Here is a 60,948-nt window from a genome sequence, read left to right as displayed (position 1 = left end):
AGAAACTGGACCGTGGGAACAAGCTGTTGTGGCCTGCCAGCGGCCAGCGGAGCAGGTGGCAGATTCGGACAGTGAGGAGGTTGGGGAGGAACCTGGGCCAGTCCTGGAGTCTGGGGAAGGCTCTGATGAGGTCTCTGTGTCGGAGGCAGAGAGGGGGCCAGAGCCCTCTGACAGTTATCGGCTGCCTTTGGAGTCGGAGATCAGTGGGGCAGAAGAACAGCTGGAGCCTGTTCCTTCTTTTGCATATATGGGGAGGTGTTCCTTCTCTTGGATAGGCCCAAATCCGGCATAGGTGTGTGGGGTGGGCCTCCTGTTGGCACCCGATTCCTTAATGTGGGAGGATCCTCATTTTGGGGGTGCACCTAATTCCTCTGTGTGTGTGTGTGTGTGTGTGTGTGAAGGGGAAGGCATCCTTCTTTGGGATGGGTCTCATTCCTGCATATGGGGGGAGGTTTCCTTCTTTGGGGTGGACCTGATTCGTGCATGTTTTTTTTTTACCCCTCTTGAATGGGTCCAATTCCTGTGGGGGGTGATGGTGCTTCCCCTCTTTTTGGATGGGCCCATTTCTTGCATGGGAGGGATTCCTCTTTTGGGGTGAGTCCTCATGTGTGTGTGTGTGTGTGTGTGTGTGTGTGTGTGTGTGTGTGTGTGTGAGAGAGAGAGAGAGAGAGAGAGAGAGAGATTATTTGTCTTGGATGGCCTTATTTCTGTATGGGGACAGGGGTCCCTCATTTTGGGTGACCCCAATTCCTGCATGGAGGGAATCCCTCATTTTGGGTAACCCCAATTCCTGCCTATGGGGGGGGTCCCTCCTCTTGGGTGAACCCCCCTATTCCTGCATATGGGGTGGGGGTCCTCTCCGACAAGATGCGAGACCCTCTTCCCATCTGGAAAAAGAGCCTTCGCGAAGTTCCCATTGATAGAAATAAAAAGGGGGGGGGATCCCGTGACGTCACGCGGACTTCAAAGGCCCCGGGAAAGCCGTGGAACGTTGCGGCAGAGCCCGCCGGTGACGTCACCTCCGCGCTTTAGCCAATGGGAGGCGGCGCTGCTCCGCCTTCCCCAGGACTGGGCGGAAGGTTGTCTGCTGGAATGCGAGGAGCGGCGGCAGCGGCGAGAACGCGCCTCCTTCTCTCTCTCTCTTGGCCCCCAGGCGCGCTCCCGCCTGCCAGGTGGGTCAGGGGCGTCGGGGGCTCAAAGGGGAGGCGGGCAGGAAAAGGGGGAGACCCCGGGGAAAAGGGGGTGGGGGAGGGGAGTGGGGGGAGGGGAAGGGCGGCTTTGGAGGAGAGGGGGTGGCCGAGACGGGAGCAGCCGGGCCGAATTGGGGCGGGGGGCGAGGTAGAAAGGGTGGGAGAGGGATGAGAAGGGGGAAAGCAGGGGGTTTGGGGCCGGGGGTGGGGTGGTAGGACTGGCCTAGGGACCAACGGAAGGACCTGGCAATTGGGGAGGGGGGCTAGACTAGAGGGAAGGGTGGAAGGGCCAGAATTGGACTAGTAAAATCTGGAGTATGTGGGGGGGGGCGAGACAAGAGGAGGGATGGGGGAGATGGTGGGGGAGAAAGCAGAGGGGGGGAAGGGCTGGGAGGGCTGGCTTATGGGGCCAACGGAGGGGCCTGGCAATTGGGGAGGGGGGTAGGAGGAAGGGTGGGAGGGAGCAGACTTGGACTCTAGCAAAGATTGGGGGTGGGGGGTGGGGGCAAGACAAGGGGGAGGAGAGTGGAGAAAGGGGGTCAGGGATGGGGATGGGGAAGGGGGTGGTAGGGCTGGTCCATGGGGCCAACGGAGGGGCCTGGAAATTGGGGAGGGAGGCTAGAGAGATGGGTGGGAGGGAGCTAACTTGGGGACAGACTTGGACTCTAGCAAAATCCGGGGTGGGGTTGGGTGGGGAGGGCGAGACAGAAGAGGAGAGAAGGGGGAATGGATGGGGGAGAATGTAGGGGGGTGGGAGTGGGGGAAGGGGTGGTAGGGCTGGCCTATGGGGTCAATGGAAGGGACTGGCAATTGGGGAGGGGAGCTGGAAGGAAGGGTGGGAGGGAACTGACTTGGGGACAGAATTGAACTCTAACAAAAACTGAGGTGGGGCAATGAAATAGAAATGGGGGAGAAGGGAGAAAATGGTGGGGGAAGGGGTAGTAGGTCTGGCCCATGGGGCCAATGGAGGGGCCTGGCAATTGGGGAGGGGTTGCGATGTTTGTGGCTTGCTAATTAGGAAATTGGGGTGTGTAATGGGGGCACATTAAACCTGGGAGAGACCAGGTGAGGGGGAGGAAATGGCAGCAGGGAGGAAGGTGGGGGAATATGGGGAGGGGGCTGTGGAGTGAGGGAGGGAGGGAGGGAGAGAAGAAGGAAGTAGAGAAGGAGCAAGGACATGGAGGGGAAAGGAAGGAAGGAAGGAAGGAACGGGAGAAGAAGCAAGAAAATAGGAAAGGAAGGAAGGGGAGAAGAAGCAAGGAAATGGAGAGGAAAAGAATGAAAAAGAAGGGAAGGAAGAAAGGATGGAAGGAGAGAAGTAGCAATGAAATGGAGAAGAAAGGAAGGAAAAGGAAGAGATGAAAGGGGAGAAGAAGCAAGGAAATGGAGAGGAAATGAAGAGGGAAGGAAGGAAGGAAGGAGAGAGAGAGAGAGAAAGAAAGAAAGGGCCTTTGGAATGTGGAAGGAAGAGCAGGGGGTCCAGAAAGAGGCAATTGCTATTTGAGGAGAGGGTCATTTGCTAAGATCTGGACAAATGCATCAGATAATCAGAAGCTGATTATCTTGTTACCTTGCCCACAGGGGGATTAAAAGATAATGGCAGGAAATTCAGGTGAGGGGATGATTGATTTGAGCCAAAGGGGGTTTTTGTCCTAGAAAATGCAGTGGGGGGGGGGGGGGAGGCATCTTCTAGGGAAGTTCTTCTGGAGGATGAAATCTGAGAAGCGGAAGAACGGAGTAGAACCATGCTTCCCAACCTCGGTTACTATAAGATGTGTGGACTTCATTTCCCAGAATTCCCCAGAATTCAGCAGTGAATTCTGGGAGTTGAAGTCCAACTATCTTAAAGCGACCAAGGTTGAGAAATACCGGAGTAGAAGAAGCGAGGAGGTGTCATGAAGATGTTTCGGACATCTTGGAAGACCCAGGACAATTTCAGCAGCCGAGAGTAGGTCGGTTATGGTCAATGGAATCAAGATGGCTGCCACAATGTAGTGATTGAAGATTTTCCCGGTCATAAATGACAAGTAGATCTTTGATTGCATCTTGGTCTCCCATCTTGACCCTGTGGGGGTTGTGGTCCACCAGCGACCAGCAGAGCTGGCAGCAGATTCAGACAGTGAAGAGGTTGGGGAGGAACCTGGGCCAGTCCTGGAGTCTGGGGAAGGCTCTGTGTTGGAGGCAGAGAGGGGGTCAGGGCCATCCGACAGTTATCAGCTGCCTTCGGAGTCAGACATCAGTGAGGCACAAGAACAGCTGGAGCCTGTTCCCAGTGTCCGCATGCGCAGAGTTGCCGGACGAAGGGAAGAGCTAAAGAACGGGTCAACTTGGGAGTAAGGCCACAGGGGGAGGATGAATGGCCCCTCCCAGAGGAAATAAAAGAGGAGCGAAGGGGGAGTGGAGTTTGCAGGAGACAAGTAGTTCCCTTAATTGGTTTATGATTCTCCGAGACTCCTTGCCAAGTTCTGCAGAGATCGGCCTGGCAGCTCTCCAAGCCAGATAAGGTCCGTGACTGTAAATCCTCCTTTGAAAGACTTTGCTGGATGTGAATGAGAAGAATTCACAGTCAGTTAATAAAATGGTTTTTTTGTCGGGACAAGGAGTTGGCTTCAGGCTCTCGGGAAGCCTCGGTCAGAACAGTGGGCCATATCTTCTCACCACCCCTGGTAGGAGTGGTGGACAGTTTCTGAGAACAGGTTGTGAATGGAGAACAAAGATACGAACGGTCTACCACCTTATCTCCATCCCAGGTCTTGGTGCCACCTCGACAGCAGGAACATCACAAAGTGAGGTGGGGGAGGCAGTTCAAGCCAGGATGTCCACTTTCCGCCAGGAAAGGGTCGAAGACCACTATGACATGGAGGAAGAACTGGGCAGGTGAGTTCTATGTTTAGCCTATTTGGTCATAGGTTCTACTCTAGTTTGGAAGGCCACGTTTTTGGAAAGCCACCAAAGAAACGGAACGTCACTTCTCTGCTGGAGTCATAAGAACCAACAAACGACGTGTGTGTGTGTGTGTGTGGAATCTCCAGGAGTCAGTCATTCAGAATAGAGGTGGAAGGGGCCTTGGAGGTCTTCTAGTCCAACCCTTTCCTCAAGCAGAAGACCACAGACAGGTGATTGTCCACAGTCTCTTCTTAAAAACCTCCAGTGATGGAACACTCACAACTTCTGGTGGCAAGCTGTTCCACTGGTGAATTGTCCTCACTGTTAGGAAGTTTCTCCTCAATCCCAGGTTGCTTCTCTCTCTTTGATTAGTTTCCACCCATTGTTTCTTGTCTTCAGGTGCTTTGGATAATAAGTTGACCCCCTTCTTCTGTGTGGCAACCCCTCAAAAGTTTGGAAGATGCTCTCGTATCCCTCTTAGTCCTTCTTTTCTCTAGATTGACCGAACCCAAATTCTGCCACCGTTCCTCTTGGTATGGTTTATTCTCCAGGCCTTTGATCATCCTAGTTCAGGATCCTAGTTCAGGAAGTCCACAAGTCTTAAAGTTCCCAAGTTTGGACACCCCTGTCCTAGTTGCTTTTCTCTGCACTTTTCCCAAAGTTTCAACATCTTTTTGGTAATGCGGTGAACAAAAATGGATGCGGTATTCCAGGTGTGGCCTTACTAAGGCTTTACAAAGCGGTGCTAACGTCAAGGCGATCTCAGAACAAGATTTGATCTTGGTTCATTTGATTTGATCTTAATTTCTGGAAAACTTAAAAGAGGGTTACTTCTGATATTCTTGGATATTATCCGCAACTCGCAGGACTGCTAAACCGGATGTACCGGATTGGCAGTGACAAAACCACGCCGGATTTATGCCAAGAACTTCGCATCCATGTGTAGTCATCAAAAATCAGCCTTTTGGGGCGTGGGCATATATACCTAGGTATTTAACGTGTATAATCTCCTTTTCTTTGGTTTTAAACACAAGCTCATGAAAGTACTGTATTTTCCGGAGTATAAGTCGCACCTTTTCCCCTCAAAAAAGAGGCTGAAAATCTGGGTGTGTCTTATACACTGAATGTAGCATTTTTTGCCTCCCGAAACCCTGCCCCCTTCACCAAAATGGCCGTGCATAGCCTTTAGGAGGCTTTCCGAGTGCTCTTGGGGACTGGAGAGGGCAGAAATGAGTGAAAAACAGCCTGTTTTTTGCTCAATTTTGCCCCCAGCCCCCTGGAGCATTCTATAAGCTTCCTAATGCCCGTTTTTTGTGCGTTTTTGCCCCCCCATCCCCTGGGAAAACTCTACAAGCCTCCTAAGGACTATTCATGCCCTTTTTTCGAATGAGCCTGTTTTCCCGAAGAAAGGGCCATTTTGGGGAGGTTTGCAAGAGTGCAAAAAGTTTTTTTTTAAAAAAAATTGCCTCTTCAAAACCTTGGTGCATCTTACATTCTGAAAAATACGGTAAAAGGCCATTGAATTATAGGGCAGTTTTTTTCTGCTAGCTTTTTAACAAGAAGACCAAAAAACTTTGTGGACTCTTAAATTCATCGGGTGTTAAACATAAAACTCTTGGCTGTCAGTTTCTTTCAAGCTGAGATTGGGTGGAGGGGGAGGGGGTTGGACTAGAAGACCTAACAAGGTCCCTTCCAACTCTGTTAATCTATGATCTCTGAGATGTATTATAAATGTTTTTTTAAAACTGTTTTTCCCATCCGCCCAAAGTGGTTGACGACAGTAGTAAAAAGCAAGTAAAAAAGTAAAAAAAAAATTACAGGTAGTCCTCGACTTACGATTGAGCCTTCAAATTTCTGTTGCTAGGTGAGACATTTGTTAAGTGAGTTTTTGCCCCGTTTTATGACAATTCTTTCCACCCTTGTTAAGTGAATCCCTGCAGTTGTTAAGTTAGTCACACTGAATTTTGGGCATTGTTAAGTGAGTCACACTGAATTTTGGCAGCTGTTAAGCGAGTCAAACAATTTTGGAAGTTTTAAGCAAGTCCCGCTGAATGTCAGTGGTTGTTAAGCGAATCACCCCGAATTTTGGTGGCCATTAAAGCAAGTCATACTGAACTTTTTTGCTGCGCGTAATAAGCAACTCACTGCAGTTGTTAAGAAAATCACATGGTTGTTGTGAATCTGGCTTCCCCAATCGACTTTGCCGATTGACCTCTGGGATATTGCAACCATCATAAAACACATACCGGTTGCTAAGCACTCAAACGTTGATCACCTGCTGTGTTGGTCGTAAGTGCGAAGATCAGTCATAAGTCACTTTTTCCAGCCCCGTTGTAACTCTGAATGGATGATAAATGGTTTTACTGTGGGAGGAAAAGGATTGGATGCAGGTTATAAATCTCAAAAAAGAATTTTTTGGGGTGATAAACTGTGAAATTGCTGGCCGTGGTTTCATTGACAAAGTAGTCCTCAACATACAACCTCAGAATCAGAGCTGAGGGGAACCTTGGAGGTCTTCTAGTCCATCCCCCTGCTCAAGCAAGAAGACCCCGTACCATTTCAGACAAGTGACAGTCTCGGCACAAAGATCTCCATTGCTAAGCAAGACCGTGTTCAAGTGAGTTTTGCCCCGTTTTACGATCACGGTGAATCACGTCAGTTGTTGAGTGAATCACTTCAGTTGTTAAGTGAATCCTTTGGTCATTAAGCGAATCTGACCTCCCTCCCCTCCCATTGACTTTTATCAGAAGTTAGTTAGGAAGGTAAACAAATAGCGATTACATGATCCCAGAACAGGTATAGAATTAGAATTAAGAAATAGCAATAGCAATAGAAGAAATAGCAATAGAAGTAGTAGAAATAGAAATAATAGAAATAGAAATAATAGAAATAATAGAAATAGAAATAATAGAAATAAAAATAAAAGAATAGAAATATAGAAATAGTAGAAATAGAGAAAAATAGAAATAAATATAGAGGAAAAGAATAGAATAGAACTGGAAGGGACCTTGGAGGTCTTCTAGTCCAACCCCCTGCTTAGGCAGGAAATCCTACACCAAATACATGCCAAACATCCCAATTTTGATCAGGCGGCCGCGAGGATGGTGAAAACCCGTCAAAAGTCACATTTTTCCTCCATGCCGTTGTCACTTCACAAATGGCCACTAAATGAACGGCCGTAAGTCGAGGACAGCCTGCATATACCCCTCTGAGATCTCCGTAAACAAGCCTTTGCCAGCTATCATTTCCTAATAAAATCTCTTTAAGTGAAAAGGTTCGGTGTTGAGGGAAGTAGCTATTTTAGCGCGTCGTTCACAGCGGGCAAAATTGTGTAACGTACGCATCCTGTGTGAGTCATCTTTGTGTCACCCAGAGGGGTGAGACACACTTTCCTGAGGTGTGTGGAAAGAAGGTTCGTTGGGGACGAGATTTCGGCGTCCTTCCTGTTGTGAGCACCCATCCCTGTCGCAATTTCGGGTTCAAGAGGCGGCGAAATCTTTCTCCAGATTAGGGGAAATAAATTCTGAATTACAGACAGTCCTCGATTTACGTCCGTTTAGTGACCAATGTTACAACGGTGCCGAAAAAAGGCACCGACGACCATGTTTCACATTTACGGCCATTGTTTCACACGATCAAAATTCAGATGACAAGCAGAATCCATGGGGGAAGCCAGATTCGCTTAATGACCATATTCTTCATTTAACAACTTCAGCGATTCGCTTCACAAGGATGGCCAGAAAGTTTGTAAAATTGGGCAAAACTCACTGAACAACTGGCTTGCTTATCAACATAAACTTTGGACTCTTGTGGTCGTAAGTCGAGGACTACCTGTATCTCATGATTGAAGGAAGAGCCCATGGCATCATCCCTGTGATCACCTGATCAAAAATTCAGATGCTTGGCAAATGATTCATATTTATGACCTGTCCCGGGGTTACGCGATCCCCTTTGCGACCGCCTGACAAGCAACGTCAACGGGGAAGCCCAATTTGCTTAACAACCCTGTGACTCACTTAACAACTGAGGCGATTCCCTTTAACCAACATGGCAAGAAAGGTCGTAAAATGGGGCTCAACAGTTATCTCGCTTAGCGACAGGAATTCCGGTCTCAGTTGTGGTCGTAGGTCGAACACATCCCGTATTTCCAACTAAAATTCTTTTCTTTAAAAATGAAGGAACTGAGAATTAGTGGCGTTGAGTTATTTCTATTTTCTGCCGGTTACAGAGCTGGAAGGAGTGTGGAATTTCTATTCGGAGGGGATTGTGTAGCTGCAACCTTATATGGAAACTCCCGCAGCCGGCCGGCATGATCTCACTGTCGAAAAATGTAAATAACAAGCCATATTTAAATGTCCCCCATTGCGTGGCTTTCCTTCAAAGGATTTGCCCCTTTTACAATATGTCAGCTTTCCCCGTCGCAAAACTATTTTAAAATGGTTTTTACAGTATGTCAGTTGTCACAAAACTATTCTAAAACCGTTTTACAAAACTATTGTAGAAAACCTTTAAAATATGTCAGTTTTCTTGTCTTAAAACTATTTTAAAAACCATTTTACAAAACTATTGTAGAAAACCTTTAAAATATGTCAGTTTTCTTGTCTCAAAACTATTTTAAAACCGTTTTACAAAACTATTGTAGAAAACCTTTAAAATATGTCAGTTTTCTTGAAACAAAAGTATTATAAAACCTTTACAATAAGTCGGTTTTCAAGGTCGCAAAACTATTGTAGAAAACAGTTTTACAACATGTCCGTTTTCTTGACACAAAACTTTTGACAATGAGGTTGATGGGATCCTTGCCTCTGGAGCCGAAAAGGAAAATTAACTGAAAAGCTAATGGATCCCTCGGATTCCTGACGGGAAAATATATCAAATAATTTGTCCAAATACAGAATTAACAGAAAAGTTGGAAGGAAACGTAGGTAATCCTCAACCTGTATCGGTTTTTTTAATGACTGTCTGAAGTTATAATGGTGACTTACGGCTCTTTTTCACACTTACGACCATTGCAGCATCTTTGTGGTTGTGTGATCAGAATTCAGGTGCGTGGCAATGACTCATAGTTATGACGGTTGCAGTGTCCCGGAGTCATGCGATCCCCTTTTGAGACCTTCTGACAAGCAAAGTCAATGGGGAAGACAGATTCACTTAACAACTGAGTTACTAACTTAAGAACTGCTGTGATTCACTTAGCAAGGGGCAAGAAAGGGCGTAAAATGGGGGGAAACACACTTAACAACTGTCTTGCTTAGCAACAGACATTTGGGGCCCGATTGTGGTCGTAAGTCGAGGGCTGTCTGCAATCTTTCTTCGCTGCTCTGTTGCTGGCCACAAACGGTTGGTATTTGAGATTGTTTCTTGGAGGCCGATTCTGAAATTGCTTTATCCGATGCTGTCGTAAATTCAGACCGTCATTAAACAAATGGTCATAAACCGAGGACTACCTGGAATTTGAGCCAGCCACAATGAACTAGTTGTGAACTAGTTTAAAATACAGTACATAAGTTCATTGTTCACAACAATGAATTGTTCACAACAATGATCTAGAGAGAAATGGGCTTGGTGTTTGGCGCATCATGTACTAGTATATCACACGAGGGGCGATAATGTAACCTACATCTAAAAGTCTACTCTATGGAGATTCTCCGTCATCCAGGTTCCGGTTGTCCCAAAACTGCTTTTTTTCAAGAGGCAACTGGACTTTCTGGTTTTTATTTTGAAGATATTTTGCTTCTCATCCATGAAGCTTCTTCAGCTCTGACTGGATGGTGGGGAACGGAAGGATTTATCCTCCTTGCAGACAGCTGGTCATTTGCATCCTTTGAGAGAGCCATTGAGGCAACTTGGAGAATGTTTAACAGTGGGGGAGGGATATGACATCGATCTCCAGTCTACAACACGGTCCTTTCAGCAGTTCCAAGATGGCTCCCCACCCATTTGCATCACTCAGACGACCCTGAGGACACAGATAAACCTCCAAGTGGCCTCAACGACTCTCTCAAAGGATGCAAATGACCAGCTGTCTGCAAGGAGGATAAATCCTTTCGTTCCCCACTGTCCAGTCAGAGCCGAATAAGATTATTGGATGAGAAGTGAAACGTCTTCAGAGAAAAACCAGAAAGTCCAGTTGCCTCTTGAAAAGGAACACTTTGGGGTCTATTTCTAAAGGATTTTATAACTTTTACTTAGATAATGTGTGTTAAATGCTGTGAATATTTAGCCTCCGTTGTATAGATGCTCTTGCAGCAATCCTTTAGGCTAACTCTCAATTTGCAGGCTTAAGAGAAAAAGACCAGAATGAGCAGGAAGTGATCTGAACAGAGCCTCTACTTAATTTCAGAGCCGAAGTCTTAATTACTGGATGTAGTAACCCTTACAGAGCTGCAGATACTTGTATCTTATTAACATACCTGCTGCATATCGCACCAAAATCCCTAGGATCTACTTTCCCCTCCCTTAACTATCTCTCATTGTCCAACCCTGTGTAACCAATCAGATTGAGGCAAGAAGTTTTCCTAACGGTGTGTCCATGTGTAGTTTGTTATGCGGCCCTTTCATTCTTCCAGCTGGATGACCTTGAGGCAGCTTCTCAAGGATATACAGCGCTTACTTTCGCTTGCCCAAGCATTCCTTCCTTCCCCTTCCCCTGCATAGCAGCAAAGCACAACTAAGCATATGGTGGCAGCTGACAGTCTGTATCATGCCCCCTGAATCTGCAGGGGACGAAGAGCTGGAATTGGAGCTCACAAAGATCGTGGCTTCGTTGGCAAATGGGGATGAGCAGGGCCAGTCAAGCCAGGGTCTTTCAGGATTAGGACAGCTTGTTTTCCAGGGTGGAATGCGGGCAGGATGACCAAGAGAGCCTAAGCAATGAAAATGAGAGAGAGAGAGAGAGAGAGAGAGAGAGAGAGAGAGAGAGAGAGAGAGAGAGAGAGAGAGAGAGAGAGAGAGAGAGAAGAGAAAGAGAGCGAGCATAGGCGATGAGCAAGGACCACCCCCTCCTGGTCCCTGAGCATGGAGAGTGGAGAGAAGGCAAGAACAGCGCAGACTGACCCAGCTACTCAGGAGGAGAACGCCCCGCCCCCTCTTCACAAGGCACAGCAGGGGACTGAGACTTAAGGAGACGCTGTGGGGAGGGGCATGTGTTGGGAACAAACATTGAATTCATGGACCGTTGAGTGTCGATGTTTGAACTTTCCTGGATTCCTTGCATTCTTTCTGGATTTTTGGATACTTGCCTTGCTCCTTTGATTTCTGTACTCCTTGACTTGCCGTGCTGGATTTCTTGCTTTGCAGCCATGGTGCTCACAGCATTGGGATAGGATAGGAATAGGAATAGAATAGGAATAGGAATAGGAGTGGAATAGGAATGGAATAAGAATAGGAATAGGAGTGGAATAAGAATGGAATAAGAATAGGAATAGGAATAGGAATAGGAGTAGAATAGGTGTAGAATAGGAATAGAATAGAATTCTTTATTGGCCAAGTGTGATTGGACACACAAGGAATTTGTCTTTGGTGCAAATTCTCTCAGCGTACAAAAAAAGACAAGATACATTCGTCAAGAATCATAAGGTACAACACTTAATGAAATAAGTAATCAAGGAACAATCAATATCAATATAAATCCTAAGAACACAAGCAACAAAGTTACAGTCCTGCAGTCATAAGTAGGAGGAGATGGATGTTAGGAATTATTTGCTATTTGCATATGGATGCAACTATTTGCATCCAGAGGCTGCTTGAGGTGTGTGTGTCTGTGTGTGTGTGTGTGTGTGAGAGAGAGAGAGAGAGAGAGAGAGAGAGAGAGCATAATTTGCTCTGGGACTTGCCAGGTGGGAGTGTTTGGGGAAATTTGGAGCAATAAAGGGGCGGTTTGAACTGCCAGCTGCCTGCGTTACCTCTGTGCCATGCCTCAGGTCATCACAGGCTGTCAGTCAAGGATGGTTTTTACAAGCTGTTTCTCTTCCTTCGGCCTCCAGCGGCCAGTTCGCGATCGTGCGGAAGTGCCGCGAGAAAAAAACGGGTCTGGAATACGCGGCGAAGTTCATCAAAAAACGGCGCCTGTCGTCAAGCCGCCGAGGGGTGAGCCGCGAAGAGATCCAGCGGGAAGTCAACATCCTCCGGGAGATCCAACACCCCAACATCATCACCCTCCACGACATTTTCGAGAACAAGACGGACGTGGTGCTGATTCTGGAATTGGTCTCCGGCGGGGAGCTGTTTGATTTCCTGGCGGAGAAGGAATCCCTGACGGAGGAAGAGGCCACCCAGTTCCTGAAACAGATCCTGGACGGGGTCCATTACCTCCACTCCAAACACATCGCCCATTTCGACCTGAAGGTGAGACCCTTCGATTCCTATCTCCGAATAATAATGATAGTAAGCGGTGCCTTCCACACTTGCGTTCAGCCTTCGGTGCATGTGCTTTGCTCTTGCACGTGGCGTCGAAAACGAGGCTATATAGGAAGTTTTGGACCCGGGGCGGTGCTACCAGTTTGGCTGAACCAGTCTGAACTGGCTGAATACCACCTCTAATGATAATAAATAATCGAATGACCAAAAAAACAGGGGGCTTCGTAGAAAAAACTCCAATGTTGTCTCATCTGGAGGCACTTCAATCTTTTTCTGGAAAGTGGTCAGCAAAGGACACTTTCTGGATTCTAGAGAAGACCTCTTAAGGTCATGATGAGAATCGGCACTGGGTAATGGGGGAGAATGAGGAGAGTTGCAAAATAATGTCAGGGGTCTTATTAGCATAGGTGGTGGATGTTAAGTAAGTAAGCTCCCCGTTAGGAGAGCGAGTGTGCAGAGAAGTGTAATGAGAGTGATATGGAAGAACACGCACAAATGAGCAGGACACCGAATAGTATAAAATATAGTAGTTTACTATGTGGAAATATATAGGTATTCAGAGTTCAATTTACAGTCCAAGTCATACACGGTTCAGTCAGTCAGTTATCAATGTTCTCAGTTAAGGAATGGTCCTTCGAACACAGTCCAGTATCAAATAATCAGTTTAGCACACAAAACAGCTAACAGTAGCAAAAACACAGTAACTCACGATACATCCACCGATCAGCATCTAACAAACAGAGAGCTAACAGTCATTCTGGCTCCCTCTTATGGCTGCTTGAGGTAACAGCAACCAATCACATTACAGCAGTACTTAAAGAAAAAGTACTACCATCCTGGTTTATATATTGCTAACCCAACTATTAGCTTACATTCCTAACAGTGGATATGTGTAGAAGCCAAAAAATATTGGACAAAAATACATACATGATTGGAAAAGATTATAAAGCAGCACATTGATCTAAAACCAGAAATATTTCTGTCGGGGATTTTACCTGAATCTTACAGTTTAATATCTGTAATAATATCTAATTATTCACGTACTAACCGCAGCCAGAATAGTATTTGCACAACTCTGGAAAAGTGAAGAGATTCCTATTGATGGCAAGGTGATTAGGAAAATATTAGAATGTGCAGAAATGAATAAATTAACCTTGGCAATTTTAAGGAGAAAGAACAAACTGAATTTTAGATGATATGGGAATTATTTTATCAATGGTTAGAGGGGATGAAAAGGATGTTGGAAATAAAAGGAGGAGATTAAAAAGAGTAGAAAATATGTTAGGATAGAAATATAAACAATATGATAATTGTTACTATTATGATGATGACAATTATGTTTAATGCAATTATTACAGTTTTATTAGAAGGTACATTAAGAGGGAAAAAAACAAACAGGTTTATTATGATCAATTGTTTAGTATACTATAATTCTAAGATTAGAAAATTAATATCAATGTAAATGATGTTGTAAATTCTGATGGTTATTGTACAGAGATTATTTGTACCCAGACGACACACTGTTTAAGGAAAGAGGAAATGTTTATATTTAAAAACAAAAACAAAAACTTTTTATTAAAAAAGAAAAATAATGTCAGAAGGCATGACTTCACAGGAAGAGTAGTGGAAACATGCCTCCAGAAGTTGTGAATGCCCCAACACTGGAAGTCTTTAAGAAGATGTTGGATAGCTATTTGTCTGAAACGGTATAGGTTTCCTGCCTAAGCAGGGGGTTGGACTAGAAGACCTCCAAGGTCCCTTCCAACTCTTCTATTGTATTGTATTGTAAACATGGAATGTTGGCATTCTCAAGAATTTTAACATCTTGATTGAACATCAGGCCTTCCATTGCTTCATGGATTCAGGTGTCTCTTTTCCTTCCCGCCCTTTCAGCCTGAAAACATCATGCTCCTTGATAAAAACGTCCCCAGTCCTCGGATCAAACTGATTGATTTTGGCATTGCTCACAAGATTGAAACGGGAAATGAATTTAAAAACATCTTCGGCACTCCAGAATTTGTAGGTAGGTGCAGAGGAGGAAAGGTTGCCAAATGATAGGATTGGGATGGAAACGCTGGTAGGTGGAAGTTTTATGGAACAATTTTTACAGGTGGAAGAAAATTATTAATAAAGTCTTCCTTCCTTCCTCCCTCCCTCCCTTTCTCATCCATCTATACCTTCTTCCTCCCCCTCCCTCCCTCCATTCATTTTCCACCTATCCCTTCCTTCTCTCCTTCCTTCCTTTCTTCTCATCCATCTGTCCCTCCCTCCCTCCCTCATTCATTCTCCCTTCCTTCCTTCCTTTCTCATCCATCTATTTCTCCCCCCTGCCTTCATTCATTCATTCTTATTCATCTATCCTTCCTTCCTTCCTTTCTTCTCATCCATCTATCCCTTCTTTCCTCCCTCCCTCATTCATTCATTCATGCATTCATTCTCATCCATCCCTTCCTTCCTTATCCATCTATCCTTTCCTCCTTCCCGCTCATTCATTCCCCTCCCTCCCTTCCTTTCTTTCTCACCCATCTATTCCTCCCTCCCACCTTCATTCATTCTCATCCATCCATCCCTTCTTCCTTTCTTCTCATCCCTCTATCCCTTCTTTCCTCCCTTCCTCATTCATTCATTCTCATCCATCCCGTCCTTCCTTCCTTCTTATCCATCCATCCCTTCCTTCCTTCCTCCTTGCCTCTCTCATTCATTCCCCTTCCTTCCTTCCTCCCTCCCTTCCTTCCCCCTCGCCTCTTTCCTTCCTGCCCTTCCTTCCACAGCTCCAGAAATAGTGAATTATGAACCTTTGGGCCTTGAGGCTGATATGTGGTGAGTGACGTAAGCTTCTATTTCTTATCCGGCCCATAAAGGAAGTAATATCTAGGCTTCAGGTCTGAAGGCCACTGCACAGTTTCCATCTGACACTGGTAGCCAAAGTCGTGTTTTCTGAACTCCCGTCTAGTGTTGGCTGCATGTTGGGGATTGATCAGATTGCCACTGGCCAACTTCAGCCATCCTTACTTGGTTACTTGGATGCAGGGGTGGCGAACACGCGGCTCGCGAGCCGCATGCGGCTCCCGGCCAAAATAAATGAGGCTCTTTGCCTCTTGTCATTATTTAGTATACTGTGGCTCGGATCGCGCGCTCCCTTTCGGAAGCTGGGGAGGTCCTTTGCAGGCAGCTAGAACGGGCCGCCTGCAAAGGACTTCCCCAGACTTGCTTTGAGGAGCACGGGGCGACTGAGGCTAGTTGTGAAGCCCCAAAGCCCCCACCGCCACCGGAAGAACTGCTGCCACCTCCTCCTCCTCCTCCTCTAACAGGCAGCACTGCTGGATTTGCCGCCCGGCGCTGCGGCTGAGATGAAGCCGCCAAAGCTCCAGCCGGCATCTCCGCGCGTGGCAGCGGCACCTCCCCTCCGCTCGGAGCAGCTGAGCTCAGCGCTGGGTTACCCCTGCCCCCTCTTCCTCCTCCGCCGTGCTTTTGAGGAGCCAGTAGGAAGGTGGGGGGGGGGAGCAGGGGAAAAAAAGCCTCATGGCTCGTCAAAAGCACGGAGGAGGGGGAGGGGGCAGAGGTAACCCAGCGCTGAGCTCAGGAGCAAATCTGGTGAGTCTGTTGGAGGAGGAGGAGGAGGAGGAGGAGGAGGTAGCAGCAGTTATTCTGGTGGCAACTCGTACTCGTCGGCATCTTCAGCAGAAGCCCTGCCCACAATGAAGAAAGCAAAGATGGAGCAGATCCACGCAGATGACGTCGCTGCAACATGACTGGAGGAGGAATTCTGGGAGTTGAAGTCCACAAGTGTTAAAGCTGTCAGGTTTGAAGACCCCTGGGGGTTTTTTTCCCTAAAGGGTTAGGGGTGCAAGGGTCTTGTAACTTGATAGCTTTAAGAGTTGCGTGCTTCAAATGCCAGAGTTTCTGAGCCAACATTTTGGTTGCTAAGCAGGAGCGTTGTTAAGTGATACTGATATTATATAACACTTTGAATTAAGCGGGTACCTTGAAGAAACATAACTTTGAGTTTCAAATAATACTGATTTCGTTGTTGTCTTAGGTGACATCTGTGAAAAAAATTCGGGTGCTCAGGCATGAAAATGTGCCGCTCAAACACTACTTTTCTGCTCACATCGAAAAAAAATTAGAGGGAACATTGCTTCCGGGTCTGTTTTGGCAGGTCACTGTGTGGTGTGGCTCTCTGACTCTCACAGTTTAAAATTTTGGCTCTTTTTGTCGAACTTGTTCGCCACCCCTGCTTGGATGCTTAGCTTTGGTTTCAGCTTCTGTGGGGGGGAAAAAAAGTCAGTTTCTGGGGTTGTGAAGGTTGACGGATGGATGATAACTTTAGCTGTAAAAACCCTGAGTCCCTCTGGGAGTGAGATGGGCGGGACCTGAATTGGACAGATACAGATGGATCGATAGATCAATAGAAATGATAGATACAGATGATAGATGGACAACAGACAGAGAGATGATAGAGATGGTAGAGAGGTAGATGAAAGAGATGATACCGATAGAGATAATGATAGAGATTATAGATAAATAGAGAGATAAGAGATGTTAGAGATAATAGAGATGATAAATAGAGATGAGAGAGAGAATGAGAGATAAGAGATATAATGATTGATAGATAGGGATGATAGAGAGAGATGATAGAGTGATTGAGATGATAAATAGAGATGAGAAAGATAGCTAATGATAGAGATAGAGATGATAGAGAAATAGAGATGATATAGAGATCAGACACACATACAGAGACACACAGAGAGAGAGAGAGAGACAGAGGGGGGGAGAGAGAGACAGACATAGACAGAGAGACAGACAGAGAGACAGCGAGGGAGAGGGAGGCAGGAGGAGAGAGACAGAGAGCGAGACAGTGAGAGAGACAATGAGTACACTTTCCATTCTTCAGTGTTAATAAAAGTTTCCGTCTTTCTTTTTTCTCCCCCAGGAGCATCGGGGTCATCACTTACATCCTGTGAGTATTTTGGACTTCGGGCAGTGGGGTGGGTGGTTGGGTGGGAGCTTCCTTTACTTGTTCGAGATTCTTCCCCCAAAATGTTGCGGGGGATCCAAAGGTGTTCCTAAAGCCTTGGTCCTAGAGATGGGAGGTTCTCCCTTAGCTTCTTCGGATTGAAAGGCCTTCTGGAATTCTGGGAGTTGAAGGCCACCCATCTTAAATTTGCCAGGATTGAGAAATGTTAGACTCGACCAGACTCCCTTTCACCTCCATAATTCTGCATTCTAGAGTAGCATGATTAGAACCCTTCCCATATCAGAAGAATCCACCCCTTGTTTGATGCTTTTGGTTCCTGATCTCAGTCAAGATGCTGGCCTTGGGGGTTGCCTTGTTCAAATGGGTCTATGACAATTCACCACGGCCAACTCGTCATGGCCATCACCATGGCCATCTCACCACGGCCAACTCACTGCGGGACAAGAATTACACTACTATCAAAGAAATGGTGGAATAGATTCATTAAAGAAAGGATGCAAAAGGAGGGACAGAATGAAACGTGAATGGCAAAAATTAAAATAATTTTTTATTTATTTTAAATAATTACATAGATTTACTAAATTGTCCCACAGCAAGTTGTCCTGTGGCAATTATCCATGGTGAATTGGCTGCGTTGAGTTATCCATGGTGAGTTGTGCATGATTAGTTGGTCATGGTGAGGTATCCATGGTGAATTGTCCATGGTGAGTTGGCCATGGCGAGTTGGCCATGCCAAATTGTCCATGGTGAGTTGTGCATGATTAGATGGTCATGGTGAGTTGTCCATGGTGAGTTATCCATGGTGAGTTGTCCATGGTGAGTTGGTCATGGTGAGTTGTCCACGGTGAGTTGTCCATGGCGAGTTGGCCATGCCGAATTGTCCATGGCGAGTTGGCCATGCCAAATTGTCCATGGTGAGTTGTGCATGATTAGATGGTCATGGTGAGTTGTCCATGGTGAGTTGTCCATGGTGAGTTATCCATGGTGAGTTGTCCATGGTGAGTTGTCCACGGTGAGTTGGCCATGCCAAATTGTCCATGGTGAGTTGTCCATAGTGAGTTGGTCATGGTGATTTGTCCATGGGTCTGTGGTGAGTTGGCTATGGCGAGTTGGCCTTGGCGAACTGGCCATGTTGAGTTGGCCGCAAGCAAGTTGGCTGTGGTGACTTGTCCCATTCCCTGCTCGAAGTGGCCTGGGCATGGGGCTTCTTATTGCCAAGTCGCAAGAGCCTCTGGGTTTAAACATGACACGGGACCCTTCCTTTTTCAGCCTGAGCGGTGCCTCTCCCTTCTTGGGGGAAACGAAGCAGGAGACCCTGACCAACATTTCAGCTGTGAATTATGACTTTGACGAGGAATACTTCAGCAACACCAGCGAACTGGCCAAGGATTTCATTCGAAGGCTGCTTGTCAAGGACCCCAAGTAAGAGGCAGGGTGGGGAGGGGGTGAATGGGGTAAGGAAGGGCGGGAGACTTTTAATTTGAAGAAGACCTTCTTGGAATCCAACAGAAGAACCAATATCAAAAGATACTGGTAGTTCTTGACTTATGACCATCCATTTTGCAGCCATTTGCAGTTATAATTTGGAAAGTAAATCACATGACTACGGAGGTCCCGCAACGGTCATGTGGAAAAATAGTTTTCAGTGCTGTTGTAACTTTGAATGATCACTAAGTGAACTGTTGTAAGTCGAGAACTACCTGTATCATGATTTGTGACCATAATGGGCAGGCTCCATTGTGGTCATAACTCAAGGACTAATTGTATCTACCCAGTCTTGGAAAGACTTCAGTATAAAGTTGATGGCCAAATCTGGACCTAAGTTCGTGCAATGGTACTACAAAAACCCATGTTTCAAGTATTACAAAGTCCATCCTGTGTGGCCCTCAAGGGTCTTTTTTTAAAAAAACATCTCTAAAGCTGAATATATAAATTGGGAGCAGAACAAGGAAGCCACACCGAAGTTTGGGCTGGGTTTTCTTCCCTCTCCTCCTGAGAAGGTGACTGTGTGCAGGCAATATTCCCAAAACAGTCCTGAGGGATGATGGTCTGAGATCCAGAAGGGTGCTGAAGTTTGCATAGATCCACTGTAACACTGCAATTTCGCTCTCCTTTTTTCTGTATGTTTTGCATCGATCCCAGATTTGACTGTTGCTCCTTTTAATGATTGCAGGAAACGGATGACAATTGACCAAAGCTTGGAGCATCCATGGATCAAGGTAAAAACTTAAGTTGTTCAAATAAGTATTGATGTTTAAGATTGTTTTCCCCACCTTATGAATCTATGAGCCTGTGATCTCCCAGGTCCCTTCCAGCCCTGTGAGTCTATGATCCCGCCCTCCCCCACTCTGAGTCCCTTCCATCCCTGTGAATCTGTGATCTCCCAGGTCCCTTCCAGTCCTATGAGTCTATGATCCCCCTCCCTTGAGTCCCTTCCAGCCCTATGAGTCTGTGATTCCGCCCCCACCCTCCCTGAGTCCCTTCCAGCCCTATGAGTCTGTGAAATTCTAGGTCCCTTCCATCCCTATGAATCTGTGGTCTCCCAGGTTCCTTCCAGTCCTATGAGCCTATGATCCCCCCCCCCCGAGTTCCTTCCAGCCCTATGAGTCTGTGATCTCCCAGGTTCCTTCCAGTCCTATGAGTCTATGATCCCCCCCCCCCCCCGCCTGAGTCCCTTCCAGCCCTATGAGTCTGTGATCTCCCAGGTCCCTTCCAGTCCTGTGAGTCTATGATCCCCCCTGCCTGAGTCCCTTCCTGCCCTACGAGTCTGTGATCTCCCAGGTCCCTTCTAGCCATAGGAATCTATGACCTCCCAGTTCCCTTCCAGCTCTTTGATCTCCCACGCCCCTTCCAACTTTATGGATCTATGCTTTTCACATTTACGACTGTTGCGGCATCCCCACGGTCACAAGATCAAAATTCAGACGCATGGCCACTGATTCATATTTATGAGGACTGATCCCCTTTTGCAACCCTCTGACCAGCAGAGTCAAAAAATGGGGGGAAATTTACTTAAGAAATGTCTCTTTTAGCAACGAAACGGAACGGAAATTTAGGGCACAATTGTGGTCGTAGGTCGAGGAGTACCTGCAGTGGAGCTTCTCAGAAAACGGTTGCTGAGATCCTGATGGTGGTAGGGGAGGAAGAGGGATGAACAAGTCCACTAATCCTGAGATTTACCCCTCCCCTTTTTTAAAATCAGGTGATCAAGAGGCGGAATGTCCGCAACGAAGACAACGGCAAGAAACCGGAGCGACGGCGCCTGAAAACCACGCGGCTGAAGGAGTACACCATCAAGTCTCACTCCAGTATGCCTCCCAATAACACCTACATCAACTTCGAACGCTTCTCCAAAGTCATGGAGGAGGTGGCGGTGGCCGAGGAGAGCCTGCGGGAGCTGCAGCAGAGTAAGAAGTCCTTCCGGGAGGACATCGAAGCCCTGCGGTCCATCTACGAGGAGAAGGAGTTGTGGTACAAGGAGGAGAACCAGGCCATCAGCCAGGACCTCCGTCAAATCCAGCAGGAGATGCAGAAGACGGAGACCCTCAAGCGGCAAGCTCAGGAAGAGGCCAAGAGCACTTCGCTGGCGGCCAACCGGCTGAAACGGCACCTCCGGAAGCTGGAGAACCGCTACGAGGCCCTGGCCAAGCAGATGGCCTCCGAGATGAAGTTTGTCCAAGAGCTGGTCCGTTCGGTGGAGTTGGAGAAGCTGCAAGGTGGAGAAGAAGACTGTGGAATTCGCTAATGGCATTTTCTGGCCAAGTGGGAGAAGGTCATTTCTTAAGTCAGGTCAACCCATCTTAGTTACCTCCTATCCACCTTTCCAGGGGCCAGAAAACTCACTGGCTCCTTCGACCCCATTGAATTGCTCCCAAAATTACACGTTCCGTCATACAACGCTTCTGCTCGTAACCTCGCATGGAGGAAAAAAAATTATGCATGCGGACAACTTTCACGTTCCTTCTTCACCTGAAGACGGGATGGGACGCATATGAAATGCAGACCCTGCCAGGACTCAGCAGCGGGGCTGTTGGCACACCAGGGACACCCCCCCTTCCCCCCTGCTGGCTGACGCTTTCTTGAGAACCCCAAACTTTGGAGACGATCTGGAAACCGTTCTCCACGAAAGAGATTTCCGGCTGCCGAGGGTCAGGGGGAAGATCTATTCTCATGGATGTTGAGTTTCTGCCAACGTGATCCTCGACCCCAGAGGGGTACGACTCTCTTAACTAAACTCCTCTAGGACAGCCCATCTTTGGTCAAGAATTAATCAGGATTAACGGGGGTCTAGAAAGCAAGCTGGGGAGGGGGCGTTCCAGAAAAATCTTAAAAGTTTCCCAACATTGCAAGGATTTTAGGAGGGGATGTCTCTGTTGAATTGTGGCCACCCAAAGGCACGTACGAGACGGGTGGAGAGCTTCCCCCATTAAGCTGGGTGGCAGGGGCAGAATTGCCAAGAGCCACCGGCCACCTAGTCTTCCGGTTTCTGGCACGCACACATGCACGAAGACCAGCTCGCCATAGTGTGTGCCAGAAACCGGAAATCATCTTCCTGGCATGCGCATCGGACGGCTGCTCTTCCAGTTTACGGTGCGCTCTCTCGCGGGTGAAGACAAGCTGGCCAGCGCACCAGAACCTGGAAGATCAATAGGTGACAGCTCAACTGCCTGGAGAGATGGCTGTGCATGCCACTTCCGGCACGCGTGCCCTAGGTTTGTTTTTAAACCAACCCAAATTTGTTTTAAGATTTTACCTTTCAATGGGAAAGGGGGGGGGGGTAGTCTATCTTATTCTGCCCTGTTGTTTTGGACTTCCGATGGGTCGCAAGAGGCCGTTTCCTTAAATTTGTGTATTTTAATTTTCGTGTTGGGGAACAGGTGGTTTTTTTTCGGTGGTCCTCAAGTAAAACTTTTTGTAAAAAAAAAAAAGAGAGAAAAAAAACACACCCATCTCACGATGCTTCCTTGAGTGAACTTGGCTTCATCTTTGGGTGGGGCTGAATCTTAACACCAGGCTTTACTGGGAGCCGCTGGTCTTACTGGGAATAGAGGTTGAGGCAGTCCTGGGTGGAAGGGTGGGGAGAGAAATTCTTTCTTTCCAGGTTTTCATTTTTATTTAATGTATTTATCAAACTTGTATCGTCGCACAGTGCTTTGCGATCCTGCTGGCTTCTTCCGTTCCTTTGAACTATCCTGCTTTGGAGGCCTTTCCTTGGGATCCCAAAATATGGAGAAAGTCTCACCTTCTCTTTGAAACCAGGGACTGTCTTTTGAGTGGGGACAGTCTAATCGCTCCTTTGAGCAATGAATAAATAACGTCAGATTTCTTTTTTGGAAACGTTGCTTGTCTTTTAAGAGACAGCTTAAGGCTTCGGTCAGCCAGGTAAAGGTTCCCCTCGCATCTGTGTGCTAGTCGTTCCCGACTTTAGGGGGCGGTGCTCACCTCCATTTCAAAGACGAAGAGCCAGCGCTGTCCGAAGACGTCTCCGTGGTCATGTGGCCGGCATGACTAAATGCCGAAGGCGTGTAGAACGCTGTTCCCTTCCCGCCAAAGGTGGTTCCTATTTTTTCTACTTGCATTTTTTACATGCTTTCCAACTGCTAGGTTGGCAGAAAGTGGGACAAGTCGCGGGAGCTCACTCCGTTACGCGGCGCTAGGGATTCAAACCGCCGAACTTTCTGATCGACAAGCTCAGCGTCTGAGCCACTGAGCCTTCCCTTCTTCTAACGCCACATCTAATCCTTCTTTTCTTTCAACACATTTATTTTGTCTTTTTCTGAAGCTGGTCGTCGTCTCCGCTGACAGAGCACCTCCTTCATCGTCTCCTTTTCAGCCCTTAAGAATTCCTGCTTCCAAGGCACGTGGGCAGAAGAGGTATTCAGCTGGTTCGGACTAGTTTGTCCGAACCGGTAGCGGAAATCACTGGTGGGCCTGCCCATCTGCCCCGGCTCTATGCCGTCCTAGTTAGGCATGTCTTAGATAGGCCAGGCGGATGCGCAGAAGGGACTCCTGCACCTGCAAAGCGGGTGCGTGTGAAGCAAGCGCATGCGTGGGGAGAACCGGTGTAACAAAATGTGAAGCCCGCCGCTGCACGCGAGTGGAAGATGTGTGCTAAAGAAGCATGTTAACTTCGGGGTTTTGTTTTATTCATTTATTTATTTAAAAACCAGCCGATAAGAAAACCATTGTGTGATGTCCTGGGGCATGGCACCGAGGGAATGCAGCAGTGGTGGGTTCCGCATCCCGTTGCAACCGGTACACTGCAATGGGGCCCGGCATCCACCACATGCACACAGGCAGTGTGTGCCTGCATACTTACTGCCCGCGACACTCCAGCTGCTCGGTGGAGCGTTGCGCAGGCGCCGTACGCTCCGTGGAAGAAAGCCCCGATCGGCTGAACTACAGGTAAGGAGGGAGGGAGGGAGGGCAGGGCCTTCCGGAGCCCTGTACCGGAACGGTACCTGGTGCTCCCAGCAGGCACTGATAACGCCTGTACCGGGGCATACCGATCGTATCCCACCACTGGAACACAGCTGATAGTTCAAATCGCCCCTTTATTGCGCCAACATTCCCCCAAATGCTCTCTCACGTTCTGGCAAGTCCCAGAGCAAAATAATCGAACAAACACACACACACCTCCAGAAGCTTCTGGAGTAGTCCAGCAAACTGCTGGAGGCACAACAGCTGCAAAACAAATCTAGGTGGGCGAGGGAATAAGTCAAATGAGTCCAGGAAGCAAAGGAACAAGGCAATCCAGGAAGCAAGAAATAAAGCAAGAAATCCAAGAAACTCCAAATATCGGCAACGGTACACAAATCTCCATGAATTCAGCGTTCGTTCCCGACAAATGCCCCTCCCCACCGCGTCTCCTTAAAGCTCAGTCCTTGGGTGTGCCTTGTGAAGAGGGTGAGGCGCTCTCCTCTCGAGTCGTTGGGTCAGCCTGCGCTGTTCCCGCCTTCTCTCCACACTCTGTGCTCGGGAATCAGGAGTGGGTGGTCCTTGCTCATTGCCTGAGCTCTGTCGCTCCTCATGTTCATCGCTTGCTCTCTCGGTCGTCCTGCCCCTGTACCTCCCTGCCTACAAGCCGTCCCAATCCTGAAAGCCCTGACTTGGCCTGTTCCTCCGCACATTCTGGCTCGGGTTCCTCCTCAGATTCAGGCTCCGAGGGGGCAAGACACACTGGTTCACTTCACAATCACATTATTTTTCTAACAGTATGCAGCTCCCTCCTCCCAGCTTGAGTGACCTTGAGGTAGCTTCTCAAGGAGATACAGCATTTACTTTCGCTTCCCCAAGCATTCACTCCTTCATTCTCCTTCCCCACAGTTCATGGTAGTCTGTCACCAGATAGTAGTGAAACACAAGCAAGTGAAAGATGGCAACAGTCAGGTTGTAAGTCAAGGAGGACCTGTACAAACTGTCTCTTTCATCACTTCGTGCTGATTGGAAGATGTGTGCTAAACAAGCATCTAACTGCTGGGTTGTTTTTTTTTTCTGTTTGTTTGCAAAACCAGCCCATGGAGAACCATTCTGACAAACTTGCTTCACAATTGTCACAAAAAAAGATGCAAAATTGGGTCATTCATGCGGATGACCTGATTTACAACTCAGACTGGCGATGGGTTGGCTCCATTATGGTCGTAAGTCAAGCACTATCTGTAGTCTGTTCTTGCCGTTTGATCTTCATTTACGGTCACTGGTGAAAAGCTGCTGCAAACTTGAGAAGGCTTCGGATCCAAAGCTTAAGGGAAGCATTCTTGAGCGCGATAGAAGGTGGGTGCTCTAGATGACCTCAGAGGTCCCTTCCAATTCTATGCTGCTGTGATACGTGGGCAGGCCTCTTGACTTGAATGTAGTTGTGACCTAAGCTCCTGGATATGACAAGAACGAACGCTTGGGGCATTTTCTTAACTTTCCATACATAGGATAGTTAAGTTATTTTCACCAGAAACTTGGAAAAGAGCCAGTTTTGTCTAGTGGAAACCAGGTGATGGTGAGTTCTAGTCCTGTTTTAGGCATGAAAGCCAGCTGGGTGCCTTTGGGCCAATTACCAGTGGACTGAGTTTTAGTCCTGCCTTAGGCATGACAGCTGGCTAGTTGACTTTGGGCCAGTCACCAAGAGATGGTGAATTCTAGTCCCCCCCCTAGGAATGAGAGCCACCTGAGTGACTTTGGGCCAATCACCAGGAGTCTGTGAATTCTAGTCCCACCTTAGGCATGAGAGCCACTTGAGTGACTTTGGGCCAATCACCAGGGGACTGTGAGTTCTAGTCCCGCTTCGACAGCCAATCACCAGGAGACTGGGAGTTCTAGTCCCACCTTAGGCATGAGAGCCACCCGAGTGACTTTGGGCCAATCCCCAGGAGACTGTGAGTTCTAGTCCTTCCTTTTCCACAGGAAGATGTGTTGGATTTGCCCACAGCCTTGAGCAATTTGTAAAAATACCATAATAAAAGATGGGGTACAAATTAAATGGAGATGTCACTCAAGTATATATCTATTAGGTGCAAACTTAAGAACCTGTGTGCCTTTTATGAGTTGCATTGGTCACACCTAACTGGGACGGAAGGATCGAGACTAAGAAAGGGAAAGCTTGCTTTTTTAACAGGGCAGCTAAATGCCGTGAGTTCACCTCACACCTGTGTGCCTAAACAAACACCCAGGCCCACAAATATGCTATCTGGTTACCTACAATTGACAATCTTCATCCTTGCAATTCCTGTCTTACAGCTATGCTAGAATTTGCACCTGGGCTCCGAATTCCTGCTCTGTTTTGGGGGGCCTTTGTTAAATTTCTCGGAAAGAACCAGGTGCTGATGGAAAACGAGGATCTTTTCTTGAGGCTAAAGTCCGTAGGGTGGAGAGGGAGTTTATCTTTCATTACCGTGTTTCCCTGAAAATAAGACCAGGTCTTAAATTAATTTCCACCCCCCAAAAGACTTAGGGCTTATTTTCCAGTTAGGTCTCATTATCGGGGAAATGCGGTATTAAAATGTGTCCCTCTGGCTGACAATCTTAACTAGGTCTTATTTTGAGGGTAGGGCTTATATTACAAACATTCTGAAAAATGCTAGGGCTTATTTTCCAGTTAGGTCTCATTGTTGGGGAAATACGGTACTAAAATTTGTCCCTCTAACAATGTTAACTGGGTCTTATTTTGGGGGTAGGGCTTATACAATACAATATAATACAATAGTAGAGTTGGAAGGGACCTTGGAGGTCTTCTAGTCCAACCCCCTGCCTAGGCAGGAAACCCTATACCGTTTCAGACAAATGGCTATCCAACATCTTAAAGACTTCCAGTGTTGGGGCATTCACAACTTCTGGAGGCAACTTCTGTTCCACTGATGAATTGTTCTAACTATCAGGAAATTTCTCCTCCTGTTCTAGGTTGCTTCTCTCCTTGATTAGTTTCCACCCATTGCTTCTTGTTCTGCCCTCAGGTGCCTTGGAGAATAGTTTGACTCCCTCTTCTTTGTGGCAACCCCTGAGATATTGGAAGACTGCTATCATGTCTCCCCTAGTCCTTCTTTCTCTTAAGCTATTACGAACGTTTTGAAAAATGCTAGAGCTTATTTTCCAGTTAGGTCTCATTTTTGGGGAAATACGGTACCAAAATTTGTCTCTCTAACAATCTTAACTGGGTCTTATTTTTGGGGGTAGGACTCATATTACGAACGTTTTGAAAAAATGCTAGGGCTTATTTTCCAGCTAGGTCCCATTTTTGGGGAAACATGCAATTTAGGATTGCATTGGCTTTTTTGGCTGTCGCTGCACACATCTGGCTCATATTTAATTGGTCGTCCACTAAGACCCCCAAGATCCCTGCTATTAAGCCTGGTGACACAGATGTGGAAGGAGCCCTGCCCTTTACGTCAAAAGGTCAGGGGTGTCAAAGTCAATTTGGTGGCTGCAAGCACCTGATCGAAGCCCCACCCCTTTCAAAATGCGAGTGAGTGTTGTTTGCTATAGCCAGAGATATTTATGGGGTTATTTTTACAGGATATTCATAGTAATATTAGGGGAGGGGGAAAAAGGCGAGAGGGGCATTTGTTTTCTCTTCAGCAGCCAGAAAATGGGCACAGGGTCAAGCCAGATGACCTCTTGGTTCTTCGCTCCATCCTCTTTTCTCCAGCAGAGAGTTGGGGTCAAATGAGATGTCTTGAGACTCCAGTACCCTTGGTGAAAGCAAAAGCTTCTCCAGGATGCTTGGCTCCTGGGTTGGGGATCTCCATTCAGTTACTGCTGGCAGGGCAGGAGGTAAATAGATGGAGGAAAGGAGAAGGGGGAAGGGATGGGAGTAAATGGATGAAGGTAAATGAGGGGAAGAGGGGAGGGGAGGCATAGGGAGGGGAGAAGGAAAGGGAAGGATGGGTGGATAAGTAGAGAAAAAAGGAAGGGAGGGAGGGAGAAAAAGGAAGAAAAAGGGAAGTGATGGATGGGTGAGGAAGGAGAAAGAAGGTAAGGATAGATGAGGAAAAAAAGGAAGGAAGGGATAGATGGATGAGAAAGAATGAAGGAAGGAATGATGAAGGAAAGGGAGGAAGGAAAAAGGGAAAATGGATGGGTGAGGAAGAAGTAGAAGGTAGGTGGATGAGAAAAAGAAAGGAAAAAGAAAGGAAAAAGAAAAGGAAGGCAGGGATAGATGAAGGAGAAAGAATGAAGGAATGATGAAAGAGGGAAAAGGAAGGAAGGATAAGGGACATGATGGATGGGTGAGGAAAAAGAGAAAGATGGTAGGGATAGATGGACAAGAAAGAATGAAGGAAGGATGAAGGAAAGAGAGGGAGGGAGGAAAAAGGGAAAGTGGTGGATGGGTGAGGAAGGAAGTAGAAGGTAGAGATAGATGGATGAGAAAGAAAAAGGTAAAAGAATGAAGGAAGGAAGAGAGATGAAAAAGAATAAAGGAATGATGAAAGGGGGAGGAAGGAAGGAAAAGGGACATGATGGATGGGTGATGAAAGAAGGAGAAAGAAGGTAGGGATAGATGGGTGAGAAAGAAAAAGGTAAAAGAATGAAGGAAGAGAGAGATGAAAAAGAATAAAGGAATAATGAAAGGGGGAGGAAGGAAGGAAAAGGGACATGATGGATGGGTGAGGAAAGAAGGAGAAGGTAGAGATAGATGGGTGAGAAAGAATGAAGGAAGGAATGATGAAGGAAGGGAAGGAAGGAATGGATGAGAAAAGGACAAAAGAGGAAGGAAGAAGAAAGGAAGGAATGGATGAGAAAGAAGAAAGGGATGAAAAAGGGAAGGAAGGAAAAAGTGAAAAAGCAAAAGGAAGGAGGGAGGGAAGGAAGGAAGGAAATTACAAGTTACATTTATGTGACATCTTGGGGAAATACACAATGTTCTCCTTCCTTTCCACTTTCTCGCTCCATTCCTTTCATGAGGGGTACCACACAAGGTGCACCCTTCCAGGCACTCTCCTCCTCTCTAGCGTCCGCCCTGCCCTCTTTTCCCCTGGGACCACCGACTCCCATCGGTTGGGCTTTTCTGCTTCCTGTCTCTTGACAAAAGGCCTTGCATCTTGAGGGCAAAACTCCCCCCCCGATTTTTTGGGGTGTGTGTGTGAATCTCCAAGGGGCGAGCGATCCATTCCATGTCGCTCCTAGAGATCATGAGGACGCTTCTACGTCCTACAATGCCGTGACGACACCCGTAAGAGGACAACGAAAAGGAAGATGGACAACGAAATATCGAGTTTCAAGCTCCACCCCTTTTGTAAACTCCCGTACAAGGAGGCGGGTCTTGGGTGGTAAGGACGCTTCCGCTATCTTGCCTGGTGTGACCTTCCTCCCCTCCTGGCGGATCCCGATGGTCCAACCCACCAATCCAGGCCGTATTTGCCTTGGAGATACCTTGTAATTCGGCAGTTTTTCGTGTCGACGTACACTCCCGTGTACCCAATATCACACTGGACAACGTTATTGGAGAAGTCCGACTCGGCCACCAGGAAATCAGGGTTGACGGTCACCTTGAAAAGAGGACAGGAAATCTGTCACGCTCCATCCCTTGGCATCCGGAGTTGGTCTTTCCTTCTCACTCAGGACCATCCTTGTCCTCACCACTCACAACAGTCAGTGGCTCAAACATAGGGGAAAACTGGTAGTCTTTAACTTGCAACAGTTCACTTAGTGACCAAAGGTACAACGGTGCTAAAAAAAGTGACTTTGGACCATTTTTCACACATACGCCCGTTGCAGCCGTCCCTGTGGTCACACGGTCAAAATTTGGACGCTTTGCAACTGGGTCATGTAGTCCTCGACTTACAGCAGGTCGTTTACTGACCATTCGAAGTTACAATGGGGCTTTAAAAAGGGACTCATGACTATTTTTCACACTTACGACCATTGCAGCATCTCCGTGGTCATGTGTTACATTCGGATGTTTGAGAACTGGCTCGTATTTATGACGGTCGCAGTGTCCTGGGGTCACATGATCTCCTTTTTGCAACCACCTGATGAGCGAAGTCCATGGGGAAGCTGGATTCACTTAGCAACCGGATTACTAGCTTCTCAACTGCAATGTTTCACTTAACAGCAGCAAGAAAGTTTGTACAATGGGGCAAAACTCACTTGGCCACATAAATTCTGGGCTCGATTGTGGTTGTAAGTCGAGGACTGCCTGTGTTTATGACGGTGGCAGTTTCTCGGGGTCATTTTTGCGACCTTTTCACAAGCAAAGTCCATGGGGAAGCCAGTTTCACTTAACAACCATGTTACTCACTGTAACAACTGCAGTGATTCGCTTAACAACTCTGGCAAGAAAGATCATCAAAAGGGGCAAAACTCAACAACTGTCTCGCTTAGCAACGGAAACTCAATTGTGATCATAAGTCGAGGACTGCCTGCATATATGACGGTTGCAGTTTCTCGGGGTCACGTGGGATTACCTTTTGCGACCTTCTGACTTAACAGCGAGAAAGTTTGTACAATGGGGCAAAACTCACTTGGCCACATAAATTCTGGGCTCGATTGTGGTTGTAAGTTGAGGACTGCCTGTGTCTATGACGGTGGCAGTTTCTCGGGGTCACTTTTGCGACCTTCTCAAAAGCAAAGTCAACGGGGAAGGTGGTTTCACTTAACAACCGTGTTTCCGGCTTAACCACTGCCATGGTTCGCTTAACAACCGGGGAATGAAAGGTTATAACAATGGGACGGAATTCACTGATGATGACGTGGACTTGCCTTGAGGATATAGTTTCCAGGAGGGACGTCGGTAATATCAATCCACTGGCAGTCAATATTGGCGTGGTAGGTATCGTAACAGCCAGGGCTCAGACCCTGAGGGGAGAGGCAAAATGACACTTATTTATTTTTATTGACGAATCACATCTGGCCGCCAGCCTTACACGCAAACTCTGGGCAGCTAAAAACTATCAGCGGAAAGCAGAATTACGATATTACCTATTTTTGCCTTAAGTCTGCTTCAGCAATTTATCAATAACAGAGTAAGAGGATTGGAAGGGGGAACAGGCGGCACGCAGAGCTCTCTCTGCGGGCACTCAAGCCGTCGCCCCAGCCCAGCTCCACTGTGCATGTGTGCGCACCTCCCGCCGGCCAGCTGGTCTTTAGATCTCTCCGGCGCATGCGAGGGGAACGGGGTACATGCGGGGGACGCGCACATGCATGTGTGGGGAGAGGCGCATGTATGGGGGGGCACTCGCATTGCATTTTGGGGGCTCGTGCACCGTTTTGGCTTCCAGGTTAGTGCAGGAGGACTTCCAGGCCCAAATCGGTGTGTGTGGTGCGTGTGCGACTCCTCGTGTCCCATTTTGGCTTCCAGATTGGTGCAGGAGAACGTCTACTTGGAAACCACTTCTGGACTTAGTGCTCGAGGTGGAAAAAAAAATGAAATGTTGATTTTGGATTTTACCGATGAGATAGATTGGTGGTTAATAGAAATGACTAGTTTATACTATTTGAGAAGTTTCCAAAAGATGACCTCATTAATTTACGAGCCTCGAGACAAAGTTCAAAAGAAATCTATTCATTTATTAGGATCATCATTTTGGCATGTTCTTCTGTGGAGCCGAAACTGATTTCCACTTAATGGCGTCTGAACCTTACCCCTGTATCCCTTCCCTTCTATCTGTGTCATAAATCACATCCACCAACAAGGTGCTGCGGCAGGCTATGAACGTGCGCATTTCACACACTAGCTGTAGAAATATGAGACCTGACACTGGCCAAAGGTATACATGGCATTCTCCTGTCTTTTCTCTCTTTTTTATGTCAACTTGATAATAGTCATGGAAATGCTTTACAAGTTGACATTATTATTAAAAAGTAAAAAGTTGAGGTTTGTGGTAACTGTCTTTTTCAACTGCACCAGAGGGAGTCTGGAAGTCAATGCCTCCCTCACTTTTCTCTCCTTCTTTTCTACACTTCTCCTTTCCTCTTTCCCTCCTCCTTGTTCCCCACTATTTGCTTTTGTATTTTTCTATTTTATTTTATAAGCTAATAAGAGTGGTATAATGGGGAAGCTGTGAGTTTGATCCTAGGTAGAGGCTCATATTTCTCTCTTTGGGCACAACGAAAATATATCTGCTGCAAAAACTCCCCATTGGTGACAGGAAGGGCATCTGGCCAGGAAACACTCAGCTCCATTCACTTGCCCTGACTCCACCCCGCAAGCCCTTTTTGTTAACAATCAATCTATCTAATTGGCAAAATCCATAACCAGCATTTCATTTTCCCCCCCACCTCAAGCACAAAGTCCAGAAGTGGTTTCCAAGTAGAAACAAAAGTCATTGTGTTGTTTTTTCCCCCCTACCCCGAGCACAAAGTCCAGAAATGGTTTCCAAGTAGAAACGAAAGTACCGCAGTTGTGATTTTTCTTCAATCAAAATGGTCAATTTAGCCATCTCTGCTAACTCCATCAAAAGCCGCGGTGCTTATCCATTGTATATAGATTTTACTTGCTTATAATATAAAACAGGGAAATAAATGATGAAGAAACATTTTATAAGCGAATAAACTCTACATGCAATGGATAAGCACCGCGGTTTGCGGAGATGGGCAGATCCAGCTGAGGAAAAGTCAGCCATCGCGCACCTGGATATGAGCGGTGCAAGCATAGCGTCGTCGGAACTCTGCGTCGCAAGAGGTGTCCTCCAGGCAGAAACTGGCTTTGTGACCCTCGGCCACCTTCTCATGGGAGACGACATCCAGAAGGTCATAGTTGCTGAAGGCTTCCATGCTATGATAATGCCTGGAAGAAAGAAGGTGTTTAGAAGCTGCCGGTAAGTCCTCGTTTCACAGTAGTTCATTTAGCGACCGCTCAAAGCTATAACAGCCCTGAAAACAGTGACTTATAGCCACTTCCCGCACTTTTGACCGTTGCGTCGTGTCCGCAGTCATGTGATCAGAATTTGGGCACTAGGCACCTGGCATGTATTTACGATGGTTGCAGAGTTGTTATTTAGTAACTGCAGTGTTTCACTTAACAGCCATGGCCAAAAAGGTGATAAAATGGAGTGTGACTCACTTAACAACTCTTCCTTGATGTAAGTTGAGGACTATCTGTATCTATTGTATCTATTCTATTCTATTCATATTATACTATTACATTATACGATAATATATACATTATACCATATACAATGCATGTATACATTATATTACATATTACAATTTCTACTCTATTCTATTCATATCATACTATTACATGATTATACCATAATGTATAGTATTATCCCATATATATACATGTATACATTATACTACGTACCGTATAAATAGCATAAGACGTACCCTTTTCCCTCAAAAAAGAGGCTGAAAATCTGGGTGCGTCTTATACATCGAATACAGCATTTTTTGCCTCCCGAAGCCCCCCCCCTCACCAAAATGGCTGTGCATAGCCTTATGGAGGCTTTCAGAGACCTCCTGGGGAGAGCAGAAATAAGCAAAAAACGGGCCATTTTTTGCCTCCCCCAGCTCCTAGCAGCACTCTATAAGCCTCCATAAGGCTATGCATGCAATTTTTTTGACAAAAAATGGGCCCGTTTTCCCGAGGTTTGCAGAGTGCAAAAACTTGTTTTTTTCCTTTTGGAAAGCTCTTTAGCAGATTGAGGAGAATTAGATTGATCAAGTGCTGTGCCAACAGAAACAAAGTCTTAGGTGCTGCAGATTATCAGCAATTTCCTTCTCTAGCACATGGATAAATACACCTGGAAACATCTACCTACCTCCTACTCTCTCTCTCTATAGAAGAGGTTCCACAAATCTACAGTGCCGTTTAGAACCGGTTCCAGCTCCCTCCCCCCGCTCGTCCGCACTTCATCAAGATGAAGAGCGAGAGGAGGAATTCTGGGAGTTGAAGTCCACAAGTCTTAAAGCTGTCAAGTTTGAACAACCCTGTGGTTTTTTTTCTAAAGGGTTAGGGGTGCAAGGGTCTTATAACTTGACAGCTTTAAGATTTGCACACTTCAATGCCAGAGTTCCTGAGCCAACATAACTAGAGGAGGAATTCTGGGAGTTGAAGTCTACAAGTCTTAAAGCTGTCAAGTTTGAACACCCCTGGGTTTTTCTTTTCTAAAGGGTTAGGGGTGCAAGGGTCCTGTAGCTTGACAGCTTTAAGACTTGCGTGCTTCAAATACCAGCGTTTCTGAGCCAACATTTTGGTTGCTAAGCAAGAGCGATGTTAAGTGAGTTTCACCACATTTTACAAGTTGGCCACGCCCACCTAGTCACATGGTTGGCAAGCCACTCCCACCCTGTCACATGGCCAACAAGCCACTCCCACAAAGCAGGCCACACCTACAGAACAGGTTCTAAAAAATTTTGAAATCCACCACTGCTACCTACTTACCTACTCTGTCTCTCTCCTTACTTACCTACTGTATTTCTCTCTCTCTCTCCCTCTCTCTACCTACCTACTTTTTAAAAAATTTGCCTCTTCAAAACCTTGGTGCATCTTATACTCCAGTGCATCTTATACTCCTAAAAATACGGTGTTACATATTACAATTTCTATTCTATTCTTTCTTAATTTCATTCTCTTATTTTCTCTTCTATTTCTATTATTTCTATTTCTATTTCTGATGGTGCGCTTGATAAACGGGTCAGCCTTGCCCAATCATCCCCACCCCGTTTGGCTCACTTACTGGTGACAGCTGTGCCACTCCCACTGGTGTCGCGGCTTCACCGGGAGGAAGTCCGCCGTTCCTCGATTCTTCACTCTTTGGGGGAAACGAAGGAGGACGCGGGAGCTGATCTTACTCACCCCGGGCTGGTAGGCGGATCTGCGGGAAAAATGGGGGACACAAAAACAATGGAAAACTTCACCCGCTGGAACTGAGTGGCTGCCTCCCGTATTAGAGGTAGTCCTCGCCTTATGACCCATGCGTTGAGCGGTCGTTGAAACGGCACTGAGGAAAGGGACTTGCATGCTTACGACCGTTGGACATCCTTGTGATTACACGATCACGACCGAAGATCTAGAAGACCAGCTAACCTTCATGAAGGTTGCAGGTTCCTGAATCAGGTGAGGGCTATTGGGGACCTTCCTAAATGGCTTCCCTGAAGCAAAGTCACTGGGGAAGCTGACAGGGAAAACCACAGGTCAAGGTCATGTGATGTCTCGCTTAATGACCGCATCGCTTAGTGATGCATTTTCCGGTCCCAATCGTGGTTGTAAGTCAAGGGTAACTCAATTGCTAGCTAATTCCAGCATTTGCTGCTTTTGGTTGTTTTCCTTCTTTCCTTCCTTCCTTCCTTCCTTCCTTCCTTCCTTCCTTCCTTCCTTCCTTCCTTCCTTCCTTTTTGTAATTATTTAATATTTATTTATTTATTTTGTCATGTTTATGCAGTGTATATTGGAGGTGGAGACCCTTTGAAGAGCTGTATGCCACGAAATTTCATTTTTGTATATGCCAATTAGTATCCATTCAAAGTGACAATAAAGTTTTTCTAAGTTTCTTCTATTTGACAATGAGTAGTGATTGCAATAGCGCTCAGACTTATATACCGCTTTGTAGCCCTTCCTAAGTGGTTTACAGTCAGCATCTTTCTCCCAACAACCTGGGTCCTCCTTTCACCGACCTCGGAAGGACCGAAGCCTGAGTCAACCTTGAGCCGGTCAGGATCGAACTCTTGGCAGTGGGAAGAGTCAGCCTGCAATACTGGATTCTAACTCCTGTGCCAGTCTTTGAGAGAATATACACAGAAATGATAGATATTGCAGATAGAGAGAAGCTAGAGATACTGTATACCAGCGATGGCGAACCTTTATGGCTCGCGTGCCACAAGTGGGGGGAGCGCAGGGGGGTCGTGTCCGGGCGTGCCGCACCCATAATGCAATGCGCGACTCCCCAGTGCGCATGCGCGCACAACGCGCGACCCCCCCATTTTTACATGCTTTTTTCGCCCTCCCCAGGCTCCAGAGGCTTTATAGGAGCCTGGGGAGGGCGAAAAGAGCCTCCCCCGCCCCACCGGAGGCCCTCCGGAGGCTTCAGGGACCGTCCGGAGGCTTCACTGAAGCCTTCGGAACACTTAAAACCACCCTCCGAGCAAACCGGAAGTTGCTCGGAGGGTGGCTTTAAGCGCTCCGAAGGCATCAGGGAAGCCTCCGGACGGTCCCTGAAGCCTTCGGTGGGGCGGGGGAGGCTCTTGTCGCCCTCCCCAGGCTCCTATAAAGCCTCTGGATCCTGGGGAAGGCGAAAAATAGCTTTTAAAAAGGTGAACTCAGCTGGCCAGTGCGCGCATGCGTGCTGGCCAGCTAACAGGGCAGCGCCTCGCGTGCCCTGACAAATGGCTCCGCGTGCCACTTGTGGCACACGTGATATAGGTTCACCATCACTGCCATATATGATAGTTGATAGTTAGCAATAGCATTTTATATAACGCTTTGTAGCCCCTTTCTAAGCAGTTTACAGAATCAGCCTCTTTCCCCCAACAACCTGGGTCCTCCTTTTACAGACCTTGGAAGGATGGAAGGCTGAGTCAACCTTGAGGCGGTCAGGATCGAACTGCTGGCAGTGGGCAGAGTTTGCCTGCAATGCTGCATTCTAAGCACTGCACCACCAATATTGGGGATTTTGAAAGAAAACATTCAAATTGGCTTCCCCTGGTCTAAACTACAATTTGTGCCCCCCCCCATACTTTAAAGAAAGGGAGAGACGGAGGGAGGGAAAGAAGGAAGGAAGGATGATAGGTTTGTAAATATCTGTTGAGAAGATTGGAAGTCATTGTATCATTTCCTTCCTTCCTTCCTTCCTTCCTTCCTTCCTTCCTTCCTTCCTTCCTTCCTTCCTTCCTTCCTTCCTTCATCCCTTCCATCCTTCCTTACCTCCCTCCCTCCCTTCTTTCTCTCTTTCTCTTCTTCTCTTCCTTCCTTCCTTCCTTTTTTCTCCCCCTTTTCTCCTTTCCTCTCCTCCCCTCCCTTCTACTTTCAGTTCTTTATTTTTTCCTTTAAATTTATCTTTGGCTTTTATGTAAACACCCCAATAAAAAATTTTTTAAAGGAAAAGGTATATTACATCATCTGTTTCAAGGCAGTTTCCCCCCCCCCTTCATTTTACAAATCTGTTTTTACCCAAGTACCGTACTACATTTCTGCTTTGAAGAAGCTGACTCAAAACCTCCCATCTGAGAAAACACACAAAAGAGTATTTGTCAGGCCTGCAGAAATCTTTTCTTTTGGATCTTTGGCCTGCCACACTTTCTATTATTCTACTATGCATTTTCTATTGTGGGAAATTGGGGATTATATGGATGATATGTAGCTGTGACGAAATTCAATACAATACAATACAATAGTAGAGTTGGAAGGGACCTTGGAGGTCTTCTAGTCCAACCCCCTGCCTAGGCAGGAAACCCTATACCGTTTCAGACAAATGGCTATCCAACATCTTCTTAAAGACTTCCAGTGTTGGGGCATTCACAACTTCTGGAGGCAACTTCTGTTCCACTGATTAATTGTTCTAACTGTCAGGAAATTTCTCCTCAGTTCTAGGTTGCTTCTCTCCTTGATTAGTTTCCACCCATTGCTTCTTGTCCTGTCTAGAAAGCCAAGGTCATCCTTTGTCTCTGCACCTCTGCCCCTGACCAGAACTGGATGGGTGGAACCGCCAGCATGGCAATGGAAGATTGGACCACATGATGGACTTGTGGGTGTGAGAGCAAGATCTTGAACTTTCAACTAGGTGGGGAAAACCAGGAAGCTTTCAGATTTGGGTTTTCCCAGATGTGCCAACATGGCTCTCTTAATAAATTGGAACTTTGAGGAATCATTTGCCTTGGACTCTGATTTACTTTGGGATGCTATTTGGAATCCTGACCGTATTTTTTCCAACTCGTGTGAATTCTGCGCAGGAGGCTGAACTGGGGATCTCCTTCCCCAGTTAAACCCAAGCTCTAAAAAAAAAGTGTTTCTCAACCTTGCAACTTTCAGCTGAGCGGACTTCAACTCCCAGAATTCCCCAGCCAGCCGTGCATATAAACACCTCAACAAATATAAATTCTATATTTGGCTGGCTGATGAATTCTGGGAGTTGAAGTCCGTTCAGCTTCAAGTGGTCAACGTAGACTGCTCTTAAAGAAGTACAGATAGTCCTCGATTTACAACAGTTTGTTTAGTGATGGTTCAAAGTTACAACAGCACTGAAACAAAGCGAATGATGACCGCTCTTCATACTTACGACGGTTGAGGGCATCCTCTTAGTTACATGAACAAAATTCAGACAATTCGCAACTGAATTGTCATATTTATGACGGTCGCAGTTTGTCCCGGGAAGGTGGGGTGGGGGAGTGTCATGCGATCCTCTTTTGCGACCTCCGACCTCCTGACAAGCTAAGTCCACAGGGAGAGGCAGATTTACTTAACAAGCGTGGAACTAACAGAACAGCTGCTTCGATTGACTTAACGGTGGCAAGAAAGATGGAAAACGGGGCAAAACTCACTTAACTGATGTCTCGCTTAGCAACACAATTTTTGGGCTCAAAAATACAAGCTGGGCGGATATGACCTCATAGACGACCCTCAGTCTGTCAAGGACCTTGGAGTACTCATCTCAAATGGTCTAAGTGCCAGGGCTCACTGTAAGAGCATTGCCAAAAAGGCATTAAGAGTTGTTAACCTAATCTTGCAAAGCTTCTTCTCCGGAGCAGGGGTGGGTTCCTGCCAGTTCTAAGCTCTTCTATAGAAGAGGTTCCACAAATCTACCGTGCCGTTTAGAACCGGTTCCAGCTCCCTCCCCCCACCCGTCCGCACATCATCAAGATGAAGAGCGAGAGGAGGAATTCTGGGAGTTGAAGTCCACAAGTCTTAAAGCTGTCAATTTTGAACACCCCTGGGGTTTTTTTTCTAAAGGGTTAGGGGTGCAAGGGTCTTGTAACTTGGCAGCTTTAAGACTTGCATACTTCAATGCCAGAGTTCCTGAGCCAAAATGACTGGAGGAGGAATTCTGGGAGTTGAAGTCCACAAGTCTTAAAGCTGTCAAGTTTGAACACCCCTGGTTTTTTTTTTCTAAAGGGTTTGGAGTACAAGGGTCTTGTAACTGGACAGCTTTAAGATTTGCGTACTTCAAATACAGAGTTTCTGAGCCAACATTTTGGTTGCTAAGCAGCAAGCCACTCTTACTCGGTCACATGGCTGGCAAGCCACTCTCATCCGGTCACATGGCTGGCAAGCCACCCCCACCCAGTCGCATAGCTGGCAAGCCACTCCTACAAAGCAGGCCACACCTACAGAAGAGGTTCTAAAAAAATTTGAAACCCACCACTGCTCCGGTAACATTGTACTGCTAACTAGAGCATACAAAACCTTTGCCAGACCATTCCCCAAATACAGCTTGTCTGCCTGGAATCCACACTGTATATCGGACAGTAACATGATTGAGTGGGTCCAGAAGTATTTCACAAGAAGAGTCCTCCACTCCTCTGCTCACAATAGAATCCCTTATGCCGCCAGGCTTGAAATTTTGGGCTTGAGCAATCTGGAACTACATTGCCTACGATCGGACCCCAGCTTAGTACACAAAATTATCTGCTATAACGTCCTACCTGTCAATGACTACTTCAGCTTCAACCTCAATAACACACGGGCAAACAATCAATACAAACTCACGGTCAAGGCCAAACTCGATTGCAGAAAATACGACTTCAGCAACAGAGTGCTCAACACCTGGAATGCTCTACCTGACTCTGTTGTTACAGCCTCAAACCCCCATAATTTTATAATTACTATGTTATAAATACGAGAATAATAGGACGATACAGAATATAACATAAAGATTTTGTTTTGTTTTATTGGATTTATATGCCGCCCTTCTCCCAAAGGACTCAAGGCGGCGTACAACATTAAAAAACACACATCCCGAAAGTTAAAAAGAAATTAAATACATATCCCCCCCCAAAAAAACCCAACCCAATTTATAGGACAATACATTTAAAAAATGAGTTAAAATTAACAGGCCAGGCCGGCTTGCTGGCAAAGCCAACTTTTTAGGGCACGTCGGAAGGACCGGAGGTCAGGGATTATGCGGAGCTCCGGGGGCAGCTCATTCCAGAGGGAAGGCGCTCCCACAGAGAAGGCTCTCTCCCTGGGGGTCACCAACCGACACTGCCTGGCCGATGGCACCCTGAGGAGGCCAACTCTGTGGGATCGTACTGGACGGTGGGAGGCTACTGGTGGCAGTAGGTGGTCTCGCAGGTACCCTGGGCCTAAGCCATGGAGCGCTTTAAAGATCATAATTAATACCTTGAATCGCACCCGGAAAACAACCGGCAACCAGTGCAGGCCGCCTAAAAGGGGTGTAACATGGGAGCACCTAGGTACCCCCATGATAACCCGCGTGGCCGCATTCTGGACCAGCTGAAGCCTCCGGGTGCTCTTCAAGGGCAGCCCCATGTAGAGAGCATTGCAGTAGTCCAGGCGAGAAAGGACGAGGGCATGAGTGACTGTGCACATATTATTATTTGGTAGATTTAAGATGATGTAATGAACTGTCATGACGTAACTGAATCCAATATCTAGAATATCTCGTTTAAAATGAAGGAACGATGGTGATAGTTAAATAAATGTGATACAACGATAATGTATACGAATATATTTGATATTTGATAATATGTGATTTCATATAAATTGTAAGGGATGACTATGGAAAGGATGCACAAAAGCCTTGTAGCCAATCGACACACCACATTGTAATGGAAGATGGTTTTATGTTTTATGTTTTGTTTGTCTATGTCTGTCTAAAAATAAAAAATAATAATAACCCTCCCCCCCCATAATTTTAACCTTAGACTGTCTACCGTGGACCTCCCCCCATTCCTAATAGGTCCGTAAAGGGGTGTGTGTGCATAAGCACACCAGCATGCTTTCCGTCCCCATTTACTTGCACTCATTTCATGCGCTCCTGTCCATGTTTATACTTATATACTTATATACCATGTTTATACTTATATATCTGTTATCTCGTACGTGTCTGACAAACTAAAAATAAAGAAATAAATAAATAAAATTCTGGTTGTACGTCGAGGACTGTCTGAATGTCGGGAAGGCCGTGGGGGGCGGGTGGTGGTGTCAGAGAAAGAGAAGCGGGCAATTCATCAACTGAGCAAATAGGCGAAGAGTGGCAAGCCATGAGTGACCCTTCTATGCCACTCTGGCCGGCCTCACAGCCCACTTTGTCGGAGTGTTTACAGGAAAACCGCCCCTCCTTAATTTTGGCACTTTCTAAGTTGGGATCTGTAAAGAGACAACCACACTCTTTCCCCCAACTTTAGACCTTCTTTAGATCCAGCGGAGGTAAACACCAGACATTCCTTTCTCCTCCGCCCCCAAATTACTGCAGGAAAATATTCCCAATTCTGCTTTCAGACCGTACTTTTCCTCGGTCACTTGGCAACGAGAGATTTTGGATGGAGATGCTGGCTGAGTTCTGCAAACATCCCTCAAAGAAACTTGCTATTCGATAGGCAAAACCTAGAGCACCAGAACCAGTGAAATAACAGAATAGCAGAGCTGGAAGGGACCTTGGAGGTCTTCTAGTCCAACCCCCTGCTCAAGCAGGAGACCCTGCACCATTCTAGAGAAACGGTTCTGCAAATCTCTTCTTAAAACCCTCCAGGGATGGAGCACCCATAGCTTCTGGTGGCAAGCTGTTCCACTGGTTAATTGTCCTCACTGTCAGGAAATCTCTCCTTAGTTCTAGGTGGGTTCTCTCTTTGATAACTAAGACGATTCAGGGACTGGAGACTAAAACATATGAAGAACGGTTGCAGGAACTGGGGATGTCTAGTTTAATGAAAAGAAGGACTAGGGAAGACATAATAGCAGTCTTCCAATATCTCAGGGGCTGCCACAAAGAAAAGGGAGTCAAACTATTCTCCAAGGCATCTGAGGGCAGGACAAGAAGCAATGGGTGGAAACTAATCAAGGAGAGAAGCAACCTGGAATTAAGGAGAAACTTCCTAATAGGACAATTAACCAGTGGAACAGCTTGCCACTAGAAGTTGTGGATCCTTCATCACTGGAGGTTTTGAAGAAGAGATACTGTGGACAGCCACTTGTCTAAAATGGCATGAGGTCTTTTGCATTTATTAGTGTGTCAAACATGTACAAGAGAGCAGATATAAATATAAACATGGATATGAACGAAAGAAATGATTACAAATAAATGGGGACAGTAGGACAGGGAAGGTAGGCACGCTGGTGCTCTTAGGCACACTTCCTTGTCTCCTGCTTGAGCAGAGGGTTGGACTAGAAGACCTTCAAGGTCCCTTCCAACTGTATTATTCTTTGTTCTCTGCTTTAACTGGGGTCAGCTTAGTGTGCAAAAGGAGGAGGGTCAGCAATTATGAGTCGGGCTGGGTCTTATGAGTTATGGTTGCTTTTACATAAAGAAGAGCAACAAAGATGATTAGGGGACTGAAGGCTAAAACATATGAAGAACAGTTGCAGGAATTAGGTATGTAGTTGAATGAAAAGAAGGATTTGGAGTGACAGGATAGCAGCCTTCCAATATTTGGGGGTGTCACTGCGTTAATTGGTTTGCCAACATGTGCTTATATTCTGAGTTATACAGTAGACTGAATTGTTTCTTATCTGACAATGATTAATGCGCATGTCACATAATATGTCACACATTCTTTACTTCCCTTCTCATCTTCCGTTCGCCTGCCAAGAGGACGCAGGCACATAACTCTGCCAAAATGTAGTTAATTGAGTTAGCAAGATTTGTATTTTATTTTATTTTATATTAAAGTGTTTTTAATTAGAATATGCTCCGGGTTTTTATTTCTGCTTATTCGGAAGTATGCTACTAGGAGAGCCAACGGTCCACGCCTCATTAATTCAGGGTGAAACTTCCCCTGACAGGGGGGGGGTTTGTCACAGAGAAAAAAGGGTCAACCTGTACTCCGAAGCACCTAAAGGCAGGACAAGAAGCAATGGATGGAAACTAAGCAAGGAGAGAAGCAACTTGGAATTAAGGCTACATTTCCTAACGGTGAGAAAAATTAATCAGTGGAATTGCTTGCCACCAGAAGCTGTGAGTGCCTCATCATTGGAGGGCTTTAAGAAGAGACCGGGCAGCCATCTATCTGAAATGGTCTAGGCGGGACTCCTGCTTGAGCAGGGGTTTGGACGAGAAGATCTCCGAGGTCCCTTCCAACTCTGTTAATTTTTTATCTGCCTCTCTCCCTCATGAGGTGACTCCGAGGGGCTTACAGTGTGGAGCTTTCGAAAGATGACCTAATTAATTTGCGAGCCTCAAGACAAAGTTCAAAAGAAATCCAATCATTTATTAGGATTAACATTTTGGCATGTTCTTCTGCGGAGTCGAAACTGATTTCCACTTAATGGCGTCTGAACCTTATCCCTGTATCCCCTCCCTTCTGTCTGTGTCATAAATCACATCCACCAACAAGGTGCTGTGGCAGGCTATGAATTCCACTTAATGGTCCCTGCACTTTACCCCTGTGTCTCCCCGCCCCTCAGTCTGTGTCATAAATAATAGCCACCAACTAGGTGCTGCAGCAGGCTGTGAACTTTGCACCCCACACGCCGGCTGTAGAAATATGAGATCCGAAGGTATGCATGGAATTCTCCCTCCCGTTTTCATGCCAACTTGGTAATAGTCATGGAAACGCTTTACAAGTTGACATACAGTTTATTAAAAAAAACAACAACAACCCACCGCACAAGCTTTGTGGCCTACCTTGCAAGGCAGTTTTCTTCCGCTGCGCATTCCAAGGCGTACATCTGGACTTTCTCGATGTAGGTGGATGCTTGTAGAAAATATGGATCAGGGACCAGGTCTGGCAAGCCTGAGCAGAAAGACCGGAAGCAGCAAAATGAGAGAAACAATTAGCATTTCTGAATGAGGGCCCCCGCAGAGAATGAGGAGAGAACCTCAGAAGTTGCTTTGGGTGGGTGGGTGGGGGTTAGGCTAGATGACCTACAAGGTCCCTTCCAACTCTGTTCATCTGTTCAAGTGAGAAGAAGGGTGTCTTCTGATTGATAACAAATCAAGGACACTTTCTTCACCGGGCAAAGACCAAAGTAATGAAAGTGGATTTCTCCAACGAAGCTCTGATGGGCACCAACATGAGTTACCTTAAGGCAGGGGTGTCCAAACTTGGGAACTTTAAGACTTGTGGACTTCAACTCCCAGAATTCCCCAGCCGCTGGGGAATTCTGGGAGTTGAAGTCCACAAGTCTTAAAGTTCCCAAGTTTGGACACCCCTGCCTTAAGACCATGTTTCCCAAACTTTTTCCTACCCTACTCAAAAACTGCTCCCCAGAGTTTCCTTTTTTTTAGCCAATGTAGGTAAAACACTTTAAGTCCATTTTAAGGTCCCTGTAGTGATGGGGAATGGGTGGGTGTGTTTCTACCACCCTCAATCCAATTTGTGGTACTTAATCCAGGTTTGGAAAATGCTGGTTTAAAGGATTTGGAGGGGAGAGAATAAATGGTCTGTTGCTTGATAGTGGAAGGTCTTCCTTCCTTCCTTCCTTCCTCCTTCCTTCCTTCCTTCCTTCCTTCCTTCCTTCCTTCCTTCTCTCACTTCCATTTCCCTCCCTCTTTCCTTCCTCATTTCTTCTCCTATCATTTCCTTCCTTTCTTCCTTCTCTTTCTCCTTCCTTCCATTCCTTCTTCCCCCTCTCCCTTCCCTCCCTTCCATAATTTTCTCTTTCTTTCTCTCTTTTTCCCTCCCTCCCACCCTTCTCCCTTCTTTCCTTCCATCCCTTTCCCCTCCCCCTTGTCATCTATTCCTTTTTTCCTTCTCTCTCGTTCCTTCCTTACTCCTTCTCTCTCCATCTCTTTTCCCCTTCTAGTCCCCTCTTCCTTTAATCCTTTTCTTTTGATAGACCTCTTCTTCCTTCCACTCTCCCCCCATTTCCTGTTTATCATTCCTTCCTCCCTTCTTTCCATTCATCTATTTGACAGCCTTTCCTTTCCCATCTCTGTTCATTCCTTCTTTCTTCCCTTCCTTCCTTCCCCTCTCCCTTCTCGTCATGTATTCCTTCTTTTCTCTCTCTCTCTCATCTTTCTTTCCTTCTCTCCTTCCCTTCTGGAGTCCTCTTTTCCTTCTTGGTCCCCCCTTTCTTTTGTCAACCCTCTTCTTCCCTCCTCTCTCCCTCCCTCTCCCATTTGTCATACCTTCTTTCAATTCATGGGCTTGTCAATCCTTCCTTTCCCATCTTTCTCCTTCATTCCTTCCTCTCATATACCACATTTTCTCTGGAAATTTACACCACAATCTCCCCTCACTTTACCAAGCTGTCTTGGGGGTGCTAAATCAGACTGAAAACAAAGAAGGGGATCACACAAACTTTGGGTTTAGTTACCTGGAACTCAGGTAACCTGAACTCTTTATTCTCACCTCACCTTAACCAACCTGGGTCTAAAGCAGGGTTATTCAAATCACAGCCACCCTCCCATCCCAGCTGCAGAGAGGTCGTTCCTGGCCTACCTAACAGGATTGTTGTACACAAAATTCTACCAGGAACAGTCTTGAGCCACTGAAGAGGGAATCCCGGTGGAGTTTCATCCTCTCCTAAAACTAGGATAATTAACCAGTGGAACAGCTTGCCACTAGAAGCTGCTCCATCCCTGGAGGCTTTTAAGAAGAGACTGGACAGTCTGAAATGGGATAGGGTCTCCTGCTTGAGCAGGAAGGGGGCTGGACTAGAAGACCTCCAAGATCCCTTTCCAGCTCTATTCCGATTGAAAACTCATTTTTGTTTCCTTCAAAAATCACCTTTTGCTTTTCGGGAGCTCTCCAGCTGGGACCCAGAGCAACAGCCCCGGGGTAAGCCGTTCCCCAAAGAGCTGAGATCCAAAGCCCCCTGCCTCTATCTCCTTCACCCCCCAACCCTCCCACGCATCCCCGCCGTCGGGGGGCGGAGGGGAGCGGCTCACCGTGGTGGAAGCGGAGGGTCCCGTAACCCGACCTCTGTCGGGCTGCGCCAGGCAAGACGGCGGGACGGTCGTAGACGCTGTTCGGGGAGAGCAAAGACCCCCGGGGGTCGCCCCGGGCCGCTCCGTGGCGTCGCCGAGCCCCTCCGGCCGCGGACGCCCCGTCGGACCTGGGGTTGCCGGCTGCTCTGACTCCCGATCCGGAGGTCTGCAGCGGACCCGTCCCGGTTCCCGACCCTTCCTCTGCGCCCCTTCCCGCGGCGCTCAGGTAGAGGGTCTGGGCGGCCGGAGCCGCGGCTCGTCGGGCGGGGGGCAAGAACTGGGTAGCGCTGTTGAAGAGGCTGTAGCGGCGACCCCGGTTCTCCCAGCGGATCTGCTGCCTCCAAGCCGGCGCCCGCTGAGCCCCGCAGCCGTCGGGGAGCGTCGCCAGCACCGCCAGCAGTAGCAGCATCAGCCTCCCAGGCGGAGGTGGCCGCCGGGTCCCCCTCGCGTTCATGGCAGCCGGTGGGAATGCCAGGAGGGGAGGGGGAGGGGATGCGGGATGGCTGGTGGGAGGGGGAAGGGAGGAGCCTCGCACCCCCCACCATCGCCGTTCCTCCCCCCCCAGACCTCCAGGGACCCCTGGCCTCAAATTTCCCTCTGCGCTCCCGTGGGGAGACGAAGCGAGGGCGGCTAGACGGATTTGTTCCACTGAAGCAAAGACATGGGTGGGGGGACTGGCATGGTACCCTGATTAATTAATTAAGGAAGATCGGACGCCTGGAAACCCCTGATTTTAAATTAATAATTATAAGATGCCCGGAAACCCCTGATTAATTAAATTAATAATTATAAGATGCCTGGAAACCCCTGATTAATTAAATTAATAATTATAAGATGCCTGGAAACCCCTGATTAATTCATAATTATCAGTGCCTGGAAATCCCTGATTAATTAAATTAATAATTATCAGGTGCCTGGAAGCCCCAGGTTAATTAAATTAATAATGATCAGGTGCCTGGTAACCCCTGATTAATTAAATTAATGATTATCAGGTGCCTGGAAAAGTCCTGATTAATTAATTAATAATTATCAGGTGCCTGAAAACCCCGGATTAATTAAATTAATAGTGATCGGTGGCTGGAAACCACAGATTAATTAAATTAATAATGATTGGTGGCTGGAAACCCCAGATTAATTAAATTAATAATTATAAGATGCCTGGAAACTCCTGATTAATTATATTAATAATGGTCGTGGCTCATGTCTTTCTGAATCAGCCACTAGTAAATTTCCCTCGTTTGCTCCCGATGTCTGGAATAATATTTGCAAAGGCCACAAAGGAAGCGGAGTGGAGGGCTGCTCCTCTAAATAAAAGCACCAGTCAATATTTGGTGTTTCCTATCGGAATCTCTTCAAGGGAAAAACACCAGTTGCTTGTTTGCATGCGTGTTCTCAACTCTCACCATCCACTTTCCCCCCAATGCTGGAGATGGACGTTGCCATGTGCAGGAGCCGGGGGGTGGGAGTGGGAAGAGAGACCTCGACTCGGAATATAACTTAGAATACCAGAGTTGGAAGGGACCTTGGAGGTCTTCTAGTCCAACCCCCTGCTTAGGCAGGAACCCTACACCATATCAGACAAATGGTTATTCAACGTCTTCTTTAAAACTTCCAGTGTTGGAGCATTCGCACCTTCAGGTGGCAAGCTGTTCCACTGGTTAATTGTTCTCACTGCCAGGAAATTTCTCCTTAGTTCTATGTTGCTTCTCTCCTTGATTAGTTTGCATCAATGTTCCGTCTAATTTTTTTTCAGTGTGAGCAGAAAAGTATAGTGTTTGAACGGCACGTTTTCATGCCTGAGCACCTGCATTTTTTTCACAGATGTCACCTAAGACAACAACGAAATCAGTATTATTTGAAACTCAGTTAGGTTTATTCGAGGTACCTGCTTAATTAAAAGTGTTATACAATATCAGTATCACTTAACAACGCTCTTGCTTAGCAACCAAAATGTTGGCTCAGAAACCCTGGCATTTGAAGCACGCAAGTCTTTTTTTTTTTTTCAAAAAGTTTTATTGGTTTTTTAAAACGTTTATAAGGAAAAGGGTAAGTGGAATGGTTACAAATTTTGGCAGTTGCAAGTGTGGCAGACGCCTCCCCCCTTCAAACTCATAGGTTACATCTAAATATCAAACATTAATACATAATGATAAAAAATCAGCATATTAATTCTAGAGAAAACAATTTTCAATCAATTTATATAGTTATGATATATAGTCTAGATATAATTTCATTATTACTTTCGGTCTGTTTATAACATTGTGGTTTTCTTATTCATTTTTGTGATCTGAGCTTTCTTAGTGTTTCCCCTTCACCCCCCGCTGGCAGAGCTCCGGCCCCTCCGGTGTCCTGTGTGACCGTTGTGGTATCTTCTGTTTTTTCTAGGTTCGCTTTATTTTTTTCCATAAAGGCCTGTGCCTCTATGGGTGTGTTGATTCTGATTCTTGTCTCCTCCCAGAATATCAGCATACCTTCAGGCATCAACCATCTAAACCACACCCCCTTCTGGTATAGTTTATTCGCCAATTGCGAATAGCTTTTCCTTTTTTCCCTAATTTTTTTGGGAATCTGCTTCAGAATGGTTATCTCCCTGTCGTGGTATGTCAGTGTTTGCCCCCTTTGTACACCCAGGATTTCATCTCTTGTGGTTTTCCTAAGGAATTTAATATGAACCTCCCTGGGTACATTGTGTGTTCTGGCATATGCTGAATTCACTCTATAGACCAGATCTATTTCCCATTCCATCTGCTGTTTATCTTTGTGTATGTATTCAGCTAGAATATTAGTCATAATGTCCCTTATGTTTTACCCATCTGCTTCTATTACATTTTGATATCTAAGATAAAAGGACATTCTCTCAAACTCTGTTTTCATTTGTTGGATGTCAAGTTCTTTGTTCCCCTTCTGTAAAGCCTCTACCCCCCCTTTCGCCTCCGCCACCCCACCCTCCACAAGGTCCAGTCTCTGTGAGTTCTTATAAATTTGAACTTGATTCTCTTTAATTTCATCTTTCATTTCCCTTAGCTGTTTCTTAATTTCCTCCTGGCCTTGTAAAATTTGTTGAAGCATTTGTTGAAGGTCTATCTCTGTAGTCTTAGGTTGCATCAGTTCTGTTATCTTTGACTGTGTGGCTGGGCTGGATGTTGCAGATGTTGGAGCAGAAGTGGCAAAGCCAGGTTTTCCAGGAGGTGGTCTTTTTGGAGACATGGTTTATAAAACAAAGCGATCAGTCAGTGTAGGAACTGGGCAGCTGGAGAAGTAGAGCAGGCAGGCGAGTCCAGAAGGCAGAGGATCCAAACAGGTGGGAGTTTCTTTAATCACTCTAGCAATAGATGAAAGTTTTTTCTCCAAAGAGTTCAGAAAATAGCAATCCACAAGAGATTCCTCTGGGTGACTCGGAGACAAAGACCGGAAGCCTGAATTTTAAAGGTGGAGTCAGGTTTCACAGTTCATGAAGACAACGGAAGTGTGCCATCTTGCCCTGCCAGCTTTGGGCTCAGAGGCATAGAAAGTTTTAAAAGTTCAAGAAGTTCTCAGGTCATCAATAAGTTCTGGATCTAAGTCCCATGAAACGCACTTTTACTGGGGTGAGGCATCGTTAGTTGGCTCTCCCCCCTCCTCCTTCCCCAGGGGGCGAGAGCAGAATTTTAACAAGCCGCTTGTCCAAGGGGGGGGAATCCCCCTCCCCTCTAGCCGCTCCTCAAAGAGTAACTCCGAAAGATTAACTTTTAAAAGTACTGAAAAGCCTTTCAATTCAAAAGTAAGGGGATGAAGAGAGGAAGCATCTCACCGCACCGCCGCTGCTTCCTTCAGTTTTGCATTCTCCGATCGGCATGGGGCGAGACACAGGCGCGTCCTCCAAAACTGCTCCCCGGTGCCTGGAGCAAAGCGGAAAAGCCCCCACCAGCCGCCGCCGGTGCCAGAGCCTTCCGCGAGCCGCTCCTTCGGCAGGGCGCCTCTTCGGGGCATCATGTGCCCCCCCGAAGACGGGGGAAGCCCACCGAAGAGCGGGAGCCGGCAAAGTCCTTGCCCGTCGCCGTAGCCGCCGGAACGGGAAGTCAAGCACGCAAGTCTTAAAGCTGTCAAGTTACAAGACCCTTGCACCCCTAACCCTTTAGGGGGAAAAAAACCCCAGGGGTGTTCAAACTTGACAGCTTTAAGACTTGTGGACTTCAACTCCCAGAATTCCTCCTCCAATCATGTTGGCTCAGGAACTCTGGTATTTGAAATGTGCAAGTCTTAAAGCTGACAAGTTACCCCTGCTATGCTTTTGAGAAGCAATGAGGCATTTTTTTCCTGCTCACGCCCACCTCGCCGCCTTCCTACTGGCTCCCGCGGCCTCATGGCGCCTCAAAAGCACAGCAGAGGAGGAAGGGGCAGGGTTAATGCGGGGCCCAGCTCAGGTGCTCCGAGCGGAGGGGGAGGCGCCGCTGCCACGGGCAGGGGCGCCAGCAGGAGCTTTGGCGGCTTCACCTCAGCCGCAGCGCCGGGCAGCAAATGTAGTGGTGCTGTTGGAGGAGGAGGAGAAGGCAGCAGCAGTTATTCTAGTGACGGCGGGGGCTTTGGGGTTTCACTTCAGCCGCAGCGCCAGGCGCAAGCGGCTAGGACTGGTTGCCCACAAACGACCTCCCCAGGCTTGCTTTGCTGAACACGGGGAGACTGACAATAGTTTGAGTGGGCGTGGCTGGCGCAAACTACCGTCAGTCACCTCGCGCTCATCAAAAGAAGTCCGGAGAGGTCCTTTGCGGGTGGCCAGTTCTAGCCGCCTGCAAGGGACCTCCCATGCTTCCCTGAAGCCTCCTTGCACCAAAATCAGGGCATGGGGGGGAGGGCGCTCCCCCACTCATACCCCTGCGCACACGAGCCGCCTCGCCCCCATGCATGAGGATGAGTGGTGGGTTTCAAATTTTTTTAGAACCTCTTCTGTAGCTGTGGCCTGCTTTGTGGGAGTGGCTTGCCAGCCATGTGACTGAGTGGGAGTGGCTTGGCAGTCATGTGACTGGGTGGGTGTGGCCAACCTGTAAAATGTGGTGAAGCTCACTTAACAACGCTCTTGCTTAGCAACCAAAATGTTGGCTCAGAAACTGGCATTTGAAGCACGCAAGTCTTAAAGCTGTCAAGTTACAAAACCCTTGCACCCCTAACCCTTTAGAAAAAAAAACCCCAGAGGTGTTCAAACTTGACAGCTTTAAGACTAGTGGACTTCAACTCGCAGAATTCCTACTCCAGTCATGTTGGCTCAGGAACTCTGGCATTGAAGTGTGCAAGTCTTAAAGCTGTCAAGTTACAAGATCCTTGCACCCCTAACCCTTTAGGGAAAAAAACCCCAGGGGTGTTCAAACTTGACAGCTTTAAGACTAGTGGACTTCAACTCCCAGAATTCCAACTCCAGTCATGTTGGCTCAGGAACTCTGTATTTGAAGCACGCAAGTCTTAAAGCTGTCAAGTTACAAAACCCTTGCACCCCTAACCCTTTAGGGGAAAAAACCCCAGGGGTGTTCAAACTTGACAGCTTTAAGACTTGTGGACTTCAACTCCCAGAATTCCTCCTCTCGCTCTTCATCTTGATGATGTGCGGACGGGCGGGGGGAGGGAGCTGGAACCGGTTCTAAACGGCACGGTAGATTTGTGGACCCTCTTCTATAGAAGAGGTTAGAATTGGCAGGAACCCACCCCTGCTCTGGAGGCATCTCCTGCATGCCCCACTATGCATTCACAGTGAGACCCGAAAAGCAGCTTGGCTGGCAGGAGGCACGCGTGCATCTGTGGTGGAGCTGAGCTGGGGCAACAGCTCGCTTGCCTGTAGAGAGGGCAATCGTATGCCACCTGTGACACGGATCTAGGACAACCATTTAAATAGGAGCCAGCCGTGTGCAGCAGCTGCCAAAAAAGCCAACACAGTTCTAGGCTGCATCAACAGAGGGATGGAATCAAGATCACGTGAAGGGTTAATACCACTCTTTGCTCTTTGTGCTAATATTTGTTGTCACAGGGAAGGAGGGGGGGGGATTTCATCTGAGGCCAGCAGGCGATGATAGGAAGATTTGGCATCACCGTCACATCAGGTCCCTACAGCTCCCTCCTCACTAACCTTCTGTGATGCTCCAGGCCCCAAAATACAATATCAAGCACCAATCCTGAGTCTTTCCAACTTCAGGGAAAACCTCAGGCTGGGAAAGAATGACAAGTGACAACTCTTCTCTGGACAACACACAGGCACTCCACAACCACACAAACAAACAACGAGACTCAGAAGGTCCATCTTGTTTTCCTAGCAAGAGACGCCCAAGTGGGTCCTCTCCCAAACAATGCAACCTTTGACACCAGAGGCTTTTTTTGGGTGTCCCTATAAAATCCTGGCCAGACAGTGGAGACTTTTTGGGACTCACCTGCTCTTCCTGTGGGCGGTTGGAAAAAAAAATCCAATGATTAATAACAGAGCTACTGTATATATCTGGTTCTACTATATACTAACTGCAGTCAGAATTGTATTTGCACAACAATGGAAAAACGATGAGGTTCCATCAGATGAAAATGTATATACAATAGCAGAGTTGGAAGGGACCTTGGAGGTCTTCTAGTCCAACCCCCTGCCTAGGCAGGAAACCCTATACCGTTCCAGACAAATGGCTATCCAACATCTTCTTAAAGACTTCCAGTGTTGGGGCATTCACAACTTCTGGAGGCAATTTCTGTTCCACTGATTAATTGTTCTAACTGTCAGGAAGTTTCTCCTCAGTTCTAAGTTGCTTCTCTCCTTGATTAGTTTCCACCCATTGCTTCTTGTTCTACCCTCAGGTGCCTTGGAGAATAGTTTGACTCCCCCTTCTTTGTGGCAACCCCTGAGATATTGGAAGACTGCTATCATGTCTCCCCTAGTCCTTCTTTCCATTAAACTAGACATGCCCAGTTCCTGCAACCGTTCCTCATATGTTTTAGTCTTCAGTCTCCTAATCCTCTTTGTTGCTCTTCTCTGCACTCTTTCTAGAGTCTCCACATCTTTTCTACATCGTGGCGACCAAAACTGAATGCCGTATTCCAAGTGTGGCCTTACCAAGGTATTATAAAGTGGTATTAACACTTCACGTGATCTTGATTCTATCCCTCTGTTGATGCAGCCTAGAACTGTGTTGGCTTTTTTGGTAGCTGCTGCACACGGCTGGCTCCTATCGAAATGGTTGTCCACTAGGACTCCAAGATCCCTTTCACAGTTACTACTATTGAGTAAGATACCACCTATACTGTACCTGTGCATTTTGTTTTTCTTGCCTAATTAATTTTCTTGCTTAATTGTAATTAAGAAAATACTAGAATGTGCAGAAATGGATAGATTAATGTTTGTTGTTAGTGGCAAAGTCATGTCTGACCCATCGCATCCCTATGGATCACGTTCTTCCAGGCCTTCCTGTCCTCTACCATCCCCCAGAGTCCATTTAAGTTCACCCCGACTGCTTCAGTGACTTCATCCGTCCCCCTCCTTCTCTGCCGTCCCCTCCTTCTTCTTTTGCCCTTCATCGTTCCCAGCATGAGGCTCTTCTCCAGGGAGTCCTTCCTTCTCATTAGGTGGCCAAAGGGTTTGAGTTTCCTCTTCAGGATCTGGCCTTCTAAAAGAGCAGTCAGGGTTCATCTAACAAAACAACAACAAAAGTTGTTCTAAATTTTGGTGGCTTGTTTCGATATAGTTTGATTTAATTCTTGATTGACTTGGTGTTTAAAACCTTATTTGAGCCCTTTTCTTATCAATGGCATTCTTTTCCTATAGAAGTTATAGTTTCTGCTTTGGCTTTCTCTAGGATTTAAAATGGACTTTCCCTATTTGAAGGACTCAGTTATTTTATATCCTTCATCATTTTATACCCATAAGCTAGTTTTTAAGCTATCAACTGAAAAGGCCTGCTCATTGGAAAGTGTGGCCTGCCCCCTAGTGGCTGAATCAGGGAGCGACCTAAACTCCCTGGCAGTTCTGTCTGTACTTAACCTGTGTTTCATCTCCAGAATCTCAGAAGGGTGGAAGGGACTTTGGAGGTCTTCTTTCCCAACCTCCTGCCCAAGACAGAAGACCTTATTCCATCCGTGACAAATAATACTACGACTAATAAGACTAATAAAGTCTTTGTAAGACTACGCCTAGAGTACTGCATCCAGTTTTGGTCACCACACTATAAAAAAAGATGTAGAGACTCTAGAAAGAGTACAGAGGAGAGCAACCAAGATGATTAGGGGACTGGAGGCTAAAACATATGAAGAACAGTTGCAGGAACTGGGCATGGCTAGTCTAATGAAGAGAAGGACCAGGGGAGACAGGATAGCAGTTGTCCAATATTTGAGGGGCTGCCACAGAGAGGAGGGTGTCCAGCTATTTTCCAAAGCACCCAAAGGCCAGACAGGGAATAATGGATGGAAACTGACCAAGGAGAGATTCAACCTGGAAATAAGGAGGAATTTCCTGACAGTGAGAGCAATCAACCCATGGAAGAGAAGTTTCCTTCGGAAGTTGTGGGAGCTTCCTCACTGGAGGCTTTCAAGAAGAGACTGGACTGCCATCTGTCAGAAACGGCTCCTGCTTGGGCGGGTGGGTGGGTGGGGTTGGACTAGATGACCTACAAGATCTCTTCCAACACTGTTCATCGGTTAAATGGTCCAATCTTCTCTTTAAACTGGAGATATAATCCTGGGGGTTAGAGGTGGCTAGAGGTTCAATGACCCTGAATGGCATCTACAGTCCAAGACCTTATTTGCAGGCTGGTAACTTGCCACCCCACAGGAAAAAAAAAAAACCAAGGTTGCTGGGAGCCTCCTTGGGGGCTTCAGACGAGCGGACAGGAGTCATCCAACCTGGACTTCAACTCCCAGAATTCCCCAGCCATCATTAGGAGAGTTGAAGTCCATGCAGTTTAAAGTTGCCAAAATTGAGAAACGCTGGGTTTAAAAAATAGGAATTTTGAATCGGATCACACTGTTGCAAAAGAAAATTTGTGAATGTGCCCACAACATGCTTTCCAAGTCCCAAATGTGTTGATCCACCTTAAACCTTTCAGGGGGACGATGCACCAGTTAAGGAGGGAGCTGCCAATGGATTTTAGCGCCCTCCCTAAATTTCTAGCAGGACTTCCATATTCTGTAACAGCTTTGTTCCCTATGCCATCCGCCTGGTTGCAAGATTTGTTTCTCTCGCCATGTACATGTATACAAACATGTATACAAACTGTGTTGTTTCTCCAAGTCATATATGTGGATCTATGCATTATGTATGTATGTATGTATGTACTGTATGTATGTACCCTGTTTCCCCGAAAATAAGACCTCCCCGGATAATAAGCCCAATCGGACTTTTGAGTGCATGCATTAAAATAAGCCATCCCCTGAAAATAAGTCCTCCCCAAAAATATTCCAACAGAGCAGCAACCATGAGGTAGCCACATTCACCTCCTCCTGCACCTCAAAAATAATAAGACATCCCTGAAAATAAGGCCAAGTGCTTATTTCAGGGTTCAAAAGAAAATAAGATCCTGTCTTATTTTCGGGGAAACACGGTATGTATGTATGTATGTGCTCATGTTTATGTAGAGTATATTGGAGGTAGAGACCCTTTGAGAGCTGTATCAATGAAATTGCATTTTAATGTATACCGATTACTATACATTCAAAGTGACAATACAGTTTATTCTAAGTGCCTGATTTGGCCACCAGAGGGCAGGCTGAGCTCTCAAACATGTTCGAAATGCGGTGCACAATTTTTGAGCTGTACCTGGGAGGACAGTAGGATTCTCTGTTCTGACCCCCCTTCCTCCGTTGCCCACACAGAACACACACTCCGGAACAGTACAAGGGAACAAGGTTTATTGCACAAACAGACAAGAGGTTCCGTGGCAGCAAGCCACCAAGACAAAACTCACAGGAACAGAACACAAAAGCAGCTATCCAGCTTGCCAGGATCCCAGACTAGAGCTTCTGGCATAAGTCTTCTGTTGACTGCTGCGAAGGGCATATGCAAAGTCAACCCTTTTATAACCTGAAAAGGGCACCTCCCAAACAGCAGCTGAAAGCTCTTTACCGCCTATAATTACGCCCACGCTCCTTGCGTCTGTGGGCGCACCGGTAACGGGCGTCCAGAAACGCCCTGCTGAGTCCTGAGTCACTGTCACGTGACTCTTCCCCGCTGCTCCAAGGCATGGCATCGGGAGTCCTCCTCCTCTGGCTCTCACCGCTGCTCCATGCCTCAGGCGCCTCCTGGTGGCCGACCAGACTCTCGGATCCCTGCTCAGCATCCGAATCCTGTCCAGGGTCGCCCATCTCCTCTGGAGCTGACTCGTAGGGACTATCACTCTCGGAGTCTGGTGGCAGCGGCAACTGCAACGGCTGGGCCACAACAATTCTCTATAGACCAGTAACGGCTAACCATTTGGTCCTCGCGTGCTGAAAGCGTGTGCAAGCCCACATCCATAATGCAATGTGCCCTGCTGCCCTGCGCATGTGTGCATCCCCCCTGTGCTTCCCACGCATGCACGCGATCCCCTGGTGTTTTACCCGCCCCCCTGCACATGTGCTTGACCCCTCCCCGCACCCCATTTTGGGCCTAGCAAGCCTCCCTGCAGCCTCCTGGGACCAATATGGACTGGGGGGTATGCTGCTCCTCCAAGCTCCCCCACATCCCTCCTGCATACATGCGTGAATCCCCCCCAATCCCCACACATGCACATGTGATCCCCTCCCCCATGCATGTGGACGCATCTCCCACATGCATGACAAAAACCCCAAAATCAGCTGGCCGTCGGGAGGCGCGCACGCATACATGATAGAGCTGAACTGGAGCAATGGCTGGCGTGCCCACAGAGAGGCAATCTGTGCTGTGATTGGTTGCCAAGGGTGTAAAAGGGGAGTTTCCCTTTTTCCCGCCTTTTTTTCCTGTGTGTTTGGTATGCTGTTTGATTTACCTCATGATGTTCCTGATTATCTAATTTGCTCATGCATGAGGCAATCTATGCTGTGATTGGATGCTGTAAATATAAAGAGGGAGTTCCTCCTTTTTCCTGTCATTTTTCTTCTGGGTGTTCTGTATACTGTTTGATTTACCTCATGATGTTCCTATGTTCCTGACTATCTTGTCTGCTCATGCATGAGACGAGTATGCTATGATTAAATGCTGTAAACATAAAGGGGGAGCTTCTCTTTCCCCCTGCCTTTTTTCTTCTGGGTGTTCTATATACTGTTTAATTTACCTCACGCAAGGCCGTCTTAACAGCATTATGGGCCCCGGGCAAAACAGTGTACTGGGGCCCCTACGACAACTACACACAGGAATAAAAATGTAAATGGTCAGTAAAATTAAACTTATATTTGCATAATATATGTATAATATATTTATATGATACAAGGTGCATTGAAAAGTTAACATACACAGATTAGTATGGGGCCCCTATGCTCGTGGGGCCCACAGGCAAGTGGCCATCAGGCCAATGGGTTAAGACAGCCCTGACCTCATGATGTTCCTGTGTTCCAGACTATCTAGTCTGTCCATGCATGAGGCAATCTATGCTGTGATTGGATGCTGTAAACATAAAGGGGAGTTTCCCTTTCCCCCCGTCTTTTTCTTCTGGGTGTTCTAGTATATGCTGTTTAATTTACCTCATGATGTTCCTGTGTTCCTCTCTAGCTTGTCTGCTCATGCATGAGGCAATCTACACTGTGATTGGTTGCTGTGGGTGTAAAAAAGGAGTTTCTCTTTTTTCCTCCTTTTTCTTCTGTGTGTTCTGTATACTGTTTTATTTATGTCATGATGTTCCTGTGTTCCTTACTAGCTTGTGTGCTCATGCATGAGGCAATCTACACTGATTGGTTGCTATAAGTGTAAAAGGGGGAGTTTCCCTTTACCCACCTTTTTTCTTCTTTGCATTCTGTATAGCGTTTCAATTTACCTCATGATGTTCCTGACTATCTTGTGTTCTATCTTTTCTGGATGATGACAACTACTGTTGTCAATTTGTATGTTAAATATATTTATATAAAAGACTACAAGTCTGTACCAATGTCTCCGACTTCATCTGGACAGCGGCTGAGTAATTCCTTGACAGAATTGTTGTCAACAAGATTTTACAATTCTTATTGAAATCTGGATGTTAATAAATGGTCATGAATGCCTTTGCATACAAATCCTTCAACCATATGCCAGTTTTACAGAATCAATTGCAATACAAGTAGTCCTAGACTTATGAACACAATTCAGCCCCATGTTTCTGTTGTTAAACAAGACAATTATTGAGTTTTGCCACATTTTACAACCTTTCCTGTCACAATTACTAAGTGAATGTTCGCAAGGGGTACCATAAAACTTTTTTTCATCCCTACCTCCTTTATGTCAACATTTAAAAAAAATATACTATAAACTAGGGGTATCAAACTTGAGATGAGTCATGTGACATATCACAACTTCCCCTCCTTCGCTAAAATGGGGATGGGCATTGCCAGTGCATGACGCATCCATGCCACAGACCATAAGTTTGACACTCCTGCTATAAACATTCTCAACATGCCTCAAGATAAATATAAATGTAGGGTATACCTGAATTAGCTAGAGATTTTTGTTTCTTACTATATTTTCTCTACAATTAAGATGGGGCCTCAGTAGAATAATGTAGCATTTGGGGAAAAAGATACAAGTGAGGAGAGCAGCTCCGGAAGCCAAAATGGAGAAGATCTCCACAGCCACCATGGACTTCCCTTTGGTGCTCAGGTAGGTGGGGAGGAAAGTGATCCAAACACTGCAAAAGACCAGCATGCTAAACGTAATGAACTTGGCTTCGTTAAAACTATCAGGCAATTTCCTAGCTAGAAATGCCACTGTGAAACTGATGAGGGCCAAAAAACCTAAGTAGGCAAGGACAATGTAAAACATTGAAGCTGAGCCTTGGTTACATTCTAAGATGGTCTCTCCAAACAAGGAGTGAAAGTCCATGTTGGGAAATGGGGGAGAGGTTTCCAACCAGGTGGCACAAAGAACTGCTTGGAACAGGGGACAACCTAAGACAATGGAGTTGGTTAATGGTTTTCCTAAGAGTTTCCTTGTCTTGTTCCCTGGTTTGGTGGCCATGAAGGCCAGAACCACCATGACAGTCTTTGCCAACACAGAGGAAACTGCAAGGGAAAAGAGAATAGCAAAGGCAGATTGTTGGAAGAGACAAGTGAGCTTTCCAGGTCGACCAATGAAGAGGAAAGAGCAAAGGAAGCAGAGCAGGAGGGAGAGCAAGAGGATGTAGGTGAGGTCTCGGTTGTTGGCCTTGACGATCGGTGTATCGTGATGTTTAAGGAAAATCACCAGGACTACACAAGTGATCACACAGAGAGAAAGAACAAGAGAAACTAAAGTGTACCCCAATTTGTCTTGATAGGCAAGGAAGTGGATCTTCTTGGCAATGCAGTGGTCCTTGTCCTTGTTGGGATACTTGTCTTCTGGGCAGGGTTCACAGTGAGCTGCATCTGAAATCAAAAGCCTTTGTTTAAGGATTTCAAGGGTATACGCATGAACATTATTTCTCCCTCAAAGGTGATATGACTTCTGTTTTGGCTGTGGCCAACCAACAACAAGAATGATAAAAGGACCCATTGTGCAATTTATGTGGCATAAAAATGGCAAATCATCCTTAGTTCATGATGATCCTTGAGATAGGGAGGTGTTGTAGCCTGTCGGTTGCTGGTTCCCTCAGAGGAGCATGGGAGTCAGGGTCAGTATCACAGCAACCTGTGAGCTCCGAGGGGGAAGAGGGAATGGAGCTGTCGGGGGGGGGGGCGCAGATCCTGGGCCATCCATTAGCCCTCAGATGGAGAGTCAAAAGCCCCCAGGATTGGAGGTGGCTGATGATGAAGAGGAGGGACAGCTGGGTCCAGTGCCTGATACGCAGATGCGCAGAAGGCAGAGGAGAGGAGAGCAGTGGAAATCTATGGGCCGGTCCTTTGGATGGAAGAGCCACGGCTGCTAGTGAAGCTCCACCCTAGCTCTGCGGATAAAAGCCAGGTGGTGGAGATGAATAGATATGGCAGGGCATGTTATATTAATTGGGTTTGTTTTTTTGGATACTTATCTAATTTCCTTTTAACTTTTGTGACATGTGTTTTTTAATGTTGTACGCCGCCCTGAGTCCTTTGGGAGAAGGGTGGCATATAAATCCAATAAAACAAACAAACAAACAGACAACTATTCATCTTCCAGTTGGACAGACTTATTAACCTGTGTTGAGAGAGAAACTTTTTGCTGGAGCTGCCAGTGCTCCTAATAAAGGCATCTTTTGAGTTCACTTCAGAGGGTTTGTTGTGTATGGAGATCTGGGTCAAAACAGAAGGGCTAGAGGCAAGGATTTATTCAACTCTAGCTTCCTGGTCAGTTTGCTTGGGGGAAAAGTCAATGGGAACTTCCACAGTTACTGTGGCTTTCAATCTGAGAGTGTCAATTGTTCCCCCCCTCCCCCTTTATACTGAAACCAGCAGAAGACTCCTAGATGTATCAATCAGAAATATTCATAATCAGGAATTTTTAAAAATTATGAATAAGAATTAAGTATTCATTGGAAAATTAGAATTTGCATGATGGTATTATTAAATATGCACAAAAATATGATTATCAGTGAAACGCTAGAATTAAACAATCAGTTGCCAAGTGTCTGAATTTTGATCGGGTGACTGCAGGGAGGCTACGAGGGTTGTGTGAAAAATGGTCACAAGTCACTTTTTTTAGTGCTGTTATAATTTCAGATGGTCACTAAATGAACTGTTGTAAATTGAGGACTGCCTCTACTTCAAATCTGCTCAGATATTTTAACAGACAATGATAGAGGTAGATGTTAGATTCACAGCCAGGTCTATTTCTCCAGAGATTGATAGTGCCAACAGAAGAAACACACTCTAAATAATAAAAATTAAAGCTTGAACTGGATACCCCACTCCTTAAGGAAGTTGTAAGCCAACCATTAAGCATGTTAACTCTTAATGTTGGGGAATGAGGGAGGGAAAAGTGCATTCCTCGCATACTCTCGGCTGGAGTCAGATCTCAGATTACTGCAGCCGGTTTGGGAGGGGTGCATCTTATAGGGTAATGTGATTTATGACACAGACTGAAGGGAGGGAAGGAACAGGG

The 60,948-nt window shown here is 46.6% G+C and overlaps 2 protein-coding genes across 2 annotated transcripts; one reads left to right on the top strand and one right to left on the bottom strand.

Moving 5' to 3' along the window:
* Positions 1–1,039: 1,039 nt before the first annotated feature.
* Positions 1,040–22,749, top strand: DAPK3 (death associated protein kinase 3). Its single transcript, XM_081932336.1, has 9 exons — positions 1,040–1,172; positions 3,941–4,067; positions 12,062–12,422; positions 14,328–14,457; positions 15,206–15,254; positions 17,368–17,394; positions 18,682–18,834; positions 19,586–19,631; positions 20,615–22,749. Exons 2-9 carry the CDS (start codon positions 4,006–4,008, stop codon positions 21,155–21,157), a joined length of 1,371 nt encoding a protein of 456 aa, XP_081788462.1. The 5' UTR covers positions 1,040–1,172; positions 3,941–4,005; the 3' UTR covers positions 21,158–22,749.
* A 6,366-nt stretch (positions 22,750–29,115) lies between these two features.
* LOC309384241 (protein-lysine 6-oxidase-like) lies at positions 29,116–46,278 on the bottom strand (the record flags this gene model as incomplete). The annotated part of the gene is made up of 6 exons (XM_081937482.1): positions 29,116–29,387; positions 30,601–30,696; positions 32,470–32,626; positions 34,521–34,658; positions 43,578–43,686; positions 45,786–46,278. The coding sequence occupies 6 exons, from the start codon at positions 46,276–46,278 to the stop codon at positions 29,184–29,186; spliced, it is 1,197 nt and encodes a 398-aa protein (XP_081793608.1). The 3' UTR covers positions 29,116–29,183.
* Between the last annotated feature and the right edge of the window lie 14,670 nt (positions 46,279–60,948).

The sequence above is a fragment of the Natrix helvetica genome (assembly GCF_964273705.1).
Source record: "Natrix helvetica genome assembly, chromosome: 1".
NCBI classification, from domain to species: Eukaryota; Metazoa; Chordata; class Lepidosauria; order Squamata; family Natricidae; genus Natrix; species Natrix helvetica.
Note: the sequence above shows the minus strand (reverse complement) of the source record. Positions and strands in the feature narration are given on the sequence as shown.

Excerpts from the sequence above, each read along its gene's own strand:
- DAPK3 (XM_081932336.1), top strand. The coding sequence starts at position 4,006 with ATGTCCACTTTCCGCCAGGAAAGGGTCGAAGACCACTATGACATGGAG. Across the intron at positions 4,068-12,061 it reads ATGGAGGAAGAACTGGGCAG|CGGCCAGTTCGCGATCGTGC; the intron begins GTGAGTTCTATG and ends TTCGGCCTCCAG. Across the intron at positions 19,632-20,614 it reads TGGAGCATCCATGGATCAAG|GTGATCAAGAGGCGGAATGT; the intron begins GTAAAAACTTAA and ends TTTTAAAATCAG.